General features: G+C 38.6%; 4 protein-coding genes across 4 annotated transcripts in view; 1 reads left to right on the plus strand and 3 right to left on the minus strand.

The window, feature by feature from the left end:
• kcp (kielin cysteine rich BMP regulator) overlaps positions 1 to 6,220 on the minus strand; it is a 57,095-nt gene extending 50,875 nt beyond the window's left edge. The window contains exon 1 of the mRNA XM_063005244.1: positions 6,056 to 6,220. Within this exon, the coding sequence (XP_062861314.1) occupies positions 6,056 to 6,158 (103 nt within the window). The 5' untranslated portion in view covers positions 6,159 to 6,220. The remainder of the gene's footprint in view (positions 1 to 6,055) is intronic.
• A 7,279-nt stretch (positions 6,221 to 13,499) lies between these two features.
• LOC134323536 (cadherin-related family member 5) lies at positions 13,500 to 26,501 on the plus strand. The gene is made up of 14 exons (XM_063005073.1): positions 13,500 to 13,652; positions 13,790 to 13,846; positions 15,039 to 15,131; positions 15,248 to 15,334; positions 18,174 to 18,284; positions 18,829 to 18,999; positions 19,704 to 19,794; positions 21,457 to 21,563; positions 22,192 to 22,392; positions 22,473 to 22,604; positions 22,959 to 23,037; positions 23,332 to 23,522; positions 24,166 to 24,189; positions 24,575 to 26,501. The coding sequence occupies exons 1-14, from the start codon at positions 13,500 to 13,502 to the stop codon at positions 25,205 to 25,207; spliced, it is 2,130 nt and encodes a 709-aa protein (XP_062861143.1). The 3' UTR covers positions 25,208 to 26,501.
• Positions 26,502 to 29,357: 2,856 nt separating this feature from the next.
• calub (calumenin b) lies at positions 29,358 to 41,217 on the minus strand. The gene is made up of 7 exons (XM_063005245.1): positions 41,175 to 41,217; positions 35,921 to 36,169; positions 35,059 to 35,252; positions 34,825 to 34,991; positions 33,683 to 33,743; positions 33,392 to 33,591; positions 29,358 to 32,124 (listed from the first exon to the last, which is right to left on the minus strand). Exons 2-7 carry the CDS (start codon positions 36,139 to 36,141, stop codon positions 32,020 to 32,022), a joined length of 948 nt encoding a protein of 315 aa, XP_062861315.1. The 5' UTR covers positions 36,142 to 36,169; positions 41,175 to 41,217; the 3' UTR covers positions 29,358 to 32,019.
• A 4,921-nt stretch (positions 41,218 to 46,138) lies between these two features.
• On the minus strand, positions 46,139 to 60,233 carry utp15 (UTP15 small subunit processome component). The gene is made up of 13 exons (XM_063004507.1): positions 60,146 to 60,233; positions 58,094 to 58,201; positions 57,921 to 58,013; positions 56,122 to 56,306; positions 55,273 to 55,451; positions 55,061 to 55,186; positions 52,258 to 52,393; positions 51,024 to 51,105; positions 50,625 to 50,780; positions 50,379 to 50,480; positions 48,498 to 48,631; positions 48,317 to 48,375; positions 46,139 to 46,594 (listed from the first exon to the last, which is right to left on the minus strand). Exons 2-13 carry the CDS (start codon positions 58,181 to 58,183, stop codon positions 46,377 to 46,379), a joined length of 1,560 nt encoding a protein of 519 aa, XP_062860577.1. The 5' UTR covers positions 58,184 to 58,201; positions 60,146 to 60,233; the 3' UTR covers positions 46,139 to 46,376.
• Positions 60,234 to 63,059: the final 2,826 nt, after the last annotated feature.

A 63,059-nucleotide genomic window follows, 5' to 3' on the forward strand; every position in this document is an offset into this window, starting at 1 on the left:
CCTGGAAGTATTCAGTGGTCAGGATGTTTTCTATTAAACAGAGCTTCAGCACATAAATCTGATTTTGTCGTTAGCGTGTGTCTGAACTTACACACATATACACCACACACACACACACACACACTTCCACATTCTTAGTGGAAGTGTACTTTACGTGATGAAAAGAGCAGAGGCGTGCTTTTATGATTTATTATTTTTACCCCAACTACACTGAACATGCAACCTGGGAGAGGCAGTGTAGGCACACAGTTTCCTTTCCATCGCGAAGTACTTCAGTACTACAGGCACTAAACTCAAAAAAGAAAGTCAGACTGAAACTCCTGAACACCTGCACACACTGTTCTGTTCCAGATGTTTGGCAGATCTACTCCACCTATACTGGGCTCTTCCATTTCATTCATCCCTGTAATGGTTCTGTGGCGTTTGTGGGACTTACCACTCTTCCCCGACGTCACAGGCCTTACAGAGCAGTATTGAGCTAGGCCTTTAGTAAGAGGCCAGCTCGTTAGGGTGACGACCTGCAGCTGCGGCTCCCTTATTTAAGGGTACGCCGCTTGGCTGCAGGTGTCGCACCTTTTGTCTTGTTTGTTCCTTTTGTTTTGGGCACTGCGGTGTCCGTGGGGACTGCTGACGGCTCCCCCACGCTTCTTTTGTAGTTTTAGAGGTACCCCCGGTGGCATTAGGCCATCAGGGTGTGTAAACTGCAAGGTTGAGGTAATTAGCTTTTCTTTTACCTTCTTAGAAGTAGCGTGGTGTGATGTCGTGCAGTCCTCGTACTGTGTTTATTTTACCCGTTAGCATTTAGCATTAGCGGGTGAAGCCAGCCCCGTGACACGGCGCTGGTCCTCTCCTCGCTAATGTTTACCTAGCGAACCTAGCTGTGGTATTCGGCAGCCGGTAGGTGGCGTCTCGGTAAGACACTCGGTTGGTCTGCCAGCACCCCCGGTTCGAATCCGCACTAGGAGCTTGTGTAACTGCTTTGTTAACCGGTTTTCTTTACTCTGTTTTGTGTGCTTTAACAGATTGGCTCTAGCTGCGGCTGATGAAGGAGCCGTCTGTTACCCCGAACTGCGCCTGAGGCGATTTCGGGGCTTTGTAGCTCAAAACATGTAGTCTGGGATTCTGCAACCGCTGGGTGGCGACACCGCCAAGCGCGTGGCCGTTCTGCCAGCTCCCCGGTTCGAATCCGCACCCTTTTGTGGGCTTTAACAGATTGGCTCTAGCTGCGGCTGATAACGGAGCCGTCTGTTACCTCGAACTGCGCCTGAGGCGATTTCGAGGCATTGTAGCCAAAAATAATTGTAGCGCCTTAAGCGCATGAAGTCATCTGCTCTTCCCCGCGGCAGCAGCGCGCTGGTTACGCGCCCGGCTCTCACCCGAGCGGCCGGGGTTCGCGCCCAGCGTCTATTAGTTTTCTTCTTTTCCTTTTTTGTTGCTGCCTGCATTCCCCAGCTAAAGTCCATCGGGGTTCCTTATGTTTGTTTTTGAGTTCTGTCTTGTGTGTGATGTTCTGTGTTTTTCTGTTAATAAATAAACTTTTATTTTATTTAACTCCGCGCTTGAGTCCTTTCTCTCCCACGTGACAATCCCAGCTGCTTTTGTGTGAGAGAGAATGAGTAAGTGAGGAAGTCTATATTACTTTACACTGCGGCTTTTAGACAGCTGTTTTTGGTTCTCATACTCACTGATTACAGTCTGTGCCAATAAAGCTTTACAGAAAGGTTTCGAAAATAAGGTTCATTTATTTTCCCCAGAGGGATTTGTTTTACTGATTATGTTCAAACCTGATAAGACTGACTTAATATGAGGGTCTGTGACATCTAATTGATAAAAATCTATTGATTAAAAAGTTAGCATATGATTTCACGATTGAGTAGTTAAACTAGGATACATTTCAAGACAAAATTATGTAATTTATTTATTTTAGTGTCATGTTTTACACGCTTTGGTTACATTCATGACAAGGCAGGTAATCACTGGTTACACAAGAATCATCAGTTCAAATTTTATGTCAAACCCAGTCATGGACAATTCTGTATCTCCAATTCACCTCACCTGCATGTCTTTGGACTGTGCAAAGAAAACCCACACCCCAGGAAACCCAGAGGAAACCCACACAGACACAGGGAGAACATGCAAACTCCACAAAGAAAGGACCCAGCCCGCTCCACCCACTCCAACAGTGCTACCCAGTAAACCACCATGTCGCCTGATTTTGAGTGTAACATTTAGAATTTACACTGTAAGCAGAACCATTTTAGCACTGTGTTTTACCACAGCTTTATCCTGGTCAGGGTCATGGTGGGTCCAATTTATTGGGCAAAAGGCAGGAAACACCTCAGACAGGTTGCCAGTTCATCACAGTGCAGACACACACACACACTTAGGGCAACTTTAGTAGCTCCAATTGGTCTGCATGTCTTTGGACTTGTGGGAGGAAACCGGATCACCCGGAGGAAACCCACGCTGCGGAGGGAGACCACCCAAACTCCACTGCCCACCCGGGGAATAAATCACTGACAAAGATGTCATTGATGTCATTAATTTCCAATGTATTTCCAACAGCTGAGGCGTAATTTGAACTGAGAGTGAAACTTTGGAGCTCTGTCTTTTTCAAAGAATCGACTCATGTAATTTAACCACCCTCAGTGTGCTTACTCTACTTCTGCATACAAACATTGAGAGCTCCACATCTATCCCAAACAGGAAAAATGTGTGTTTACCTTAACATTATTTAAATCATGAACAACATTAAAATACACTGCCTGGCCAAAAAAAAGGTCACTATCTGGATTTAACTAAGCAAATAGGTAAGAGCCTCCCATTGAATAATTACTGCATTGGATAATTACTGCATGTTTCAGCTGGCAACAAGTTATTTAACCCTAACTGATGCAGTGAGTAGCTTCTCATTTGTTAAACAACCATGTGGAAAGACACATCCTGTGGTCATGGAAAAGATGTTAATCTGTTTCAGAAGGGTCAAATTATTGGCATGCATCAAGCAGAGAAAACATCTAAGGAGAAGCTGAAACTACTAAAATCGGGTTAAGAACTGTCCAATGCATTATTAAAAAGTGGAAGGACAGTGGGGAAACATCATCTATGAGGAAGGAATGTGTTCGAAAAAAATCTTGAATGATCGTGATCGGCGATCACTTAAACGTTTGGTGAAATCAAATGGTAAAAAACCTACAGTAGAACTCAGGGATATGTTTAATAGTGAAAGTAAGAGCATTTCCACACGCACAATGCGAAAAGAATTCAAGGATTGGGACTAAACAGCTGTGTAGCCTTAAGAAAACCACTTGTCAGTGAGGCTAACCGGCAAAAACGGCTTTAATTTGCTAGGGAGCATAAAGATTGGACTCTGGAGCAAAGGAAGAAGGTCATGTGGTCTGATGAGTCCAGATTTACCCTGTTCCAGAATGATGGGCGCATCAGGGTAAGAGGAGAGGCGGCTGAAGTGATGCACCCATCATGCCTAGTGCCTACCGTACAAGCCTGTGGGGGCAGTGCTATGATCTGGGGTTGCAAAGATGTACCCCACTCGTACATCTTTGGACTGTGGGAGCAAACCGGAGCTCCCGGTGGAAACCCATGCAGACACAGGGAGAACATGCAAACCCAGGTCCTTCTTGCTGTGAGGCAACAACAGTGCTACCCACTGAGCCACCGTGCTGCCACAGCATGACAAATCACTCACTCACTCACACACACACACACTCACTCACTCACTCACTCACTCACTCACTCACTCACTCACTCACTCACTCACTCACTCACTCACTCACTCACTCACTCACTCACTCACTCACTCACTCACACACACACACACACACACACACACACACACACACACACACACACACACACACACACACGTGTAGTATGTGATGTTAAGTCAAGTGCAGGAAAAAATGAGGTAGAAATATCTTTAAGTTAAGATCTTTAAGATCTTCAAGGGTAAGAGAGAAAACAGGCTGTGATGGGGTGAGTGGAGCTTTTCATGATGCTGGTGCCTCTAACAGATGCTGTTTTTTGGCTTCAATAGATAGAAGTATGGTCCCAATTATTCCTTCCACTCTCCTCAGGGCTTTTCTGTCTCTGGCATTACAGCCTTCAAACCGCAGTTGACCCACACACCTAGGAACTTTGCATGCTGGACAACAGCCACAGCTGTGTCATTCACAGTGAGAGGTACAAGTGGGTTGTTTCCTCCTGAAGTCTATAACCATCTCCTTTGTGATATGAAACTCTGATGTGTTATATACAGTAATGGGATGCTATAAGCTTGTCAGCTATCGATTAACCATCCACTAATGATGGTCACTATTGCTTAAAGAAACTAATCATTACACTTTCTCCTAACCGTCAGATTTACAGCGTCAGGACCAGAAGAGCAGCTGAACACACATTCAGAAATTATATTTCACAAGTGCTTGCAATTATTTCTAAGACAGTGTGTAAGAATGTATTACCCTGATAAACAAGCTAAAATCCTGCAGTGAAGAGGTGGTGAGTCAGCAAGATGAGCCCTTTATTGGCCTCCTGTCTTTACTAGATTCTTAGCAACTACAGACACAGTATCAACACTTCATTGACTATATCTTGAAGGAATGGTCTATGTTGTGAATTTACTTTATGGCCTACTCACATGGACTCGCTTCTATGAAATAGTTAGCCTAGTGGGTAGAGCTGTGGGTTACCAATGGGAACTGCTCTGCCATGACACCAAACATTAAGAATTTAACATTTGAGCTACACAGTTATGAAAAATGAGCCTTAGTTATGTTTGTTCAAGCACAGTTTGACCTAGGGATGTCTTGACAGTCTGAGTTTTGGAAACAATACTAGCCAAAATAGCTGGATGATCAGTATCAAATTGAATTTTGTTGCATTTCAATTTACTGATATATCTGAGCTGTGATTACATGAACTTTTAACTCATGTGGTAAAGATTATTAATCTGGACATGTACTTAGTCTTCAAGCATGCCACCATTTTTGTTTATTTGTTTATTAGGATTTTAACGCCTTGTTTTACACTTTTGGTTACATTCATGACAGGAACGGTAGTTTATCTTCACACAAGTTATATCGAACACAGTCATGGACAATTTTGTATCTCCAATTCACCTCACTTGCATGTCTTTGGACTGTGGGAGGAAACCGGTGCACCCGGAGTAAACCCACGCAGGCACGGGGAGAACATGCAAACTCCCACAGAAAGGACCCGGACCGCCCCACCTGGGGATCGAACCCAGGACCTTCTTGCTGTGAGGCGACAGTGCTACCCACTTAGCCACCGTGCCGCCCGCATGCCACCATCAGTTAGCTTAGATACTGTAGGGACAACCGTACCATCAATATTGGATCCACTTCATTTTTCTTTTTAGATTCCTTTTCATTGACTTAAATAAAAAAATGAAACATTCTTTTTTTGTGGCACACCAGACTTTTAAATGTAATGTCATCACAGTGATCTTATCAGACAGTCAGTGAAAGCAATCAAGCTCCTGAGTCCTGATCACAATTAATATTTACAGAATTGCAAGCTTCCCTGCTATTTTTTTAAATACTGGGTTACCCTGATCTTTTTATACACACTTTTTAAAATGCATTTTTAAATGAGTTTAAGTCAACCAAGACATGATGGCAGTTATGGATGCTGCACAAGTCTGGGGTCCTGGGTTCAAACCTCAGCTCCATTCATTATCGTGTCAGTCTCTGGACTGTTTGCCATTAACTAATCAATTAATTGAATGTGTATTGCTCTGAGAAGGACTGGTGACCATTCAAGGGTGTAGGATCCGGACTCACTGCGAACCTGACCTCGATTGAGCTGTTTTGGAAATTAATGAAGCAAATTTGGCTAGTTTAAAGCTGTGACTAGACAGGACGTGAACAGATAAGTAGTATCAATTTGTGTGTGTGTGTGTGTGTGTGTGTGTGTGTGAGACTTGCGGACGATGACCATTTACTCTCGTCCTGAACTTTGGAACACCGAAACACGAACTCTCACATTATTATAAAATAAAACTGACTGAACTCACCGGTCTGGTCCTGGTCTCTCATCATTTCTGAAGAAAAACTCACACTCCATAGCGCAAACAATGTCAGCTCGGCAAACAGAAGACTTCTCCTCAGAACCTCCATTCTCCCCTCAGCAGCAGCGACCACTGAAAGCTTCCCTCCAGCACAAAGAAGTCTGCCTTTTGTTTTAGTTCTTTTTCTTTAAATGTAGAAACACAATTCTACAAAAACTACCGTCTTCTTTAGAACAGCACCGGTACAGGTCTCTCATTTCTCAGGAACGTCGACATGACAGAAATCTCGTTTTCATTTAGTGACAGGAATTCGCGCTCGTGAAACAAGAAACATCTGGCCACTGCGACTCAGTGATGGACGACTCCTGAGAGAGTCGATTCTTTTGGGAGTAATTGACTCGCACGTGCAAACTAAATCGAATGTTTTGCTAAGTTTCCTCTGGTAAATTCCTCTTGGCTCAAATCCTGAATGTTAAACACTGGTGTATGCCATGCTTGCGTTTGTTAAATGCAGGGCATATTTATAAAGTGTCTAGAAACTAGTGGCTAAATTATATGTAAACAATGCAATTGCAATAATGTAATAATAAAGCAATTATGATCATTCTACCTTTAAAGCTTTAGTGAGTACTTTTGGTACAGTTAAAACATAAATATGGTTTGCAAGCAACTGTTTTGCTTTAAATGCTTTTAATAGGTTTCTGCTGTCAGATACTGATTTCATTTGAGATTGCTGCATTAGTTAACAGTAAACACTGGTTTATCCAGAGTATGTGGTCCTAAAAATAACAATTATTAAGTAAAAATACTGTTACCTATTCAAGCAAGCCACAACGTAGTCTGCCAACTTTATCAGCCCATTCAGTGAAACCCTACTACTACTCCAGATATTGTTAAGATAATGGATTAATGTTCTAACCTGATAGCAGAGATCATAGAGTTTGTGGTTACTGACTAGAGTAAGAATGGTTTTAAACAAGGATGATTACGAGTCTATTTTCAGCTTCAGAAGAACCACAGTGAGAGATCCTCACTAATGTTCTGCTTGATACTCAGAGCGACATTCAACAATCATCCTGAAAAATCTGCTTAAACAACTAAAGGTGGTTGGTTACACAATAAGTTCCACTGAAACTTAGTACAATGAAAGCCAAAGACACAGTGACAGCTAGTAAGAGTGTCAATAGGTTCAACAACCTCATTCTAAAAACTGTATCCAGCTACAGCATGCATATTTTCTGCAAAGAAATAAAAGTCAAAGTAAAAGAAAAACTGGGTTTTTAAAATTTGCATTCCAATACTGTCCCAATGTTTTATGATTGTGTTGTATGAACAAATTCAAATGTTAGTCCATTTTGGCACAAAACCTTCAGGCTGAAGATGAATTTTACCTTTCAGCACGATAACGACCCAAATCACACCTCTACATCAACAAAAGAATGACTTTACCAAAGGATGATTAAAGTTTTGATGATCAGTGTTTTGGAATGGCCCAGCCAGAGTCCAGATCTAAATCCAACTGAATTGTGGGGTGACCTGAAAAGAGCTGTGTACAGGAAATGCCCTTGCAATCGGAGCTTTTGTAAAAGTGAGCAAAGACTCCTACACAAAAAGGCGGTGATAAAAATCAAAACTTGCTTCAGCAAAGTACAGTATTCATTTATGGGTGTGCATATTTTTGTAGGCCTTTTATCCCCCACCCCTAAACACTTTTTTAAATCGTTTTTTAATTGAATTGTACAGATTCACCTTGGTCTCATTATCACAGGATAATGGCATTTTTACAGGTGTGTGTAAACGTTTTGTATCCACTGTACTCACCCAGGGCTTTTTGTCACTGTTTATGGGAAACAGTCACTGTAAAAAGCTTTTATAATGCCACAGCAAACATAATATTTTTAGAAATTAAGACATTTCCAGCAAAGGATCAATAAAGTATTTATCCATCCATCCATCCATCCATCCATCCATCCATCCATCTATCTATTTAACACCACCTGCAATAAAAGGCTAATTAGAACTTAACTTATAGGTCAGTGTGTTCATATCAAGTTGAAAAACTCAAAGGGGAAAAGGGTTCATATCAAGGGAAAAACTCAAAACACTAAGAATCATTTGGCAAACAAAGATGCAGAAGCACAAAGTAGTCTAAAAATACAGGAAGCAATGCATTTTTGCGTCTATAAGAAAACGTTGTTTTCCTTTGAAAATGTGTCTTGTTGGACAATTATGACATCTGGTGGTAAGTAAAAGAGTGTAAGACTTGTCAGTGACATCAAACAAAAGTCTTCTTTTCTTCTACACATTTATGTACTGTAGAAACCCCAAACTGCCACAATAAGCTTGATTCCCAACTAAATAAGCTCAGGTACTTTGGAACAGTACAGGTCACTTGGCAATCAAATCGTGGGATCACGTTTAAAACCTAATGTAGCATTCGGTACCATGCAGTGGAAAAGGGGCATTAGATTGAGTTGGCAGCACATTAAACATCTTCTCATGGTAAAAAGAGATGTAAAGTATTTACACTGGAGATTTGACCAAGCAGACGGTCATATATTTTTTAAAAAAACATCACAATAAACCTAGCAAAAACTAAATTACATGTGCATTTCAACATGTGTATGACCACAACTGTACAGTGGGGCCAAAAAGTATTTAGTCAGCCACTGATTGTGCAAGTTCTCCTACTTAGAAAGATGAGAGAGGTCTGTAATTTTCATCATAGGTACACTTCAACTATGAGACAAAATGAGAAAAAAAATCCAGGAAACCACATTGTAGGTTTTTTAAAGAATTTATTTGTAAATTATGGTGGAAAATAAGTATTTGGTCAATAACAAACAAGCAAGATTTCTGGCTCTCACAGACCTGTAACTTCTTTAAGAAGCTCTTCTGTCCTCCACTCGTTACCTGTATTAATGGCACCTGTTTGACCTCGTTATCTGTATAAAAGACACCTGTCCACAGCCTCAAACAGTCAGACTCCAAACTCAACCATGGCCAAGACCAAAGAGCTGTCGAAGAACACCAGGAAGAAAATTGTAGACCTGCACCAGGCTGGGAAGAGTGAATCTACAATAGGCAAGCAGGTTGGTGTGAATAAATCAACTGTGGGAGCAATTGTAAGAAAATGGAAGACATACAAGACCATTGATAATCTCCCTCGATCTGGGGCCCCACGCAAGATCTCATCCCGTGGGGTCAAAATGATCATGAGAACGGTGAGCAAAAATCCCAGAACTACACGGAGGGACCTGATGAATGACCTGCAGAGAGCTGGGACCAAAGTAACAAAGGCTACCATCAGTAACACACTACGCCGAGAGGGACTCAAATCCTGCAGTGCCAGGCGTGTTCCCCTGCTTAAGCCAGTACATGTCCAGGCCCGTCTGAAGTTTGCCAGAGAGCGTATGGATGATCCAGAAGAGGATTGGGAGAATATCATGTGGTCAGATGAAACCAAAAAGGAACTTTTTGGTAAAAACTCAACTTATCGTGTTTGGAGGAAGAAGAATGCTGAGTTGCATCCCAAGAACACCATACGTACTGTGAAGCATGGGGGTGGAAACATCATGCTTTGGGGCTGTTTTTCTGCAAAGGGGACAGGACGACTGATCCGTGTTAAGGGAAGAATGAACGGGCCATGTATCGTGAGATTTTAAGCCAAAACCTCCTTCCATCAGTGAGAGCATTGAAGATGGAACGTGGCTGGGTCTTCCAGCATGACGATGATCCCAAACCGCACGGGCAACGAAGGAGTGGCTCCGTAAAAAGCATTTCAAGGTCCTGGAGTGGCCTAGCCAGTCTCCAGACCTCAACCCCATAGAAAATTTGTGGAGGGAGTTGAAAGTCCGTGTTGCCCAGCGACAGCCCCAAAACATCAATGCTCTAGAGGAGATCTGCATGGAGGAATGGGCCAAAATACCAGCTACAGTGTGTGCAAACCTGGTGAAGACTTACAGGAAACATTTGACCTCTGTCATTGCCAACAAAGGTTATGTTACAAAGTATTGAGTTGAACTTTTGTTATTGACCAAATACTTATTTTCCACCTTAATTTACAAATAAATTCTTTAAAAATCCTACAATGTTTTCTCATTTTGTCTCTCATAGTTGAAGTGTACCTGTGATGAAAATTACAGACCTCTCATCTTTCTAAGTAGGAGAACTTGCACAATCAGTGGCTGACTAAATACTTTTTGGCCCACTGTATATGTAAGAAATAGGCCAGGTGCTAATTTGTTATCTAATTTCATATAAATGTTCTTAAAAGGTTCTGAAAAGGTCATCGGGAGAAACCTGTCGCCTGACCTTATTTCTCAGAAGAGGACTGCTAATCCAATTTCTTAATCTCATGTCTGTGTTAATTACTGAGTGTGTTTTATTTAAACAGCCACTGTTTGTGTGCATGCCTTTATATTTCTCTGTTTGAAAGTATGTTTGCATGATGTAACACTTAAACTTTTAGGGTTCCATGCAATTTATGAAAAGAAGGATTTAATAGACCTGTGTAGGCCTACAGTATCAGAAAAACTGAAAATCCTACATTTACAGTGTCATACACATATATTGTTAACCTTGTGGAAAAAAAATTAAACCTACTGTAAAGAAATACTTTATTGTGTATAATAATTTAAAATATTATTTACATTTAAATGTATTTATTTTTATAAGTACAGTGAATGAATGAAAAAAAACTAAATCTAAATAATAAACCAGCGTGTCAGAACTGGCACATCTAATCTAATAAACAGAATTATAACCCCATTCATATTATGTTTTAAAGTTCACCTTACTAAACACAACATATAGTTGTTGATCTGCACAAATTAATAAATAGCAATTAAAAAACCCATGTTATGCCAAAGCCTCTTTAACAACTCATAAAATATCCTTAGCCTTTTTCAATCAGCTTGATACTTAATGACTGTTCCTAATTTTATGCAAACTGCAAATAAACAGTATTTTATATTAATAAAATTGTTTTTCAAACACCCCCTAATTTATACACTTCTATTTGGGGTCTCAGACACCCCAGTTAGAATACATGATTAACAGTGATAAGATTTTTGTCTGGTATAGTGCACACAAGATACAGTGCACTCTCACTAATTTTGAACTTTATTTTACCCAATCAACATTGGGGTCTCTGGGATGTCAAACAAAGTTAATGTCTTATTTAATGTAATATTTTAAGAATCCTGCTAATATAGAATGTAATTGAATGTGTACGTGGTGTACGTGACAATAATTGCATCAATTGCATTGTATGACCTCCAAAGCCCAGTTCTAGCTGATTTAAACCAGCTCCTGTATTAACTGTGGAATCCTATACTGTCCTACAAGGTCACTAACAGTATAAAAAGATGTCTTAATTACTATTTGTTATTGCATACACAGAACCTCTGTGTGATCCTTCTCTGCAGACAAGATTAAAACCTATTAATACTCACAATCCAGTCTTTGAGGTCTTTTATTAGGGGTTTTCTATCACACAGTATAGGTTAAGTCTATATGACATCAAGGTGTGTTTGGTTAGACAGTGATTTTGTTGTTAAAGACTGAAAGAGTTAAGCCTGCTAATTGGCTAAGCTAAATGGATATCTGATGTCACTGGTTACAACAGCTCAGACTGTTTGCTTTTTCTTGATTCAGCACGGCTGAGCTTTGGTATTTATGATGGATAGAGTTGTTTCTTCCTGGATTTGTGCAGTTACATAAATACCAGACAAACGTACACTTACACATGTTAAATCAATTGAAAGCAGTAATGGATCAAGGGATAACCTTTACCAAAACACCTGGAGGTCTGTGTGAAATGTGAATTCTTTGTAAATGTATTTGGTAAGTACGTTCTTTAACTCTGTATTTTTGTACCCTATACTTTCATTACTTCATCTTCATCTCTAACTATCTCCTTTTAAATTTTTTTACGGTCAGTTAAGTGAAACTTGAAATATTATATCCAATATATAAATTATTATTACTTAATTATTTCTGGTATTATATGTGTTTGCTGAACATATGCGCTACTGTTGATTACCTTGGTTTGGTAAACTTCAGTGACAGTAAATAATAAACCATAATCTTTACAGAATAACAAAACAGGTTGCAACAAAAATGATTGTCTCAGAGGAATGTCGGAGTGTCTGATAGTGTTCAAATGACAAACTCACTACAGACCAGGGGTTTTCAACCTGTAGAGCCCAAACTATTGTTTTGGTTTTCTATGGTTCACAGGTTGAAAAATGTGAACCATCTCTGCTTTAATTTTACTAGATTTGTCAGAATAATAGAACATGTTTATGCATCAAAATGTGCAGCTAAAGCTAAATTGTGTTTGTTGTGTGTCTGCTCTCTTTCTCTCTCACATAAATAGATAGAAAGTATGGAACAGCAGTGGAAAACCTTTTTGCTCCTTTTTCTTTTATCTATCAGTCATCTCACTGAATCAGGTACACACAGACACACATATAGATACATGTACATAAATAACCAATTCAAATGTATGAGATAATGTTTAATAAACAAGTAGCGCTAGTAGTATTATATATCTGGTATAAAGCGTGTCACATTACATACAAAATCTCTACAAGATGATACATTTCTATTAATGAGCTGTCTCAATACATTTTGATATTCATTTGTATGTTGCAGTTTTTGTGATTCTGGTAGATAAACATAATGTAAATCTGGTCAACAATGATCTAAGCATAATTGCCAAAAATAATTCAGGAGTGTGGCAAAGAAGGTTAGGTTCCCTATCTTTTCATTTTTACAAGAACTGGGTTTTACAGATGGCCAGAGCAGCCTGTTATATTGTGACAACCAGATCCAGAACCAGAACCAGAGTTCCACACTATCCCTTTTCTATTTACTTTTTCCTTTGCAGGCTACAGATGTTTGTGTCTTTCATTTGTCACTTTGTTTTTATTATTTTGACCACACGTTTATTTGTAATTATTCCATTTATGTTAATGGTTTTTACCAGTATTGCCCTGTCCTGGTGAAACATCCTGCACTTGGATTTATTTTTTAATTCTTGCAGGTGTAGGCTTTACCATTTTACCATTTACAATTTACTTGCAGCACAACACAACCCACCCCATTTGAAAACAATTACTTTATCAGTTCACAAGACATAAATTATACTTGGAACATGTTTCAAATGTTTATATCATTTTAGTGGAAAATACTTATTTGGCTGCCAGAGTTTAAAGATGTGTTTCATATCAGGGCACCATCAAAGTACAAACATTAACTGAAGAATTAAGACAGAATGCATATTGTAAACTTAAACAGAAAGAAGTTATTTGTAAATCCTTTTTAATCTGTATTTAAAATAATAGATCAAATTGGGTATATGTTTTACCTGTGTGTGTATTAAGCAGCTAGCAAGTGTCAGGGTGGACAGAATGTCTTTGCCGCAGTAACAGAAAACAGCCGCATGGGACAATTTATTGCCAATATCAACATTTCTGGAGATCCAGCCATCAATCACATTGACCTACGCCTGGATGGAACTGATGCTGACTGGTTGTTCCTTGATGGGAAAACCATTAGGCTAAATTCTTCAGATACAAGGGTTTTGGATCGAGAGGTATGGATGTTATTTTTACCATCTTCAAAATCTGTAAAACAAAGATCTGTTGAATGAATCATTCTGTCCCTGTTACCATAAACATCTTCCTCTTCAGTGTCAGCTCTCGTGCATGCACTGTCCACTGCTGTTTACAGGTGCATGGTGCGGTTCTAACAGCCAAAGTGAAATGTTACGAGGATGGAACCCTTCAAGTAAGCCATACTCAAGCCTTACATTTTTGTGAACCTAAAATAGATTTAAAAACTACTAGTATTACATTTTTATTATTAGTATACTATATGGCAAAAATTATGTGGATGCGCTTGTTAGACAGAGTTTCAAATTCCAAATCCATTTTGTCAGGAGAACAGTTTTGGGGGTCAGGCACTAATGTTGGACAGGAAGGACTGGCTTCCAATGTAATAACACATTATAATTCAATGTGTTCAATTGGGCAGGGCTCTGAGCAGTACACTGGAGTTCCTTAACACCAAACCTGTCAAGCCATGACTTTACAAACTCTGCTTTGAGCAGTCATGCTTAATAAGGGCAGGCTTTTTCCAAACTGTTGCCATAAAGTAATGTATTTTGTAAAATTGATTTTATAGATCTATTAGTAATAAATGTGGATGAAATACCTGAACTTGGCAATATGGATGGTTGACCATGTTTGGCTATATAGTAAAACTGCTGGGTATTTCACATCAGTAACAAACAAAAGTCTGTGTATAATAAAAAAAAAAGTGAGAGTAAAAAACTATCAATTTACTAATGCACTACTTCACTTACCAAAACCATTCATTTTTAAATATTTAGGAAACGTTGTCATGTTTTAAAACTATCTATAATATGACTGATAATCTAGGGTGCTGAACAATAAGGGTTTTTTTCACTGCTGTTTTCCCTAAAACAGAATAATGCAGGAAGTACAATTATTTATTAGAATTTTATTTATTTACTAGGATTTTAACTTCATGTTTTACACACTTTAGTTACATCCATGACAGGTAGTTATCTGACAGTTAAAAAGAAAGATTCATTAGTTCAAGTCTTTAATATCAAGTGTCATGCACTTTGAAAGAGTATTTATATACACCTAAGTTGACTCAGCCATTGGCTTCACAAGTGTTGAACAAGACATATGCTAGCCTGTGGCCCTCCTTTGCTAGCAGGAATGGCATGCAAACTGCTGATCTGGATTTCTAAACAAAAATTGGATTGCAAAAACTAAATAAATAGCTAAATGTCAGCTTATTAAACCAAAATTGAATTGTGGCAGACCTCTGTTCCAATCAGTTGAATAAGGTGAGTCAATTTTTACTTTAAGTAGTGACAGTCTCTGTAATCTTTACAAAAAAGGTTTACTGTATGTAATAAAATTAATAATTAACATGCTATTTACAGAGTGAACACAGAATCACAGTGGAGATCCTAAACCAAAATGACAACAGACCAGAGTTCCTCCAAAGCACCATCCAACTTGTACAGATCAGTGAGGTAAATTACCTACACAAAGCTTTTAGATGTACTGCTGCTAGTTCTTTTCGTTTTGAGCTTCTATTGTGTTTTCTGTGCTGTAATTGTGATGTTTGTGTGTGTTTTTGTGTGTTTAGCTGACCGCAGTGAACTCGGTAGCTTTTACGGTTCAGGCTACAGATGCAGATGGAGAAACTCTTGTATATGGCATTGATGAAACCTCGGTATGGATACAATACATACAAATATATTTAATGAATACACAGTATTGCCAAAAGTATGTGAACATCTCTCCTAAATGTTAAGGTCAAGTGTTTGTCACATCCAGAAGGCTGCTATAGATGCATGGATGAACACTTTTATTATGAATTTTATTTACTTTTTTTTTTTTCATTATCTTTATGTTTTAATTATCCCCATAAATGCTCATAAATTCTTTGAGGTGTGTGTTAGGTCATTATACTGCTGCATAGAGTAATACTACTACTTTGCCAGGGTGTAGTTCTGCGCAGGTGCCCCACAGTAGGCAAAACAGCCCCAATCTTGAATATTACCACTACCATGTTCTCTGTTGGTATCAATCTCTCCTCAGTGGATCCAAACGTGGGGCCCCGTTCTGGAATGGACCATCACGGCGCCTTTGAATTCGGCTGGCTGGGTTCCTAGGAAAAGATAAATTGTGGCGGCATCTGCATACGCAGAAAACCAGACCAGATGGAGCAAAGGGCACATACAATGCTAAAAAAAACAGGTTTATTACCAGCAGATGATGCGCACAACTGAAGAGACAGCAAACAGCATATGAACAGTAAACTATATATACTGATAATGAACTGGAAATTTAAATACATACACAAATGCTACTAACCTAACGGCAGCTTCCCGCGACTGAAAGAAACCCCAACACGTGTGAAACTCCGTCTTTTAAGAGAACGGGTGAGCTCACTCTCTCAGAGAAGGAGGGGGAATTTCACCCACCCTAGCGCCACAAACCTGTAAAAGAAAATCGAGACTGATTAAATCGGAGTAAAGATACATGATATATAGTATGCTAAAATACTACTGTGGATTGTTATTGAATGTTCCGTATACGCGTGTACTGAAGCGCTTTGTTATGGGTGAAATACCGCTGAGAGTAAAATGGTTTAACCCTTTAGCGCTTGGCGCGAATGTATGTTTAGAGTAGCCTAGTAGCCAGTAGCCACTACTGATGGGAATTTAGGCTCCTTTTAGAGAGCCGGTTCTTTTTGCTCGGCTCACTAAAAAGAGCCGGCTCTTTCGGCTCCCAAGTGGCTCCTTAGATTTTTTTTGTTGCTTAAATTAATTAATTACCAAATTACATGTAAAATGAATTACTAATGTAAAAAAACATTGTATCAAATGTTTATTATTTAAATTGCTTTATTTATATACTCAACATGGAACAGAGTCCTCCATCAATAAATTTAAAAATACAAAAACAAAGACCCATCTCAATTGGACAAAAAGATCTGATTGTGTATATTATTTGCAAATTTGCATCTAGAGTGGGGCAGCACGGTGGCTAAGTGGGTAGCACTGTCGCCTCACGGCAAGAAGGTCCTGGGTTCAATCCCCAGGTGAAGAGCCCGGGTCCTTTCTGTGTGGAGTTTGCATGTCTTTCCCGTGTCCGCGTGGGTTTCCTCCGGGCGCTCCGGTTTCCTCCCACAGTCCAAAGACATGCAAGTGAGGTGAATGTTCCTGTCATGAATGTAACCAAAGTGTAAAACGTGACGTTAAAATCCTAATAAACAAAAAAAAAACAAAAAACAAGCATCTAGAGTGAAACAACATTAACGAAGCATCACTCAACAAAATATAAATAAAAACAAAAAGAAAAATCAGCATCCAGGTGACAGAAGAAGATATACTTTATTTGTCATATATACATATACAGTTGTACAGTACAATGAAATTCTTTCTTCGCATATCCCAGCTTGTTTTGGGAGCTGGGGTCAGCCACCTTACAGCACCCCTGGAGCAGACAGGGTTAAGGGCCTTGCTCAAGGACCCAACAGTGGCTGCATAGCAGAGCCTGGATTTGAACCACCAATCTTCTGGTTGATAGCCCAAAGCTCTACCCACTACACTACCACTGTCCCCAGACTTGGTTCTAGTCTATGGACACATATTCTTGTACAAACATTGAGGTGAGATTGTATACTCCAGGAAAGGTTAGCTTTAGGCTGCTTAGAGTATAATTTATTTATTTTGTCTTTTATTTATCAATCTACCGTGAGATTTTGGATGTCCATGCATTTAACATCATTACACCGGACATCACAGTTTTAGAAAGAAAAACAGCACATAAAAATGTATATACACATCTTTTTAGCTTAAGCATATAGCCCTTGGTAAGGCACAAGTGAGTGCCAGTTAAGAGAAGCAGACAGGTCAATTATCTGTGCCTCCATGCCCCATGGCAGATGTGCATGATTCTGTACCTCATTTCCCCCTGCTGATCTCTATGTCAGGTGGGCCTGTTACTTTGTATTAATTATTTGATTTCTGTCACATTAATTTATTCTAATGGCCATATTTTCTCTGTCACAGTGCAACATAGTAGGAAATATTCTGGTAAAAACCAGAAGAGCGATCATGTTTATTATATGTGAACATAAACAATGTGAACATAAACAAGTAAGCAAGCTTCTGCTGAGTGGATCAAATTAACCAAATTGTTGTGTAATCTTACGAACTTACGATACGACTCAACAGAATCTGAACTTTCAAACAAAAAAATGATATGGTCAATTTTATATTTTATAAAATTCAGAATTTCATGTTATTCTTAAATCTACTTCTGTTTTATTAAATGTTTTTAAAGTAATTGAAAATTGATTAGTAATTGATTTGTATTGAAAATGTAATTTCAAATTGAAATGCAAAATAGAAGCCTTTGTACAAGAGGTCTCAGACATCCCCACTGTACATACCTTCTAATGATGATGCCTGCAACATGCTCATGTTTAATGAACATTATATTTATTTACACATGTTAATTATAATGAGAAATTAATCATTCTTTATGTGTGTTTTCTTTAGCCTGACGCCAGTTATTTCAGAGTGGACCATCCCAACACTGGCCAAATAATCCTAAACAGATCTCTGAACTATGAGACCAAAACTCAGCTGAAGTTACAACTCTATGCTGTTGTAAAGCAGTTTACTCACACACATGCTGTCATTCTTAACTTGTTATTTACTATTTATATAAGTGATTTAATGATAAAATGATTTTATTTATGTTATTTAATATACTCAGTGCTTATAGCCACTTTAGGTTTAATCACATTTGACTTTGTATTAAAAAATATGGACAAAGGCTCTGTTATAAACAAAGATATAATTAAAAAGAAATCAGGATTCTGATACTACAAATTCAAATTCCAAAAAAGGTCAAACATTTTGGAATTGCTTTGGCAATCAGACATGAATAGATTGGACAACAAAAAAATTAGAGGAACCTCTGAGAATTAAAGACAAATCCAACAGAATACTAATAGTGTAAATTTATGTTGTCAATATGTTAATTTGCATTTTACAAACTACATAACTGTTTATGCTTAATCCTTATTGTTCATATTTATAAGTACAAAGTCAAAATGCATTGTGTGTGTATAATATGCACTGGAAGCACATTTTTATTATTAGTTGAATATGTGTTTTTCTCTGACTTGTATTTTGGTATTCGCTACAGGAGATGGATACTACAGAACACTACAGCACCACGGCCACATTAACTATAAATGTGATTGATGCCGATGACCAGTACCCACAATTCCAGCCATGCATACTTCTTCCCCACAGTCAAAGCAGTCACATTTGTGTCAACCCTCTATATACAGTCAATATTACAGAAAATGATGTGGTAAATAAACCTAACAAAACAATTTCATCTTTATTAGTTATTTAGTAAATTTTGCATTTATTTTTTATTTCATTATGATCAACTGCTTTATCCTGGTCAGGGTCACAGCAGGCCCAGTTCCCCTGAAAAACACTGGGCACAAGACATGAATACACTGAACAGGAGCCACACCAGGGCTTCAGTTAGGGGCATGGAGACACAATAGCATGTTGACCTGTCAACCTTTCTCAGTTGACAATCACCTGTGGCTTTTATCCCTCTGTGCTGTCTAGTTTGGCTGGCCGATGGGGTAGGGAAACTCAATTGAGTGTGATCTGTCAATCCCACTTAATCTTTAGAAATCTAATATTTAGAAAAGTCACTTGCAGCTGCTGTACATAAATATATTTGCAAATTGGGTTCTATTTCTATTCTTGCAGGTGTATGTAGATCCATTTTGAGCTCTTTTCAGCAAGGCACACATTTTATTTCAAGTGACTGTTTTTTCCAATGGTGTAACATCTCAATACAGATTTTTAAATTTTAAATATAGATTTCTTTAATGTGTGAATTTGATACATTTAAACACTATTTGAGAGTAGAAACAAAACATATAGTTCAGAAAGAAATTAGATTTACCTAATATATTTTGAATATACTAATTTTTGGTAAAATAAATTAAAATACGTTTATTTAATATCAATTATTTAAATTCAATTTTCTAGGACATGATCTTGGATTTCTCTCCTGGCCCAATCCAAGCTGTGGATGGAGATGAGGGGCTGAGAACACCGCTTACATACACAATCCTGTCAGGTAGGAAACATTACACTGTGCAGAGCATTATAATATACAGTGTACACCCCTCACATTTCTGCAAATATTTTATTATATCTTTTCATGGGACAACACTATAGAAATAAAACTTGGATATAACTTAGAGTAGTCAGTGTACAGCTTGTATAGCAGTGTAGATACTGTCTTCTGAAAATAACTCAACACACAGCCATTAATGTCTAAATGGCTGGCAACATAAGTGAGTACACCCCACAGTGAACATGTCCAAATTGTGCCCAAAGTGTCAATATTTTGTGTGAGCACCATTATTATCCAGCACTGCCTTAACCCTCCTGGGCATGGAATTCACCAGAGCTGCACAGGTTGCTACTGGAATCCTCTTCCACTTCTCCATGATGACATCACGGAGCTGGTGGATGTTAGACACCTTGAACTCCTCCACCTTCCACTTGAGGATGCGCCACAGGTGCTCAATTGGGTTTAGTCCATCACCTTTACCTTCAGCTTCCTCAGCAAGGCAGTTGTCATCTTGGAGGTTGGGTTTGGGGTCGTTATCCTGTTGGAAAACTGCCATGAGGCCCAGTTTTCGAAGGGAGGGGATCATGCTCTGTTTCAGAATGTCACAGTACATGTTGGAATTCATGTTTCCCTCAATGAACTGCAGCTCCCCAGTGCCAGCAACACTCATGCAGCCCAAGACCATGATGCTACCACCACCATGCTTGACTGTAGGCAAGATACAGTTGTCTTGGTACTTCTCACCAGGGCGCCGCCACACATGCTGGACACCATCTGAGCCAAACAAGTTTATCTTGGTCTCGTCAGACCACAGGGCATTCCAGTAATCCATGTTCTTGGACTGCTTGTCTTCAGCAAACTGTTTGCGGGCTTTCTTGTGCGTCAGCTTCCTTCTGGGATGACGACCATGCAGACCGAGTTGATGTAGTGTGCGGCGTATGGTCTGAGCACTGACAGGCTGACCTCCCACGTCTTCAACCTCTGCAGCAATGCTGGCAGCACTCATGTGTCTATTTTTTAAAGCCAACCTCTGGGTATGAACACGTGGACTCAACTTCTTTGGTCGACCCTGGCGAAGCCTGTTCCGAGTGGAACCTGTCCTGGAAAACCGCTGTATGACCTTGGCCACCATGCTGTAGCTCAGTTTCAGGGTGTTAGCAATCTTCTTATAGCCCAGGCCATCTTTGTGGAGAGCAACAATTCTATTTCTCACATCCTCAGATAGTTCTTTGCCATGAGGTGCCATGTTGAATATCCAGTGGCCAGTATGAGAGAATTGTACCCAAAACACCAAATTTAACAGCCCTGCTCCCCATTTACACCTGGGACCTTGACACATGACACCAGGGAGGGACAACGACACATTTGGGCACAATTTGGACATGTTCACTGTGGGGTGTACTCACTTATGTTGCCAGCTATTTAGGCATTAATGGCTGTGTGTTGAGTTATTTTCAGAAGACAGTAAATCTACACTGCTATACAAGTTGTACACTGACTACTCTAAGTTATATCCAAGTTTCATGTCTATAGTGTTGTCCCATGAAAAGATATAATGAAATATTTGCAGAAATGTGAGGGGTGTACTCACTTTTGTGATACACTGTATATCACAGCACATTTAAGCAAATAAAAGGCTTTTTTCTTTGATTTGGTGTGTAGGAGCTGATAACGGACGTTTTGTGATCAACACTGAATCAGGGGAAGTGAGGCTTACCAGACGGGTAGAGAACAGACTGCTGATGCCCACACTAAGACTGCGCATTATGGTGAGTATGTGTGCATTGAAAAATGAAACATGAAACAGAATTCAAAAAAGGCACATACACTCACCGGCTACTTTAAGAACACCTGTACATCTGCTTACACATGTAAGTACAACCCCAGTTCTGAAAAAGTTAAATCGTTGGTAACCCTTTTTAACCTGTATTCATTTATAAACAGTACAATCACAAGATGCTGGGCTACCGGAATACACTGCTGCACCAGTTTTGTAAATTTGTGACACTTAAATGTTTCAGATCATCAGACTACTTTTAGTATTAGACAAAGATAATCGAAATGCTTTTTTTCAAATGATGATTTCATTTGATGGCATTTAAGGACATATGCTGTTTAGCCCTAACTGGCCGTACGTGAAAAATCAGTTGCTACTTAAATCAACCATTTAACTAATTTCAATTGACATTTGGGTTTAATCTTGCATATCACACCCAAGGTCATGCTGGATAAAAAGAGCTGGCTTGCAATTGACATTCAAATTCAATAAAGTAATCAATCAATGTATTTGACTGACTGAAAAAAGATATGTTTAAATATAAAGAACACAACACTTTCAATTCTGGTTTTTAGTGTAATAACATTAATTTGCTCATTACATTAATTTACTAATTTCAGGCTGCTCAGCGAGATGATCCTATGAAGTATTCAGTGGCTACGGCGCTTGTGCGGGTTTTGGCAGAAAATGTATTTCAACCACAGTTTAGCCGTTCTACATACCACGGCTTTGTCACCGAGAGCAGCAGCCCTGCTTCAATCGCCATCACCTACGGAATGAAACTGCTCATACTGGAAGCTACAGACCAGGACTTCATAGATGTATGCTAGCAAAGCACTTATAGCACAGATAAGAATAATGTAATACCATCTAATTCTGAAAATGTTCCTGTGTGTTACAGGGCATTAACCCAAATCTGTGGTATTCTCTGAGTCCCAACTCCAACAGCTCTGAGCTGTACTATGTTACTCAGGATGGACTACTTATTGCCAAGGCCAATCAGCTACAGCCAAATCACAACCACACGTTAGAGGTAAGATCATTGTCATCATAAAGATTGCTCAACTTCATTGCAAAGATTCTCAGACTTGGTGTTTTAGTCCTGACACATTTCATCACTTTAAATTCAAAGTCGTCTTCTTGTGTCAAAATCCAACAGCACCCCCTACCGCAATCAAAAATGACTGTAGGGAGCAAGTAAAGGTTTTACCAGCCATGGCTAAATTAATTATGTCTGGCAGTTTTAATTTCAAGTTCTCTGTATGTACATTCTAATAACTGTGGGAGATTCCTAAATGATAAATGAATAGGTTTTAAATGAGCAAGTTTTGCCACGATTAAGTAAAAATTAATAAATGAAATTAAATATTAACACTTTTTTTTACAGGTTTTGGCCACAGACCAGGAGTCTGGAGATGTTGTGAAAGCTGTGATCTACATAAATGTTCTAGAGGAAGGAGAACCAGGTAGCAGTGCACCCATTAAATTATCATTTATTTAGATATAAATACACTGAATAAACACACACACACACACACACACACACACACACACACAGTCTAAGAGCATGGAGGAGTTAGCAGGACATGGGCCGATAGCCCCCTTTATCCAAGCGATAATGGGCTACCGAAATTTACCACTGCACCACCTGAGTGCCCACTGATTAAAACTTTTTAAACAAAAAGGAATGTCCAAACCTTTGCATAAGACTGCAAACACAAAAAGCATTATGTGTGTAAAAAGTGGTTGAATATTTTTAGTTCCACAGGGTCCACTGGACGAGAGGCAGGACCATGGCAGCAGGACATGGGTAGTGGAAGGGGTGTCAGTGATGTGTCTGGTTCTATTAGCTATTACAACGATTGTCCTGGTGTGTTTTGTAAAGAAGAGAAGAGTGAGACAGGACCCTGCTGAACGTGCTGATATAGCAGAGAACAAACACCCCAATGTGGTAAGACACCAATATACACTGAACACACTGGCTAGCAATGTACAAAATAGAAAGGCTAAGTGTACTCTGTTTAATCTCTGTACAAATGGCCTATGTGGTACACATAACCAAAAGTATGTGGACACAAAACTTTGAGCTTGTTACAGCCCATTCCACTAGCATGGGTATTAATATGAAGATGACTTCCACTTTACAATCGGAACAGTCTCCACTCCTCTGGAAAGGCTTTCTAAAATATTTGGAGTGTGTCTAAGGGAATATATTGTATACCCACCAATGATTGAATGTACCAATGTACCAATAAATATTCAAATATTCTTTTTCTATTTACTGAGAGTTCCTGTTGTATATTTTTATTCTGTTTTATACACATCAATATGATATCTTTTAAGGTAAGGGGGGTTAAATATGTATCAAACCATGTCTTGAACCATGAACCATGAACATTCATACTAGGAAATTAAAGGCTCTTTACAAATTGTTGGTACAAAGTTGAAAGCATATAATTCATTATATTTTATTGATTTTATACACCTGTTATCAATGGGTATAGCTAATTAGGAGGTGTGTCCACATAGTTTTGGCCATATCACATATACATGATCTAATTGTAATCATTCTCTCTCTCTGTTTCTCTCCAAAGACTCTCAGACGGTTTCAGTATCTGGTAAGTAACTGTTATTTTCTTTTATGACAAGGCATTCAGTTGAGAGAGACTGTGAACAACCTGGAATTCTGTGTTAATTGTTCATAAAAGATGGTCTGAACTTTTTCCAAAAGGTCAAAAACATTCTGCCCAAACGCATGCATGTGCCACCTCCAAGATGGTCACAAAGTGCTGCAGCCTAGACAATTGTAAAGTTGCCAGCTAGCAGTTAATTCTCCCAATTATTAATGCCCACAGTCTTAGAATGTTCAAAGAGCTCATGGTCAGGTGTCCACATACTTTCGGCCATACATTGCTCATTAAATAACAAATGCAATAGTAGTAAAATACTTGTGTTTAGGAATTGGTTCAATAACTATAATAACTATAACTATCTGTTTGACAGGTAAATCAGAGTGAACCACTGCCCCTGGTTGAAGAAGTCTCCTATTATAATGAGGCATTTGGTGGCTATGATGCCTCCACCTTCGCTCTGCATGGCAAACAGGGTTTTTACACCCACAGAGATCAGGACGCCAGTAACAAATCCCAGTCTTCCAAGACCAGCCTACCACTGAACACCATGAGCCTGCAAGCAATAGACTGTGCATCTCAATGTTTAGAGTCAAACAGGAGGCCAATATTGGCCAGTATTCCAATCCATGAGCAAATAAGTTTGGTTAAGAACACAGAAAACACTGATGTAGAAGATGCCCAACTGGTCAAACTGGACTATACTGAGAAAATGATCCCTGAAAAAAAGATAGGCATAACAGAATTGGAAACTTCAAACACTGATCTGGACAGAGCTAACCAAAATCAAGGTACAGAAAATGCTTATTTAGAAAAGTTTCTAGGTAAAGCAAATTCAGACCAAATCAATACAGAAATAGACCAATCTCCTTTGATGAAAACATCTGGAACATCATTTACAAAGCAACACAGATGTCAAAATGAACAAGAAGCAAAGCAGGAAATTGGTAGGAGAATGTATGAGTTAAAGATGCAGATGCACAACCAACCCCACAAACAAAGATGAATCTAAACATACACTATATGGCTCGAAGTATGTGGACACCCCATTTGAAAAGCCATAGGAATTGATATCTAGTTGAGCCTTTGCTTCTACAACAGCCTGCACTTTTTTGAAAGGCTTATGAGGGGCTTTTTACAAGATTTTGAAGTGGGTATGTGGGATTTTGTGCCCATTCAGGACAAGCACTAATGTTGAATAAAAAAGTGTTGAGGTGAAATTGTTGAGGTCAGGGATCTTTGCAGTACACTAGAGTTTTTCTTCATGCCTTTATAGACCTCGCTTTGTACATAGGAACTAAGTAATACTGGAAAAGGGCCTTTCCCAAACTGTTTCCACAAAGTAGAAAGCACATAATTTATTTCATGTAAATAATTTTACACACCTGTTCGCAGTGGGTGTGGCTAAACTCAGAATTCAATTACTAGAAGTGGTGTCCATATGCCTTTTGCCATATAGTGCAAATAAGTCAATAACTGAGGTTTTTATATCACATTTAGTAGGGATGTAACGATACACTCGACCCACGGTGTGATACGATTCATGATACTGGGTTTTCGATAAAATTTTTTCCACAAAATGAAATTGAAGACAAATTATGGCAAAGTTTCCTTTTATTATTTCTATTTAAAATAAAATACTGGATTTGTGCTTATATTTAATTAATCTAAATAATAAATTGCCCTTTTATTTCCGAGGTAGGTACAAACTATGCATAATAATGCTGCACGTTTCACTTTTTGTGTAAAAAAAAATATAGAGCCAGCGCCCTCTGCTGTTTCAAGTGAATATCGATTCATCTTAAATGAACAACCAATTAAAATCGTGACACATGCGCACCGATTTTTAACTGTCTTCCAGTGCATCGTTACATCTCTAACGTTTAGTCATTTTCATCAAGCACTTTATTCTGATCAGGGTCGTGGCAGGTCCAGTTTCACTAAGTTACATTGGACGCAAGGCAGGAATACCCTGGACAGGGCACCTATCAATCATAAGACTTCAGCATAGACATAGCCACATAGCCATAGTCATAATAAATTATTAAATATGGACATTATTAATTATTAATATTATTGATATATGTCCATATTTAATCTTTTATTTTAACCCTATTACCTAAAGATGCTTCAAGCAAACAAAATAAAAATGTGTACGTTTGTACATTTCTGAAATGTACAAACTATATTTTTTGTTAAGACTGGGTTAAAGAAGTGCTCATTCTATTCTGTGGTTATTTCTCTTGCTGTACTTTTGTGGCATGTAAAAAGTGTTCAGTAAAGTGTTTTCTTTCCTGTCAGTTTGTTTGTTTACTTGTATTTTAACATCATATTTCACATATTTGGTTACATTAATGACAAGACAAGTAGTTACAGGTTACACATGATATATCAAGTTCACTCTCAAACATTGTCCTTGGAAATTGTGTATCTCACTTAAATGTCTTTGGACTGAGGAAGCAAACCCCCGTGGACATGGGGAGAACAAACAAACTCCACACAGACAGGACCTGGATTGTGCCACCTGGGAATCGAACGCAAGATTCTCTCACTATAGGGCAACAATGCTACCCTCCAAGCCATTGTGCTGTCCCCTTCCTGTCAGTAAGCTTCCACTTGAAATGACTTGTTTTGTTATTTTTTTTAATGCTGTTAAAATATTAATCAAAGATCCAGTTTTTGTACCTAATACAGGTCCTTCTCAAAAAATTAGCATATTGTGATAAAGTTCATTATTTTCCATAATGTAATGATAAAAATTAAACTTTCATATATTTTAGATTCATTGCTCACCAACTGAAATATTTCAGGTCTTTTATTGTTTTAATACTGATGATTTTGGCATACAGCTCAAAAAATTAGCATATCATGAAAAGGTTCTCTAAACGAGCTATTAACCTAATCATTTGAATCAACGAATTAACTCTAAACACCTGCAAAAGATTCCTGAGGCTTTTAAAAACTCCCAGCCTGGTTCATTACTCAAAACTGCAATCATGGGTAAGACTGCCGACCTGACTGCTGTCCAAAAGGCCATCATTGACACCCTCAAGCAAGAGGGTAAGACACAGAAAGAAATTTCTGAACGAATAGGCTGTTCCCAGAGTGCTGTATCAAGGCACCTCAGTGGGAAGTCTGTGGGAAGGAAAAAGTGTGGCAGAAAACGCTGCACAACGAGAAGAGGTGACCGGACCCTGAGGAAGATTGTGGAGAAGGGCCGATTCCAGACCTTGGGGGACCTGCGGAAGCAGTGGACTGAGTCTGGAGTAGAAACATCCAGAGCCACCGTGCACAGGCGTGTGCAGGAAATGGGCTACAGGTGCCGCATTCCCCAGGTCAAGCCACTTTTGAACCAGAAACAGCGGCAGAAGCGCCTGACCTGGGCTACAGAGAAGCAGCACTGGACTGTTGCTCAGTGGTCCAAAGTACTGTTTTCGGATGAAAGCAAATTTTGCATGTCATTCGGAAATCAAGGTGCCAGAGTCTGGAGGAAGACTGGGGAGAAGGAAATGCCAAAATGCCTGAAGTCCAGTGTCAAGTACCCACAGTCAGTGATGGTCTGGGGTGCCATGTCAGCTGCTGGTGTTGGTCCACTGTGTTTTATCAAGGGCAGGGTCAATGCAGCTAGCTATCAGGAGATTTTGGAGCACTTCATGCTTCCATCTGCTGAAAAGCTTTATGGAGATGAAGATTTCATTTTTCAGCACGACCTGGCACCTGCTCACAGTGCCAAAACCACTGGTGAATGGTTTACTGACCATGGTATTACTGTGCTCAATTGGCCTGCCAACTCTCCTGACCTGAACCCCATAGAGAATCTGTGGGATATTGTGAAGAGAAAGTTGAGAGACACAAGACCCAACACTCTGGATGAGCTTAAGGCCGCTATCGAAGCATCCTGGGCCTCCATAACACCTCAGCAGTGCCACAGGCTGATTGCCTCCATGCCACGCCGCATTGAAGCAGTCATTTCTGCAAAAGGATTTCCGACCAAGTATTGAGTGCATAACTGAACATAATTATTTGAAGGTTGACTTTTTTTGTATTAAAAACACTTTTCTTTTATTGGTCGGATGAAATATGCTAATTTTTTGAGATAGGAATTTTGGGTTTTCATGAGCTGTATGCCAAAATCATCAGTATTAAAACAATAAAAGACCTGAAATATTTCAGTTGGTGTGCAATGAATCTAAAATATATGAAAGTTTAATTTTTATCATTACATTATGGAAAATAATGAACTTTATCACAATATGCTAATTTTTTTAGAAGAACCTGTACATCTGCAATTTTGCCACCCACTGTTTGACCCTACTAGAGCTCTATTAGTTGCCACTTTTGGATTTATAATCTTACATATTAAAATGCTGATTGTCAGAGCTTTTTTATAAGCTACATACTGCTTGTTAAAAATCACCCAGATAAAACTCACCGATAGCTGTGTTTGGAATTCTCATTTATTTACTTTAAGTACATTTACTTCCAGCTCCTGTTTCATTTGCGGTTATTCATATGGTGGTACGGTGCTGAAGCTGATTCTTCAGGTCAAACCTTGCCTTCAATCACTGTCTGTGAGTGGCCGTATGTGTCTACATGAATTGCCACCTGGTTCTTCATTCATTTCAACTGCTTTATACTAGTCAGGGTTGCGGCAGGCCGTGGGTACAAGGCAGGAATACCCTTGACATGGTGCCAATCCATTGCAGGGTCAATCATGTCTGTGTCTATGCCCAGCTGGCTGATAGCAAGACAGATTAAAACCCAGATCTCAGCGGTGCTGAACTAGTGTAATAGACCACTGTGAGCACTAGCTCCAAGGTTCTTTAAACAAAAAAAAAAAACAATAGAAAGTAAATTGGATGCTCTTAATTCCTCAAGGTTTAAATGACTAAATACGTGAGTGTGATTGTCTGTGATGGATTGGTGACTCTTTCAGGGTGTATTTCTGCTTTCCCTGTAACACTGGACCATGATAAAACAGTAAAAAAGCAGGACCATAAAGATATTCCTCATTTATCCACTCCCTGATATGTCATTAAAGACTGGTGAAGAGCAGAGACTAAAGACCATTGAATTTACTAATAGCTTCAGTACATCTGATCACCTCCACAATCCTGTAGGTAACATTTTAAAGCCAGTTCATTTAACCACCAGAATTCTTTTAGACATATTTTATTGTAAAAAGCTTCTCTGAAGAACCTGTTCTGTATTTACACTGACAGACTACACACAATGTACAACGTGATGTTTAACAAACACTATGTACAGGGTATTCAAAAGTGAGAGGTCTGCTAGGGTTCAAGCATCCATACAGACAAAAAAAAAAAAAAAAAAAAAAAAAAAAAAAAAAAAGGAAGACAAGGCACTTTGGGGAAAGCAAACACATAATTTACATCAGTAAATTGTGAAGTGCAAGGACCAATATCTCCATTACTGCATTAATCTATTACTGCAGGACTGTGTGTGGTATGGTAGTGGTTATTGCTGGTACACACTTACACTAAGCACTTTATTAGGTACACCTATGTGGTATGTACATACATTGCTTGTTTTATAAGCTGCACTTACCATAGATGAATTTGTTGGAACACACTTACTGACTGCCCTTGTTACTCTGTTCATCACAACCCTGTACCATTTTGATTTATCAGTCAAAAACAGACAAACATAGGACATCCACTGACTAGATGTTGTTTGGGTAGTGGACCATTCCAGTCACTGCAATGTCACGGGCATGGTAGGGTGTGTTTATTAAGAGCACATACCATGTTAGTACTCGTTGTGGGTTAACCATTTTCTTTTTTTCATGCACACTGTTTGTTAATCATCCTCTAGTCTTTTATTAGTGGACCCTTTCTGATACAGGATGCTGTTGACTGTAATTTTTTTGGCTGGAGCACTATTCTTGCGCCAGCATTGACATTAAGATGTTTAAATGCCAACAACACTGCTGCACCTAATACAGCACACACAACAGTGTCATTACCATGTTTGTGTCATTGCAGTGCTATGAACGGTCCACCACTCAAACAACAGCTGGTCAGTAGGGGTCCTATGAGGGGGAGGAATGTCCCATTAAATACAGGTAAAGAATGAATGTAGCTGAAATGTGTACCTAATAAAGTGATCAGTAAGTATATTTTGCATACAAACAATGAGTTTTTATAAAAATATTCTCTATAGTTTACCGTAGTGTCAAGGCAATTTCAACTTTCAAAATATTACTTTCACTAACAATCCTACATCTGATTTTACAACATGCATCAAACATTACCAAACATAATAGTTTCGTACAACATCCACATTGTTCTCACCTTTTTCAGTCAATTTAAAGGGCTCAAAATTGTAAACACCCCACAAAAATCCCTCCCCCCACCCCAAGATTAAAAAAAACAATCTACAAGATGTGCTAGTTCCACAGAATGCCACTTTCCTATATAAAGCTAAAGTAAAAAAAATCCTTGACATATAAATTCAATAATACTGTTTACACATTCACAATGGCCAAAGGTATATGGACACCCGACCATGACCATGGACATCCCAATCCAAAAGCATTGTCATTGATATGGAGTTAAACCTTCCCATTTTTATTATAGCTTCCACTTTTCTGTGGGAATCTGTATTCCTATATTCCTATAATCTATATTCCATTTCATCAAGAGGTTTTTAATTGGGCTGAGGTCAAGGCTCGGCACACCAACTATTTAAATTGGACCTCGCTTTCCTTTAGTAAACACTGGAACAGAGTCAATTTCCCCAAACAGCTGCCATAAATTTGAGAGGTACTTGGCTGAAATATCTAAATAATTACAAGAGGGGTCAACATACTTGCCATCAAATTCCCACCCATGCTGGTTAACATGTTACCTATAACGGTCACATCAAATAGAAAGAACATTTATTCATGTCGTCATGGGTATGGGAGGCACTCCATATATATAAAATGGTAATTCTCAATACTTAACTCAAAGGTTGAGAAGCACTTTCATATACTTAAAAAACCCCCACAATTTTCAAACAGTGATTATGTGGTCAAACTAACCAGCTTAATGGACATCCTATTCTTAAATCATTGCCATTAATATGGAGTCCCACAGCCCTCTCTCCTATTGCGAATATTACTGGCTCCATTGTTTCTACAAGCAACTTACTGTGACCATATACAATCCAAGCAATGGAACGGTTAAGGGCCTTGCTCAAGGGTTTGAAGGGCCAACCTGGCAGTGGTAGAGCTTGAACCAGCAGCCTTTTAATTGCTAGTCTAGCACTTTAACCACTGAGTTACTGCTGCTTATTTGTCTGAGGGAACGTGTCCATACAGCCATTGAGGTTAAAGTGAAGGCTATGTGAAGGAGTTTCCTAACACCAAACTGGTCAAACAATGTCTTTATGGAGCTCGCTTTGTGCACTGAGGTACGGTCATACAGCAACAGGAAGGAAGTATTTTTTTTCAAAAATTAAAAAACATATTCACTTTATATACTTGATTAGTGGCTGAATAACCTGAGCTCAGTAATTATAGGGGGTTTCCACATACTATACATATACAGTATACAGTATATAAACACTCATATAAACGCTTAAACATGAACTCTCTTAATGAATAGTACATTTACCATACACAGTAAGTTATGCAGTTATTAACTAGGAATAAAAGTAAAACATCTAACATAAAAGTTAACTAACAGTGGATCATTTCTATTTCCAGAACTAGAAAACTTACTGTAAACATTTAGTGTTGGAAGGTTGCGATCCCATACAAGGAATCATAAAATAAATATAGTCAATTTTTCTTCATATGCAGCAGTTCAGAGCTTAAAATTCATCATGTCTTACTAGGGCCTCTCCAAAATCTGTTGCTTGACTTCCAACAAATAAGTCGTATTTATCCACAATCTCTTGCTTAGTCAGTCGTTCATCCTGCAATTAGAACATAAGAATCCATTAAGACACCAGCATCAAGTATCATCAAAAAAAATAACTCGAAAAAACCTCGATTTAATGGACTAAAAGGGTGGGTGCACTGGTCCGTAAAGTGTTAAACATGCACACATGATGAACAGTACAATGAACAACACAAATAGATATGTGAATATGTAGTGTAAAACCTGTAAATAAATATTAAAATTGGTGTACTGTACTACTGGGGAGAAATTTCATTTACCTTGTGCGGTGGAGAAGATGTTTTTTTTTTTTTTTGCTGTGATCGTATAATGGGGAGTCAGAGTATCTATTATTCTTAGTCTAAAGCACTGCTGGTGGTTAGCTGGTGCACAACTAAGCACTAGAACTTGCAAAAATTAAGCATTAAAAACACAGAGAAAAAGGTGAGAACAAAGCGAGCCTCCCTGCAAAACAAAGCCTATAACTCATGTAAAGACAAAGATGTGCGCCTATCAGACAATTACTGAACTACTGGTCTTGGTACACTTCTCACTGGAATTTTTAAACAATCGGACAAGATATTTGGTTTTCCAGATTTTGTCAGTTACATCCGAAATCTGTTAAATAAAGGTCAGTTAAATCGAGGTTCCACTGTACTTATGCCAAAGAATTTCTGATTCTAAGATCACTTTCCCATTTGCACTTCTGCTCCAGACCCTTCAGGTCTGTTATGTAAAATATCAAGGTGTCCAAAAACTTTTCCTTTTTCAGTAACTTGTCCTTTTCCTCTGATCTCTGTGTTACAACAGCGGTGCTCATTTCAATAATAGCTAACTACAGAACCCGTCTCAACATTCCTAACCATGAACTTGGTTCTGTGCCGTTTGTAAATAATTCTCTTTGTTCTCTGCTCTCATTAAAAATCCACTAAGCTTGGACATAGGTTCACAATCTCACGTACACGTTATCTCAGTCTATATAAATTTGCTCCTCCCACAATAAAGTGGAAACTTACTCTGACTGTGGTTTTGCAGGGCTGTTTCTCTCAGACTCATAGCAGCAAATGACACTGGAGTTGAAGATCAAAGCACCAATATTTCTGAATATTTTAAGAAGGGTCCTGGAGCCATGTGGCATCAATACTACGCTCTGTGAAACAACCTGCCCATTTTCCCTACACTGGTCAGCTCCATAAAGACAGGCTAAATAAGGTTACATGTGTGACAACTGACAACCAGTAGTAATCTGGTTCATGTGTAGGTACCAAAGAATTTTTCTTAATACAAAAATCAATAAAACTCACCTTATCTGAATCAGATTCATAAACCAGATGTTTGGCCTCAGCCTCTGCATGGTCGTAGTCAGACGGCAGAATCCAGTCTTTCGTTTCCTCTTTATCCATGCGCCCATCTTTGTTTTTATCCCTGAACTCTGTGAACTGCTCCCTCTCTGTCTTCACCCACTCTGGCTCATTCGAGTCTCCATTCTGACTGTACATATCACCTGCGTAAACAAGAGAGTTAAGTGAGACTTTACTACAGTGAAACTCTACTGTGAGGACTTGTGAGGAAATGTTCTCCTTCAGGGCACTTACCAATATACTCATCTAGATCGATAAATCCATCTCCGTTTTTATCAATGTCCTCCATGGTCTCCTATACATGAGAAAGTAAAACCATCAACCACCAGCAAAAGCTATAAATGTCTAGACCTAATGTAAACACTTGTGATCTTCAATCCCTCAGACGGCAATTCATTAAGAACCGTCATTCATCAATAGATGATATAACCACATGGACAAGAGATCACTTTGGCAAGTCTTTATCAAGCACTACAATACTGAGTTACATTCACAAATCCTACTTAAAACTTTGCTGTAAAAAAAGAAGCCTTATGTTAACAGAAACAACATGTCCAGAAACAATATTTAGTTCTCTAGGCTTGGAGGCATCTAGGATGGACCATCACACAGAGGAAATGTCTACTGTGGTCAGACAAATCAGTATTTCAGATCTTATTTTTAAAGTAATGGATGATGTGTGCTCCAGACCAAAAATGAAAAGGACCATATGTTTATCAGTAACAGGCCCAAAAGCCAGGGTCTGTTATGGTGTGGGGGTGTTTTCGTTCCCTTGGCAAAGCTTATTTACACTTCTGTGATGGCAGCATTCATGCAGAAAAATACATTGAGATTTTAAAACATATGCTGCCTTCAGGACAGCATCTGTTCCAGGGACGTCCATGTATTTTTCAACAAGACAATGCAAAACCACATTCTGCACACAGTACAAAGGCATGGCTGCGGAAAAAAAAAAAGAGAGTACAGGTACTGGAAAGGCCTGTCTGCAGTCCTGACTTCTCTCCAATAGAGAATGTGTGGAGAATTTTGAAACGAAAAATGTGACACTTCAGTGCTTGGTTTTAAGAAGGAATGGCAGCATTATAAAGTGGTATTTTTTTTTTTTTTTTTACCATCCCACTTTTTTTGGAATGTGTTACAAGGTTAAAATGCAGGAATGGAGGTATATTACCGAATGAAATGAAGTTGACCAGACCAAACATAAAATATCTTGGGTTCATGCAATGGAATAAAAGTAATAAATAAATATACATTTATTACAAATTAAATACATTTTAAAATTTGAATTTCACTACTGTCCCAACTTTTTCTGATCTGGGCTTGTATATAACCTCATCCAAACTGGCTGTATGGTTGAATTAGTCTGTCAGACATACCAAGACTACAGTATCCTTCATATAATCATACTCCTCTGGATGAAGGAAGGCTGTGAACTCTTCTTTAGTTGCCAGCGAATCACCATCTTCGTCTGCCATTTTAAAGCGTCTCTCATCTCTGGTCATCATCTGCCTGTAGTTAAACCCATCCTCTGGATCTGAATCATCTGCACACAAACACATCATCATCATTCTCGTCCTCATCATCATCACGATCTGTGAACATGCACATACCAAGAATGTAGCCATATGTAGCATTCTTGTACTCCTCCCAGGACACAAAAGCATCAGAATTGAGATCGTGAGCCAGCCATTGCCGATCTACATCGTCGTAGATCCAGCGCTTCTGAGCATGCTTGATCCAGTTCTTCATCTCCTCAACAGTAACAAAGCCATCATGGTCCTCATCTATCTTATCAACAATGATACTGAGAAAAGAGAGAAAAACTTATTAAATGTTATGCTTTTCAAAAAATGGTGCAGCCTCTCGGTGTGTTCTCAGCCTCTTTTGGACACTGACCACACTTTAAGGGCATTTAAAATGTTCAAAACCACACCTTCACACTTTCACATCCCTTTCTAATTTGGCAAAATGTTAGCTAATTTGTTTATTATTAAAAACAATGGTATGCTGGGGTGTTGCCACAGTCTAATACAGACATGGGCTAGCAATCGTTAGGTTTGATAGCTCTACATGCAGTAACTGTTGGGCCCTTAGACAAGGCCCTTAACCCTCTGAGCTTCAGAGGTGCCAAACAACTTCCAAACAAGCTGGAATGTGTAAGAAAATCATTTAATTTTACTGTACATGTGTATATGTATATATGACAAATAAAGCAATTCTAGATTTTTGTTATTATAATTATATCATAGTGTCTGAGTTTTAAATTATAGTCTTAGCAGTGCCTCAGACACAATTGACCATGTCAAAAGGAGGGAAGTCCAGACAGGATTTTTTCTTATTGCTGCTGCAACAGCAGTAACTGCCAGTTGAGACACCAGCATGAGTAGTGGAGGAACGCGTGGGACACAGTGTGAATCTACTTGATACTTGTGTTGATACTTGATCATGTTGTGTTGAACAATGTATTCATACCCAAGTCTCTCTTTGCTCTCCTCTGGAGTTAGCTGGTCAAATGTCTTAGCCTCCTCCTGGCCGAGAAAAGCCTCATGGTCATAATCAAAATTCTCATCATCATGATGCTCCTTGCTGCTGAGAGGAACCTCCTGATGGACACGGTCCTTCTTCTCCATTGGTTTACTAGAGGCATGAATCACACACAGTGCAATACACAGCAGTAATGTTCTCAGCTCCATCCTTTCTGAAATCCAAGCCACAGAATATCTAGAAAATAAGAAAAACAGTTGGTGATGTCAATAGGTCAGTGTAACATACAAGCACAGAATTATACTGTCCAACAATCAAGATATGGCTATACACGCTTTAGGACCACCACCAAAAAATATGAATGGCAAGGTCCATTTTGTATTAATTCAGGAATATATTAAATGGCAGGCTAATGATAGTTACTCATACTTCATGTGTTAAATGCAGCAGATATGATTAGACCACAGGGGTCCTATTGGGTCTCTTTTGATTAAGCGGAATATGGGGGAGGGTGTGACAGTGTACAGAGCGACAGGGCTACAGTCAGGAACTGTATGTTTATATGTACAGTGGGGCCAAAAAGTATTTAGTCAGCCACTGATTGTGCAAGTTCTCCTACTTAGAAAGATGAGAGAGGTCTGTAATTTTCATCATAGGTACACTTCAACTATGAGAGACAAAATGAAAAAAAAAATCCAGGAAATCACATCGTAGGATTTTTAAAGAATTTATTTGTAAATTATGGTGGAAAATAAGTATTTGGTCAATAACAAAAGTTCAACTCAATACTTTTTAACATAACCTTTGTTGGCAATGACAGAGGTCAAACGTTTCCTGTAAGTCTTCACCAGGTTTGCACACACTGTAGCTGGTATTTTGGCCCATTCCTCCATGCAGATCTCCACTAGAGCAGTGATGTTTTGGGTCTGTCGCTGGGCAACACAGACTTTCAACTCCCTCCACAAATTTTCTATGGGGTTGAGGTCTGGAGACTGGCTAGGCCACTCCAGGACCTTGAAATGCTTTTTACGGAGCCACTCCTTCATTGCCCGAGCAGTGTGTTTGGGATCATCGTCATGCTGGAAGACCCAGCCACGTTCCATCTTCAATGCTCTCACTGATGGAAGGAGGTTTTGGCTTAAAATCTCACGATACATGGCCCCGTTCATTCTTCCCTTAACACGGATCAGTCGTCCTGTCCCCTTTGCAGAAAAACAGCCCCAAAGCATGATGTTTCCACCCCCATGCTTCACAGTACGTATGGTGTTCTTGGGATGCAACTCAGCATTCTTCTTCCTCCAAACACGATGAGTTGAGTTTTTACCAAAAAGTTCCATTTTGGTTTCATCTGACCACATGATATTCTCCCAATCCTCTTCTGGATCATCCATATGCTCTCTGGCAAACTTCAGACGGGCCTGGACATGTACTGGCTTAAGCAGGGGGACACGCCTGGCACTGCAGGATTTGAGTCCCTCTCGGCGTAGTGTGTTACTGATGGTAGCCTTTGTTACTTTGGTCCCAGCTCTCTGCAGGTCATTCATCAGGTCCCTCCGTGTAGTTCTGGGATTTTTGCTCACCGTTCTCATGATCATTTTGACCCCACGGGATGAGATCTTGCGTGGGGCCCCAGATCGAGGGAGATTATCAATGGTCTTGTATGTCTTCCATTTTCTTACAATTGCTCCCACAGTTGATTTATTCACACCAACCTGCTTGCCTATTGTAGATTCACTCTTCCCAGCCTGGTGCAGGTCTACAATTTTCTTCCTGGTGTTCTTCGACAGCTCTTTGGTCTTGGCCATGGTTGAGTTTGGAGTCTGACTGTTTGAGGCTGTGGACAGGTGTCTCTTATACAGATAACGAGGTCAAACAGGTGCCATTAATACAGATAACGAGTGGAGGACAGAAGAGCTTCTTAAAGAAGAAGTTACAGGTCTGTGAGAGCCAGAAATCTTGCTTGTTTGTGGGTGAGCAAATACTTATTTTCCACCATAATTTACAAATAAATTATTTTAAAATCCTACAATGTGATTTCCTGGATTTTTTTTCTTCTCATTTTGTCTCTCATAGTTGAAGTGTACCTATGATGAAAATTACAGACCTCTCTCATCTTTCTAAGTAGGAGAACTTGCACAATCAGTGGCTGACTAAATACTTTTTGGCCCCACTGTATAGTAGGTGACATATGTAACCCTGACAAATAGTATTGAAGCAAAATAAAACATTGGTTGCAAGCCATGCCTTTAAAAAATTATTCAGAAAAAACCTAGTCCTCTATAAGCAAGATTTGTCAAAAATGTATAATCAAAGTCTTCCAAAAGTTTAAGAACAACATTCCTTAACATGCAACTACAGATTTATTTTGCCAGTTCACCATATACAATGTATAATATCTTCAAAAGATTAAAAAAATCAAATCTGTGTTTAGGTCAAAGGACAAGGTTGAAAACCCTTACTAAATGGCCATAACTATCAAACCCTCAGACAACACAGCATCAAAAGTCATTACATGTTTGTGATAGGTATTACCGCATGGGCTTCAAAGTAGGGCTGGGCGATATGGATCAAAAATTATATCTCGATATTTTTTTCTGAATGGCGATATACGATATATATCTCGATATTTTTTTATCCCATAAGGTAATAACAAAAAGACACTTCTGAGACAAAGCTACATGTTCCAATTTTTTTACAGGCACTTTTATTAATATTCATGCTGGGGAAGCTTCACACAAGAATTATTTTTCCTTAAAAAAAAAAAAGAGCTATTCTAAGAAAAAAAAAAGTTGTTTTCTAAGGCATCTCCTGTTGTGTAATGTGAATTACAAATATATTGTCTGGCCCTTTAAAAATGTTAAGTGTACGATAGGGCGCAGGGAGCGAGTGTGTAGGGAAGATGTCGGAATGACACGGTTTCCGGCTGAGCTTGTGTGACATTAAAAGTAAAACCCCGTTAAAGTAAACCCCTCGTTAACCCCCCACCCCCCCATGTTTGGACTTTAAACATTATTTTATGTATATGTCGCCACAACAAACATTTACATTAATATTTTCTTTTACTGTATAGAACTCAGTTCTGTAATACAGGCAGAACTAATCGTTCATGTTACTGTGTAACTATTACAACATTTAATGCATTTTAATCAGCGTTCTTCTTCATGCACTTTATTATTATTTAACAGCTTTATTTGTTGTTTAATTGCTGTTTGCTCCTTGTTTACTGCAGAGTTAGTTCATGCAATTTAATAATGTTTGGTTGTTTATTGGCCGACAACAAGAAATACTATAATAGAAGATAAATAAATAAATGACGTGTCGGACGTCGGGCGATCGTCCAGTATAAACAACCACGTACAACATCCAGTACAGAAATCACTCCCCATAATATTTGCATTTACAGATAGAGCAAATATATGCACATCACATATACAAACACAAGAGTCAGAACAACAGGAGACGCACCGTTACGTTATTATTACTTTCTCAACACTTAATGTGAAGTAAATACGTGCATGTCAGCGCGTGCATGCGCTTGTGTTGGTTTTTAAAACAAATAACGACTCGTTTTCTTGTTTTTTAACTTTGGGATTTGAAGTGAAAAACGAATGAAGGTACACGGAGCTGGAACCTTTTGTCTGGACTTGTTTTCGGCGTTCTCTACAGAATACATTATTCTGCTGCTCATCTGACACTTTGAATTCGAACCGTCTTCAAATAATTCCAAAATTAGTCATTATTTTTCATTTTAGTAAGCAGCTCCTCCTCGATAGCTTCTGTCACGTCTTTATCCGTCTCCATGCTATCGCTGCCTGCAGGAATTACTGGTGAAGCGGTGGGGAGGGGCGAGTTGTGTTCAGTGAGGGAGAGGGGCGGGGCAGGTGAGGGAGAGGGGCGGGGCAGTGAGGGAGAGGGGCGGGGCAGGTGAGGGAGAGGGGCGGGGCAGTGAGGGAGAGGGGCGGGGCAGGTGAACATGTGCAGAGACAAACTGGGAGAAGAGAAAGACGAACTGTCTGATCTAACTGGAACGCAACATCTATATCGATATATGCGATATTGTCTTATCTTATATCGCGTATGAAAATATATCGATATTTTATAAAATCTCTATATATCGCCCAGCCCTACTTCAAAGTATATTGACAAAAACATTCCAAGTTCCCATGGTATGTACAACTTGTCATGATAAACACACACACTCTTAGTGACCCCCCCCAAACGGACACTAGCCTATCATGTCTGTCCCACGCCGCTGATTTAAACCCCCTGGTGGGCAAGCATACTTTATCGCTGTGCCACCCGAGCACCACCCCCACATTTGTCAATACACTGTGTAGTATAAACATACACTATACCGGCAAATGTATGTGGTTATCTGAACATAAATTAATTCATAGAGCTATTATATGAAGTTTCCACTCTACTGAAATAGCTTTCCACAAATTTTTGCAGTAGAATTCATGCTCATTTTGTCAAACGTTTAGTCATATAATGTATGTACAAAACTTAATGTATGGCTGCAACAGTATGTGTATGATTTGTAAATCCACTTTGATCTGTATATTAAAAAAACCAACAATGCAAAGACTCAAAAAATGCTGGGACAGAGATAATTTAGGATGAGAAAAGTTATGAGGAAAAAACCATCTAAAACATGAGTTGCAATTATCCAACAGCTTTAAAAACAAGGATTCCCATGATTTGGCAGTGTGTCTGTAGGAATTTGAGCCCATTTGGTCAAAAGAGCATTTATAACCTTGCTTTTTTATGCTTGAGTCGTGTTGGAACATCCCTAAACTGACGCCACAGGATTACGTGCATACAGTATATTTAATAAAATGAAGTTTATACACCTGTTAGCAGTAGGTGAGGTCACTAGAGGTCAACCATTAGGACAGATGTCCAAATACTTTTGGCCATAAAGTGAATTAAAAGTAACAGTGTTTAATGTATCCAACGTAATTTCACCGTTATTTAGGACATTTTACCAATCTTACACACTTCTGTAGCTACGTGTTTTGGATTTGACAAAACAAACAAAAACAATTCAGTGACGTGATGTACGGAACACTGTTATTGTTAATAACAAGCTACAGAGCGATATTTAAGCTTTCAAATTCTCCCCCGCTGCTGTTTAGCTGCCTATACAGAATTTACTCACACAATTACATAAAATTAAACATAAAAGCAACATGCAGATGATTAAAATTAAGAAATGACCTAGAGCAGCTGATAAACTTACCAATATTCAGTTCACTTTCTGCACACCGGTGTTGCGTTGCTGAAAGATGCGGATGTAAACTGTTAACTTTAGAGACCCTTCCTGTGGAAAACAGGAGCATTGACCAATCAAATTAATATACAGTATAGTCCCGCCTCTACCTACGCGCCCTGTGCAAGGATATTATTGGTCCACTTATGGCCAAGCGGATTATCTGATTGGTTCAAAATTGCCACGTACTCAAGCCTGAAGTCATACCAACTCGTTCTGAGTTAATTCATTAATTTCTCGTGTTTGATTTGAAGCATCTAACAAGCAGCTCCAATCTGATATAATTTAAAATCTGATTTATGTTCAACATAAATAATATCTTATGCAAAATCATACTAAATTAAACCTTTCCTAATCACATTTAGGCCACATAAAGTATAAAATATGATGGATTTCTTGACATGCTAGATTTCATGTGGCTTTTAGAATGATTGAATGCCTTTATTTGTCATATATACATATACAGGTGTACTGTACAACAAAATTCATTCTTCGTGTATCCAGCTTGTTTGGAAGCTGGGGTCAGAGCACAGGGTCAGCCATTGTACGGTGCTTCTGAAGCTAAGAGGGTTAAGGGCCTTGCTCAAGGGCCCAACAGTGGCAGCATGGCAGAGCCCGGATTCAAACTCCCAACCTTTCAATTGATAGCCCAAAGCTCTAACTACTAGGATTCCACTGTTCCTACAATAAGCCACATATGGTATAAAATATGATGGATTTCTTGACGTGATGGATTTCAAAATGGCTTTTGCACTTACTATGACTTTTTTTTTTATTACTATTACTCCATTTATGTTTTCTTTGAAGGCTTTTAATGAGCAGGGTGTCTCAGTGTTTAACTTTTTTGTCTCAGCTTTTTGAACACGAGAACTAATAATGTTACAGCAACATAAAGCACATCACTGTTTGGTGAAATTCTCTACCAATTTGAAGTGTCACACACCTACCTTCCCATGTGAAAAACTGAAGCTGAATCCAAGATAGAGGCATGGAAGATGGTTGCCATGTTGGTGACGTGGCTTAACAGGTTCCCCCTTCCCCAGAGCTTGGGACTTAAACAGAATCACCGTCTACCCAACTATTTTTTATTTTATATGGGCATTTCCTTACTTTTGAGACACCCTGTACTATACTAGTTACAGAGAAGCAGCCCGTATCATGATGCTCCTTTCTTTACTGTAAGTATGAGGTTCTTGGGAACATGTGATAAAACATCTTTTTTTAAACATGAAAAGAGAACTTACCTTAACATATTGGTGCATGCAGTTCACTTTAGACTGTTTATTGTGTAATTATTGTTTCAGGTTTCTTTAGGAACCTCCTGCAACTCTTTTTGAATGAATGCTGACTCATCTCCTACCTTCCATATCATAAGTCTGAGAGCAAAATTCTTTGTAAAACAGGGCATCAATCAGTTGCAGGGCTTTGGCCATACCCCAGACACAGCTAAGTACATCAGTGTATACACCCAGTTGGCCAGTAGCTAGCGTAATAGACCACAACACCACCAGAGTTCAATGTGTCAAACTGTATCTGAGTTAAAGTGAAAGGGAACATTTGCACTACCCAGTCAATGTAAATGTAAATAATTTTAAAATCTGTTTATCATTGTTTGTGTAAATTTTATTGATGGTATATGAATTATGTTTGAAAATGAATTCATATAATTGTTAAAAACAAGGACACAATACATAATTTTACATATAAAACTTTATATCAGACTTCTTTATGTTATTTATTTATCCCACAATTTTTAATTTAAAGCTAGTTTAAAAATATTGTCATTTATTCAAAATTATTCAGGCTTCTGACAAACAATGTTTTAATATGCTACAGAGTATACACAGTTTTCAGATAACACATTATTTCCTTTTAGTTTCAGCATTAACCAGTTTTCATCACACTTGAGTAGTTTCGCAGTCTCGGTCTGGACCACAGATCCACACCATGTATATAACTAACAAACATGTAAATGGTGTTAAATTCAGACATGTAACTTGCACAGTCATTTCTCAAATATAGCACAGTTTCATTTCCCCTCTGATTTGGAAGAAGTGGCTTCTCTTTCAAGCCTTGAAAGAAATCGAAAGCAAGTCAAAAAACCCTTTATAATGTTTTTTTTTTTTTTTTACTATTTATAACATGTTAATTTATTAGATCCTACACTTTATTAAGAAGAATTAATTTTTTTAACTGACAAAGGTACAAATAAAAGATACCCCTAAAAAGTTGGGAAAGGTGAATATTAACCCCAGTGTTACATCACCTCTTCTATTAATTACTCCTTTTATTCATTTGGTAACTGAGGACACTAATTGTTGCTGTTTTGCAAGTGGAATTGACCATTCACAGCTCAACAATTCAAAGTTGCCACTGTCCGATTGTCCGCTTCATGATGCTGTACCATTTGAATAGGAGACAGATCTGAACGGCAGGCCAATCAAGCACATGCACTCTGTGTCTTTGTAGCTACGCTGTTATAGTCTGTGCAGAACGCTGCCTGGTATCATCTTGCTGAGATAATAATGGACTACCTAAAAAAAGAAGTCACCTTGATGGCAGCATGTGTCTTTCTGAATTCTCAGTGTACAGGTGCATATAAAATATTTGAATTTAATGAAAAAGTTCATTTTGATTAGAATGTAATTGAAAAAAAACAAAAAACTGTCACATATGTAATGCATATTACACTTTAGGCATTTTACTGCAGATCAGAATGACTTACAGCTCATGATCAGAATCTCAAATCATTAGAATATTTTATTTAGCTGTTTCAGTAAATTGCTATTCAAATAGTATAAATGATGTCTAGTTCAGCACATGCAGCCATAATCATGGGCAAGACTTCTTGTCAGTTGTCCAGAAGACGGTAGTGATAATAAGCCACAAAAGGTCATTGCTGAAAAGGCTGGCTGTTCACATAGTGTTGTATCAAAGGACAATAATGGAAAGTTGACTGAAACGGGGAAATGTGGTAGGAAAACATGTACAAGCAACAGGATGACCACAGCATTTAGAGCTTTGTCAAAAAAAGTCGATTTAAGAACTTGAAAAAGTGTCATAAGGACTGGACAGAGGCTGGTGTTGGTGCATCACAAGCCTCCACACAAAGATGTCTCCAAGAAAGGGACTATAACTGCCACATTTCAAATATCAAGCCACTCCTGAACCAGATACAACATCAGAAGCATCTTACCTGGGTCAAGGAGAAAAAAGAACTGCAAAATCATGGTCCTAGAGGCTAAAGGAAGAGTGAAGAGGCACAGAATCCAAGGTGTCTGAAGTCCAGTGTGGTGTTGTTGTCCAAGTTGTGATATTTGAACGTGCTATGTTAAGTGCTGGTGTTGTTCCACTGTGTTTTACCAAGTCCAAAGTCAACACAGCTGTCTACCAGGAGAGTTCAGAGCACTTCATACTTTCATCTGCTGACAAGCTTTATGAAGATGCCGGTTTCCTTTTTCAGAAGGAATTGACACTTGCCAATAGTGCCAAAACTACTACCAAATGGTGTACTGACTGCTTGATTGGCCAACTCTCCGGACCAAAATCCCATAGAAAATCAATAGGCTACTGTCAAGAGGAATATGAGAAACACCTTATGTAGCAATATAGACAAGCTGAACATGAGTTCTTCTATAAGTTTGATTAATATGGTGGTGCCGAAACTCCTATAATGGCATTTAAATTTGCAGCATAACCTTTAATTTCCTTATTGTTTGTTTATTAGGATTTTAACGTCATGTTTTACACTTTTTGGCTACATTCATGACAGGAAACGGTAGTTACTCATTACACAAGGTTCCGCAGTTCACAAGGTTATTTTGAACACAATCATGGACAATTTTTTATCTCCAATTCACCTCACTTGCATGTCTTTGGACTGTGGGAGGAAACCGGAGCACCCGAAGTAAAACCACGCAGACACAGGGAGAACATGCAAACTCGACAAAGAAAGGACCCAGACCACCCCACCTGGGGATCGAACCCAGGACTTTCTCGCTGTGAAGCAACAGTGCTACCCACTTAGCCACTGTGCCACCCTAATTTCCTTATTAGTAATTCTGATTGAGTAATATTGTGTATGCAGCTTTAATACACCAACTGAATAACGAGGGAGCATGCAGTGCTTCCTTAGCGGTGAAGGCAATCCCAGCATTGAGTGCAGCACAACTTTTCTCACAAAAATTACAAATATGAGTTCTTTTAAATGTAAATAATAAATTCTCATTTTTGAATTAAAGTGTACAAGTGTCATTTATTTGCAAATTCAGGCTTTTGACAATTTAACCCTTTTCAATACAGGGAGGGAGATGTTAGCTGGCATGCTAGCGGGTTGTGCTGCCTCAGCCCATTGGTTTGAATCAGTAAGTGAAACTGTGGTGATGTAATCGCTATAATCGCTGTCTAAGTAATGTCTAAATAACCTTATATGTTGATAACTTACTAAAATCCTCTGCCTAGGTAGGCACTAGGCAACAAGACAGCTCACTAGGTTTTCAAAAAGACTCATGGTCTTATAGACTGCTGTGTCCTTACTAACAAATTTATTTGATAAATGAGATGGCTAAAAGTATGTGGACACCTGACCATGAGCTTGTTGGAAAACCCATTCTAAAGCCATGGGCATTAACATAGAGTTGGTTCCTCCAGGCAGCTCTATCAGAATCCACTTTTCTAGGAAGGCTTGCTATAATAAACTTGGCTTCATGCACAGGGGCACAGTGATGCTAAATCAAAAAAGGACCTTCTGTAAACAGTTGCTACCAGTTCATTCATTCATTGATGTGATAAATTCCGTGGTTGCAATGGGTCTGACTGAAACACCTACAGTTGATAATATGGGGTGTCCACATCTTTTGGCCATATCACATGTGCATCTCACACATCTCTGCGATGCAAAATGAATAATATGTAAACAAGAGACAAGGCAACACTGTTGAGAAGATATTTTTATATGGACATACAAAACATCTGCAAATACTCAGTAAAGGTCAGTAAAATCCTGACCAAACACTGAAACAGTGATCATCTCTCATAATCATCTCAAATATGAAGTCCCATAGCTGGTGTCTGGCTTTGAACCTCGAGTCTCGTGTGCCAGTCAACTCTCAGTCTGTAAAAGTTCAGCACCGTCTTTCTAGTCCATTACAAGGTAAAGAGTCCCGGTCCAACTCAGACTGCCTGGAGCTGAGGCCCCTGCATGATGGGAGATGCTGCTGCAGGACCCATTACCTCCTTCTTTGGGGTCAGAGAGGCAAAAAGTGTGTCGAGGATTCCCAGCACCTGTAGCAGCTCTTGCTGAAGCTCCGCTTCACGACCCAGCAGCTCCATCAGCCGCTGCATCAGACGTTCCACCACAGGAGACTGAGGAATGACCTGGTGATACAGATCTACACACAGAACACATCATATTAAAACCGGTGCTTCCAGTTTGACACATCAGCAGCAGCTTTTAAGCCTTTGTAATCCTAGTTTTGAATATTTGATACTACATTATTTTAGTCATTTCATTGTCTCAGATTGTTTAAAAAAACAGAAAAATAATGTTAAAAAAAGTGTGAATTAGGACAAATAAAAAACAACTGATCATCATAATTTACTGCTCAGTGGGTTGTATGGTGGTGCAGCTATGATAATGTAAGTCCCACTTAGCAAAATGGCTCCTGGGAACTTAGGCACAAGGACATCTCCAATCACTGTTTGTGAGGGGTATTTCATGTTCCAAGAATTTAGAAAGCCAAGCATTTAGTTCAGTCAAAAGGTTGTTGTTTAATTCTTAACGCCATGTCAGCTGCTATTGCTATCATCATTGCTAGCTAATAGATACAGTTTTCAAACATCAAAGAAGTGGGACAATTTGCTTTCTTTACTTGTGTGTATGGTGGTTGGAGAGATTGTTTAAAAATAAGGGTTTACAGTTTTAAATGTTTTTTCCCCTCATATTTCCTTATATGGCGTTTTTAAGTGCAAGTGCTTCCAAGAATGTAAGCAGTTTTTGAGGAGGGTACTGAGGTGAAGATTTCCTTGTTGCTGTTCGTATTGTAGAATTTTGTTCTGATGCTGCTTAGATCTTTTGGTATGAATAGAGGATGTGTTTAATAGATGTTCTTGATACACAGAACGGGCAAGGGGGGGGCCTGGTCTCTATTTAGCAAGTAGATATGAGTCAATTTGGTGTGTCCTTTGCAGCATTTTGTGTATATATGTTGTTCCCATCGTTTTTTGGGGTATTGGGCTTTATCTGTTTTTATGGTTTGTTTGTTTATTAGGATTTTAATGTCATGTTTTACACTTTGGTTACATTCATGACAGGAACAGTAGTTACTCATTACAGAAGGTTCATTAGTTCACAAGGTTAAATCAAACACAGTCATGGACAGTTTAGTGTCTCCAATTCACCTCACTAGCATGACCCGGACCGCCCCACCTGGGGATCAAACAGATCGAACACAGGACCTTCTTGCTGTGAGGCGACAGTGCTACCCACTTAGCCACCGTGCCGCCGCTGTTTTTATGGTAGGGTGAATCTCGTAAAGTTTGTTGGTTGCTGTGTGGTGTATGCGTTTATAATTGGTCTGAAACTGAATGGTGGGTAGGTGCATTGTTGGGTCGGGGATGTTACGATGTGCTTTGCTGTGAAGTCTGCTTGTTTATTCCCTTGAAATCCCTTCATGGCCATGACTTTTTAGTTTAGTCAAAAGGTGCCCATTGGAATATTGTGAACTCATGCTGGCAAAACATGGGTCATCAGAATTTGCCTAACTTTTAAAGTCCATGCCAGCTCGAGTGATGCGGTCATTTCAGCAAAAATAGGAAAATAGCAATAACAATATTTTAATTAATGTAAGATTTTAAAAACTTTTCATTTGTATTGCTGGCCTCGTACTTCCAGCCCCGACAGTAGATAATACAGGCAATACGAAGACAATAGTAGCTGGTCTGCAGGAGCATTGCAACCAGGTAGAAAGTTTTAGTATGTGCAGTGTCTTAATCGTCTAATAGTAATTTGCCTGTTGGAAATAATTATTTTGAACCTTATTTATTGATTAACGTTGCAGCTGAGATTTTTGTTCTCAGGTTTTTAATGGTTCCAATAAGTAAAGTTCACTCACCAATGATTATATCTGCTACCATCAGCAGCAGGGAGGAGAACCGCGTGTCAGTGACGTTCCTGCAGAAACAGTTTCATTATTTTCCCAGAGTGAAGTGTAATAATGGTGAATAAGTGTAGACATGTCTCATTTCCACACAGTAACGTGGTACGTTTGATTAAATAAGTGTGGCGACACATACTTGAGGAGGAAGTTGAGCAGTAAGGTTAAACTCTGTTCGTCTCGACCGGCGAGGGCGTTCCTCAGCGTTCCTCTGCGGTTCAGCTCAATCATCACAGCCACCGTCACTTCTGGTTTTTGAAAGCGTCGCCACGTCTACACTCACACACATCAGAGATATTATTATCTTTACTTTAAAAGCAGCTTTCTGAATCTGAATGACATCACTTAACATTCTCACTTACATGCGTCAAACCACCTAATTGATTAAATGAAAAAGGTACAAAAAAGATTGACAGTTTAAAGGTTACAAAATCCCCTGAGCTGACCAATTCATCCCAACACCTTTTAAGAAGGCTACTTACTGGAAATACAGCTAACGGCGTAATCGTATTCAAATACTTATTTTGATCTGAAGTCCAGTTTCACCCACCCTTTGCATTGTCTATATTTGGACATACTCAATTCCATTGTGCAATTTGGTGACCTCTGCTGACTGCACACACCCTTGCAGGATGCACGGTTACATCACAAACCTGCTCCAACAAGGGTGGAGCCATCAGGCCTTATTTTTATACCAAAAAAGTCTGTCACCGCTGTATATCCCATTTATCAATCAAAAAAAGACCCTTATAGGTAGGGCCCTGCTTAATTTGAAAAGCACATTGCATATTACACAGGAATCATGTCACGGTCCGTGATGCGATTTTCACGGCCATAAATTAGGTAGGGGCCTGAATTATAGGACCACCACTGATCAAATGTTGATAGGGTGGTGGTCTATTCTTAATACTGTACTGACACTAACATGTTAAAGTTATTGTAGTGTGTGTAGTGTGCAGCAGTGTTTTTGTGATTTCTGAATTCTGTTTAAACTTACTGGTCTCTTTATTACAAAGGAATACATACATTTATTAGAAATACATACATTGATTGTACAGTTGTTATTGAAAATGTTCCACTACTGACAAATATTGTTTTCAAAAAACATAACATACACAGGTGGCCAGATTCAAGGTGGCCAGTGATTTGGTGGAAAAGGATCTCTGCCAATAAATACACAGACATTCAGGCTGTGTGCACGTAACCCCATGCATCTAATGCCTAGTTCACACTACATGATTTATGCCCTGATTACCGCTCGCCGACTGGTCGCCGCTAGATGTGACAGCTAGGAGTCTAATCGGTGTTCACTCGGGGCTCGGAAATCAGCTCTCAATTGCTATGTGTGAACTGTTTATCGCCAAGCGTTTGCAGACTTAAGAAAAATATCTAGCATGCTAAATATCTGGATCTGTCACCGACTCAAAATCGTGTAGTGTGAAAGATGTTGTGATCAGGTTGTGATTGTGGGGACGTAAATGTGTGGGGCACAAGCTTTACAGTATTTGTGACTTAACGTCCACGCCAAACCATAATACCAATGATTCACTGCATAAAATATTTATTTGATGTCCAACTCTCACTACAGAACAGACAATCCCTGCTGGTTGCGTAGCCAAAATCCACTCCACTCATATTCATTTATTCTCCTACTTGCTTTTACGCTACACTACATCACTTCTCACATGTGTTTTCGTGACAAAAAGTAGTTTGGGGAGACCAGACAGACTCATCTGAAATTCCTCATGGTGATAGATCGTGTAGTATGTGACCCCCTATTGCCGATCAATCGTGCAGTGTGAAAACCACAACAACTTAAAAGACCTTCCGATTACAAGAGATCAAGTTGTGTAGTGTGAACTTGGAATAATAAGTCTTAAGACATACCCTAACTTCCACAATGTTGTGGCCAAGTAACACTCCAAGGATCAATAATTAGGAACCCTTACTCGACAAATGAAAATAATTACAATTTATAAATTATTTAATTTTATAGCATAGTGTTTAAGTGGGGGTTTACCTGCAGTGCTGTGTCTAGTGCTTTAGATACTTGGAAGCGTTTCAGGAGTCGATCATGTTTCTGCAGATGCTGTTTGACTGCCTTACTGACCAAGAAATCATCCTGAGAATTAAACCATGAAAAGTAATTTAACATTTTTTACATTTAAGTACACCTGCAACACAGGTACCTGGGTATTTAGAAATGCATTAACAAGCAGCAGTAATAAGTTGGACACTAAGCATGTTTTATTTTTTTTAAACAAACCTGTTTGGGCATGTAGTTTTTGCCTTTGACGAAAACCCGATATGATGGACCACGTCTTTTTCTGGCAGATACGTCCTGTTTGTCCTCTGAGTGCTTTCTGTGTCGGACACTTAGTACACTGTTAGTCATTCCGACAGCAAGCATCTCATCATCAGGCTAAAAAAATGAAACAAACCAAAACCCCCAACAAATTTACAAGTCAAAATCATAATTAATGCTATGGCACCTAATGATTATGAAAGAGTATTAGTGACTGTAGGTGACTTCTTTGTACTCATAAACAGGACTAGTATGACTAGTCTATAAAGCTTTACACATATCTTAGAAAGTGGGTTATATATTTTTATAAAACGTGTTTTGAGCAAGGTTACTTCTAGGTATTTGCACTGCATTACTTACTGAGACAGCCAGACTGAGGATAGATGTTGCATAGTCAAAGCTGTGAACAACTTTATAGGAGGAATTATAGACCTTCACATGCCTGTAAAACAGAAAATGCATGTATGAAACTCATGAATTCCTGTAACATGTTTTGAAAAGGTGGGACAGAAGCAGCCAAGACTAGAAACAAGGTGAAATAAATCCAGATAAAGATATACAATTAAAAAATCCATCCTAGACAGGTGATGCAATCATGCCTGGGTATAAAAGAGTTACATTTTCAGCATTTAGCAAAGCGACTTACAGTTGTGACAATATACAATCTAAGCAATTGAGGGTTAAGGGCTTTGCTCAAGGGCCCAACACTGACAACCTGGCAGTGGTGGGGCTTGAACTGGCAAAGTGGTTGTTGCTGCATTTACAAATACAGATTAAGATTGTACCATACACGACTGAATTCATTTAAATTACTGTCCAGAAATTCCACAAGCAATTTTAGGCAAAAACTCAAATGTGCATTATGGTATGAAGAATCAAGCTTTTGTTTACAGAAACCATACTCTTTAAACTGTTAATTCTGCTCAAAAATATTTACACATTTTGGAATGACACATGCTGCTTTTAAATGGTGACTGTTATAGCATTGTCCATTGCTTTCAACATGACAACAATAAGTCACATTCTGCATGTGTTACAGCTATGTAGCTGTATAATCAAAGTGCTGGTGCTAGATTGTCTCCTATTAAACCTATGGTCCCTTTAGTACAGAATGATTATTAAATGTTCACTGGAAAACAAAGAGTAAATGTGATGCTGTTCTATCTTTTTTGGAACTTGCAGCAAGTCTAAATAGACTAAATGGCCAAAAGTATGTGGACACTACTTCTAAGGATGGAGGTCAGGTGTCTTTACCACACCCATCACTAGGTGTATGATATCTGTTATACAAGATCCTTTTCCAACTTTGTGGCACAAACTGTAGATGTATATACACTTTAGGATGAATAGGAGTGCTGACTGGGAGTAAGGTTTACTTGTGTAACATCAGTGCTTGATCTCCCAAATGCTTTTGACTGAATGAGCACAAAATTCCCAAAGACAACTCCAAAATTTGAGTCCACATAGTTTTGGCCATTAAAGTGGAACATAAAATATTGTATCTGTGTCTTACAGGTATAACTGAGTTTATAATTCAGCATTATTCAGACTGCTTTATGTTTCAAATAACTCGGTAGAGGTCTTGTATACATACCTGTCCAATGAGCCTGTGAGCAGTCGGTTGTCAGTGCTGCTCAGACACGCACATGTTACTGTTTTGTGGTGATTCTTTAGAGATACGAGTTGCTGGCCTCCTTTCAGCATGTCCCAAATCTTCACATACCGGCCTCCTGTTACAAGCACAAATCAAAGAGTTGAGTAGATTATAGAGTTGATAAGGACAAAGCGACAAAATCTCTTAATAGACTAATAGGAAACAGTTCGAGATCAAATTAGCTATTAAAAGCAATTACAGCATGGATATGTGAAATTTTAAAGCCAAATAGTGGCTGCAAAATCCACTGAAGCATCATTAAAAATAGATTTAAGGTTACAAGAGGAACGTTTTTAAGTCATGATAAATTACATCAAACTAGGTCAAACAGCATCAGTAAAAAGGAACAAGCATCATGCATTTGAGCTGACTAACAGGAAAACGGCACTTTCAGAGTGGCTACTAACGCCCCAAAAGTTCAGTGATAAAAAAAAAAAAAAAAAAAAAAAATAAAAGAGAACCTTTAAGATGGGATGGGGAAGTTTAAGACTTAAAACAAGGTGAACTAAATCCAGGTAAACATATACAAATCAAATGCAATCTAGCCTGGGTATAAAATGAATATCCAGGACCAACCTAGTGTTTTATAAAGCAAGTGTGGGTTGAGGCTCACCAAAAAAATCATTCATTAATTTATTTAATAAATTATTTTAATCAGAAAACAACCAAGCAATGTTTTTCAACATGCAATATTAGGGATCTTACATATTTCCCCATCTACAGTGCATGATATTATTAAAAGACTGTAGACAATGTGAAGGAATCTGTGCAATAATAGCAGGAATGTGTCACAGCATGGTCCAAGGAGTCCTTTAACAAACTGTGTTTGTAGTAGCGGTTGTTGCTGCATTCACAAATACAAGTTAGGACTGCACTATGCCTAGTATTTTATGAAGCAAGCGTGGGTCAGGCTTAAATCCATATAACCCACTGTCCACAAATTCCACAGGCTATTTTGAGCTCAAATTCAAAAGTGCATATTGGTATGATGAATTGAACTTTTGTTTACAGAAACCAAATTGTTCAGCAATAGAAATAACAACAAAATTAAACTGGTGTAATGGGCGTGAAATTTGGACTCCTAGACAAATAAAAAAAGTATATAAATTGACAGATTTCTGATTCGGAAAGCCAAAGGATGCCGTCAAACTACAATGTCTGCTTTGAACTATTATGTACAGTGAAATACCGAATGAGATCTAATAGGTCTAATCATTGTTTTACATGGAGGTATGAAAGCCAACAAATATGACAGTTACTATAATCTAATCTTTTCATAAGATTCAGACTGTGGGGTAGATTTCCATACTCTTTTAAATCTTGAAGTGGACTGGAGTATGCTGCTACAGTTAACCACAAACCAATCAGGTCCCCAAGAGCATTTCAAAAAAGCTGTACTAAAGGTATGAGGTGGCCTTATTTCTTAAAACAGTGCCACTGAAAAAGGTCCAGTTATAATAGGTGTGAATCTAACAGCATTTGCTTCAAAAATAAGACATGACAGACAGTCAAACAGGGTGGTGGTGTGATGATGTGGGGATGCTTTACTGAGAGAACCATATATTCTGTTCTCCTAACAAGAAAATTCTTAGGAGGAAGGACCAGTCATCAGTCTGTGATGCAAAGCACAAGAGCAGGAGCACTTCTAAAGGGCTCAACAATCAAAATTAAGGTTTATTCACAATTAAGATCAATTAAAATGGTGGGGCTTCGGGCAGTTCATGCCTGAAAAACCTTAAATGCAACTGAATTTCAGCCAACATTTAGACCACGAAGCTGATCTCCAGTTATCTGAGGTATTGGTTGCAGTTGATATAGGTGACACATAACCTTTTTTATCCTGTTCTGTATGAGAAGGCAAATACTTTTTCACCACACTGTTCAGTTACTCTGCAAACTCTTACCAAACTCTGAAGTTTCCCCAAAAATCTTTTATCTAACACAGAAATGAAACATCAGCAATCTGACGAGACTGGAAAGTCGCTGAGCTGACGGATTTGCACCAAAACCATTAAGAGCGAGAAAGCCAAAAAGACAACATTTTTCCCTATTAGGCTTGTGGTTTTGAGATACCATGGCAGCCCTGTACACAAACCTGACATGTACAGCTTGTTGCGTAATTTCCATGCAAAGTTATTATGACAATCTGATATCAAGTAAGAACTGTGTGCATGTCTGCAGTAAGAAAACACACTGTATGGCTTAAATCATTGTTTTTTTTAACTTGTATAACTGTTCCAGCATGACTGAGGAATTAATAAGTTTGGCGTTAAATGAAGGAACTGGCCATAACCATAAATATGTCCCAACCAACAACCATGCTTGTTCCCAATTTAGTCATATCAAATTACACGATTGCATTCCTTTCATATGTGGATCAGCTTTGTGTATGGAGAGAACAGCACCCTGATCAAGGCATTGACCCTCGGCGCCATCAATCAGCCAGCAGAGGTCGTAATATCATCAGTTATGAGGAATTCCCTCTGGCACCCTCTCTAAACAACAGCCAATCATTGTTCATGTAGGTGAACGCTGTGCCACCTTAACGCCCGTGCCAAATGATTGAATGATTTGCTGATTGACTCAGCCAAGTGGAGGCTGTAACAGACACAGCTACAAATAATAACTTCATATTACTGCCCAGTGATTTGGAATGGGATGCCCAACAAGCTTCTACTTATGTAGCTTAAACTTCTACACTGGTTTCAACCTGGTTACTGGTCAATAACATTGTAATTATTACCTGTGGACACCAGCAGGGCTTCTGAGGGATAAAACAGCACACATTCTACAGGATGGCCATGCTGCAGGGTCATCACGCTGCCACCTAACCGCACATCAAACACGTTCACTGTATGGTCGTATGAGCCTGTCAGAGAGGACAACGTTAGCTTCACAGAGCACACAAAATGCTAAAACAAGCTAAATGAAATATGTGCGCATAATAAACAGTACCAGTGACGAACAGGTCTGGGTTGAGTCGGCTGGCCGTCAGAGCTCTGATGTAGTCGGTGTGTTCAGTGTAAGAGCTATTCTGTGTGCCACTGGCAACGTCCCATACACGACACGACAGGTCATCAGAGCCTGATACAACACGATAGCCATCTGACAGGAATGACGTCACATGCACAGCCCTGAGAAACAAACAAAACAACAACTCAAGAGTCTGTACTTGAACCCTCCTCACTAATGAACTTTTGAAAAATACCTTTATTTGTCATATACACATATACAGATGTTTTCGCATTTCTCAGCTTGTTTGAAAGCTGGGGTCAGAGCGCAGGATCAGCCATTGCACGGCACCCCTGGAGCTGAGAGGGTTAAGGGCCTTGCTCAAGGACCAAACAGTGGCTGCATGTCAGAGCTCGGATTCGAACTCTCAACCTCTCCATTGACAGCCCAATGCTCTACCCACTAGGCTACCACATAAGTGGTTTTGCGATTTGATTACTGTGAGGCTGGGTGCATATTGCGCTTTGAAAAGGTCAACTAACTTTGAGCACCACAGCAATTGCACTAACAACACTAACATTAAGAAAATCTAGCATTTACATTAACTTGACTGAAGTGCTTCCACAGTAAACATTTCCTACTCTAGTTTAAGTAGACAGCAGTCCAAGAACACAAATCTGCTGAAACCCTGTTAGAACAGTTTTTTTTTTAAGGAAATAAGAGCGTTAGTAAGTACGTTAGTTCTCAGCCCAATTGTTTATTAAAGAGGTGGGTTTTTAATCGTCTTTTGCATTGAGAGCATTAATGCCCGTTTATCTGTGATTGTCCTTGCTAATATTCTACAATTCTTACTTCGAGTGTCCGGTGAACTGCCGGAGAGCTACACGGCCACCGATGTCAAACAGACGAATGAGCCCTTCTTCACTTCCTGCCACCAGCAGCTTTCCATCTCCCCGGAAGCTCCCGCCATACGCCGTGTCCCGGAAGCGAGTGTAACTCCGCAGAGGTTCTTGTGAATGTGGTCCGTATACCTGAATCTGATATGAAGTACATGGGGAAATGTGTTATTCATAGCAACCTTCTCTGATGTGATAGAAGAAAAAACACTGCTATTTTTGATAAAGCTCATGCGATCAAAAGCCAGTCATTAGCAAATAAAATTTTTTAAGAAAACCCTGTTGAAACATGTTAAAAGAATCTGAAACTACCGGAAAATCTGAGTGATTCGGTAAATACACAGCTGCTACATATTTCCAGCTGGTAGGTAATTCTTCACCAATGAAATGCCAAAACTGGTATGGGATGCAGTTTTTTTTTTAATGGCTGAATGACAAGGTCCCCACATTTTTATTAAATGCACTCCATAACACCTTTATGACATTTCCATAATTTTATGACCACAACGCCATCTCTCCCTTAATATGTTATGATAAAGCAGGCAACTGAAAAGTAATAGAATTAAGAACACAATATAGAGAGAAGCTTTGAGCATTGGCCATGAGCTTGATGGACATCTAATTTTACACAAAGATTAATGTATTTTTTAAATGAACAGGGGAAAAAGACTGTCTTCACACAGTAATAAATCTAATACTCTTGGCAAACATGTTAATTTCCCCTGTTACAAGGACTTTCTCTTTAAATGATGAGTAGGATTCAGATCAGGATTCATGCAAGCACCTTTACCAGCATCTTTTCTTGAAAACAGTCTAAAGTTAATTTGGCTACATGTTTAGGGCCATGGTCTTATTAAAACATCCAGATTTAGTTCACTGGCCAATAACCAAATTCTCCTCTAAACATATCCTGGTACTTCAGTCCAATCATGTTCTCACCCAATACCCTAATGCTCCCATGTTTTACATACTTCACTGAGGTTGTGGTGTTCATGAGATCATCCACACAGCAGAGTACACTGTTTTAAAATCGTTTTTGAACAATGTAGGACACTACTTATAAAATGCAATGTAATTATGGAGCCAAATCTGGGATTTAGACAAATGAAGTCCCCTTAGTTGACCTGACTGTAAAGGGAATACAAAGGCTCTACGTAGGGACCCTGTGGAATGGAATCCAGCATGAGTGGTACTCCACACATGCACATAATTTTGGATCAGATTACTTGTAGTACATAAGTAAATATCAGATTTGAGAAAATCTTTAAGTGTAAACATAGCCAATGAAACACCTTCATTCACTGATTAAGAGGTGTGTCCCAGTACTTTTGCCCATGAAGAACTAATTAGTGCTAGCCTTATGCTTCCTTTTACAAAACTAAATCTGCAACTGAAAAAAATAAGACCTCAATTATTAAAATATACATGAAATAAAAAAATGAAAATTAATTATTCATTCACAGAAATTCCAGAATTAAAACTAAATTATATTTACGAACTGAAAACTTAGAGTTTTGCTCATTTGAAAAAAAAAAGTCACAGATTTGGCTTCATTAGCATGAATAAGTATTATTAATAAATAATACTTATTCATGCTAATGAAGCCAAATCTGTGACTAGAGTTTTGCTAATTTGAAAAAAAAAAAAAAATCAAATTAGCAAAAAAGAGTGCACAAAAAAGAGAAAGCCATTTAGGATTTAGTAATAAGAAAAAATACTTTATCAACTATTACTAAAGAAAAAAGATCAACATACCCTAGTGGAAGCTGTTACAACATAATTGTAAGGCGACTGAGGAGAAAACTCAATTTTTGTGACAGCACCAAACTCTTTTATCTGCACTGGAGCCTAAAAAAGACAAAAAATAAATATTTAATTCTGAATGTTTATTACAGCTTAACATTTAAAAGATTGTTGGTGTTTAATACCTTGTAGTTTTTCCAGTAAAGTGTATCCTCAGTCACTCTCTCTCCTAGTTTTGGATACGTCTGGATTTTTGTGGGTTTAAAAGAAGCCATCTCTCCAATATGGGATATCTGTGAATATATAAATGTTTGATTTAATGCATAACAGTGACATAAATTAAAGAGGGAAAAATTAAGAAAAAAAAAATTACAGCAAAATGTAGCCAAACTATCTTCTTAACTACTCATTTCCCATTCCCGATCGTGAATCCGCTGCCGCTTGCACAGCCCTCGATCTGATCAAAGAGAGGAAGCTTTGCCCTTTAAATATTTATTAATAATAATAAATTATTATTACTACTACTCAGTGTCCTAGGATGTGTTTCTTTTTTAAATGTGTTCTTAATTTGTGACAAATCCTGTAGGATACACCCTGCTGTTAAAATGCTCTTTTGATCTTCCTTTAATAATAACTACTGGTTATTAAAGATAAATTACTACCAACTGTTTGGAGAATCAATAAACACTTTCACTTTGTTTTTTTCAGTAGGTCGCTCTTGTATCAGCCCTATAAAAAAATTTTTAACTGGCAAACTTATATTTGGTTTGATTAGAAGTGTCTAGCTAATCTGACCCCTCAGGACTTATTCAGCCCCCTAGACTGTGATTTTTATTTATTTATTTCATTCATTAATTTCACAGTTAGGGATTTTCCATTTTCATGAATCAGCTAATTTGCCCAGATGATATGTGATCTCCAGGACTGGTCCGGGTGCCTGTGTGTGTGGGAGTCTGGAGTCACAAAGCTTAGCATGGCTCTCTGGACATGATACTGCTCCATGTGTGAACCTAACACAAACTGGACTCATTATACAGAGAGCATGTGTTGATCTGCTGGCTCTCCTTCTTCAGATTGGGGGCTGTTCAAACGGTAGCAGGTTTACAATCGGGATATGAAATTGACTACATTGGGAGATAAAGGGCCAAAATAAAAAATAAAATATAACCCCACCCCTGACCCACAGGTTTTATTGTATTGATGAGCAGTGTTCACAATACAAGCAAAGTATTTCTTAATATAATAGAAAGTAATAATCCTAATAACCTAATGCTTTTTGTTTTAAACAAATTGCATTTTAAGTGACCAGGTGGCTCAACCAAACCAAATCAAACTGCAAAATACAAGCCTGTCTGCAGCAAATAAATATGGCAGTCAAAGTGAGCCACAGAGAAGCCACCAGCAATGATAAATTATAATCACAACGACACAAAGTTCATTTAGTGGTGGACCATTCTCAGCACTACCAAAGACACTAACATAGTGTTGAGATGTTGGTGTGTGTTGTTCTGGTATGAGTGTATCAGATGTAGCAGTGTTACTCACCTCTACATTAGGAACATATACCCTTTTAGGACTTCTTGTAGGTGGACAGTTAAAGTCCAGAGTCATTTTCTTTCTTGCACACAGTTTGTTAAGCGTCCTCTAGTCTTTTATCAGTGGACACTTTCTGATCACAGTACATTCTTGGCTTTGTATTTTTGGCTGAAGCACTATTCTTATCCCAGCATTGAAACGAAGGTGTTAAAAACCTAACAACACTGCTGTACTAAATACACTCATACCATTACAACAGACACGACCATGTCATTATCGTGTAGGTTGCACTGCAGAGCTGAAAATAGTCCACCACCCTAATAACATCTGGTCAGTTGGGGTTCTGATAAATGGGGGTGTGATATAGTGTACAGATGTACAGTCAATAATCGTATAACCAAAAGGTTCAACTGTATGGTAATCGTAGATTAAAGTGATCAGTGAGTATAAAGTTTCAATTCAAATGACCAGTAACAGAAATATTACTTTAAAACCAGCACTTCAAAATCTTAAAACAATAATGATTAACAATTCTTGGTTTTAGTAGCTTTTTAATCAGTCCAAAGGAACTTAGTAGAACATGTTTATGAACAGCATGCTAACACTGCACGACTCCTGATCATCCGACTAAGTGCTCGTGTTAATTCAGGCTATATCCATAAGTTTATACAATAAAAAGATATAAGCGCAGAGATCCTCACCGTTCTGCTGTCTCTCACTGCACTCTCAGTTACAAAATATAAGATTATTTTCCACCACCATGTACAAACACGTTGTTTTACGGCCACATGAACGTCGCCATTTTGGATAAAGTACTTCCGCTTTGAAGCAACTTTATTGAACGTTAGGAATAAAAAAACATCCGTCTGCGCAGTCGCAGTGAGCACAACCCCTGATCTACAAATCATACGCCTCACGTTGTTTATGGTGTCATTATTAGAAGATCTGTTATTATCGGAAATAATGACTGCTCATTACTACTAAAAACGCACAAAAGCGGAATTATGTTCGACTAATTTTAGAAAATAATAATAATATTAATAATAACTATTATTATACTATTATTATTATTATTGTAATTATTATTAAAAGTTGTAGTAGCAGCAATAGTAGTAGTTGTAGAAATGTTAGTAGTTGCAGCAGTAGTGCTGTGGTGGAGCTGTGATGTTGTGAGGCTGATTTTGCTAAATACTAAATAAAAGTTTAGCCATAACTGTGTCACACATACTTTTAAGAAGTAAATATTTCTATTTTTTATTTCAGACATTGCATTTCCATTAAAGGAGAGCTTGTTGTTGATATTTTGAAAAAACTCAAAAGAATAAGCAATAAAGAATGTATGTCACAGTCCATTTTCTTCCAAATTAATATTATTAAAGTAATAATATTTATAAAGAGTACTTTAGTAATCATTGTAGTAAATGTGAACTAGTAATAGTTGCTGTCGTAGCAGTAGAAGTATTTGTTTGTTTATTAGGATTTTAACGTCATGTTTTACACTTTGGTTACATTCATGACAAAAACAGCAATTACTTATTAACCAACATTCATCAGTTCACAAGGGTATATCGAACACAGTCTTGGACAATTTTTGTATCTCCAATTTACCACACTTGCATGTCTTTGGACTGTGGGTGAAAACCGGAGCACCCGGAAAAAACCCCACATGGACACAGGGAGAACATGCAAACTCCACCCAGAAATGAACCCAGACCACCCCACCTGGGGATTGAACACAGGACCTTCTTGCTGTGAGGCGACAGTGCTACCCACTTAGCCACTGTGCCGGCCCAGTAGAAGTAGCAGCAATAGTAATATTAGTTCTAGTTATTGTCTTAGTTGTAGTAGTAGTAGTACTTGTAGTAGTATTAGTAGTAGAACAGAAAAATTGATTAGAAGGACCTGGGTTTGATCCTCATCTTTTCCTGTGTTTGCAAGAGTTTCCTCCAGGCTCTTTTTCTTTTTTTTTAACATCATTAACTGTATCACTTATGTGAAAAAGTGGATGGACTGATTAGATATTTTCTTTAAAATTTTCTGATAGAGAGGATAATTCGTTCACCCAGGCCTTAATGCAGTAAAGAATCCCCACACCATCACAACCTCCACCAAGTTTTACTTTTGGTATGTTGTTCTTGTTTTAAAATGATCTGTTAGCTTTATGTAACAGAACCCATGTCTACAGAAAAAGTACCATGAGGTAAAGACCTAAAAGACTTGACTTGAAAAGTGGTTGATTATTGGGTACATAAATGTTAGTCACAAAAACAATATCAAAATTATAAAATATTGTGGTCAAGATTATAGTGCCCCCAACCACAGGATATAAGGGGGCAGTGAATAGTTTAAAAGCATGAAACTTCAATCACATTTACCAAATTTCAACTAATTAAAAAACATATGGAAGATTTTGCAGTGGTGCGTTATCCCTCTTCACCGTCATCAGGAAAATGCTTTATGGCTGAACTGGTGCTCTCAGAAAATTCCACAGTAATAGCATATACAGTCGGGCAGCTCAGCAGGGCTGGAATATGCAAATTAGCATATATTTACAAAGATAGTGACTCGGTGTAAGTCACTGTGCTCTTTAAAATGACAACATTTACTGCTAGTGTATTTATGATTGTGTATTAATTCATGCCTTAAAGCAATTGTTACGGCAAAACTATCTATATCCACACTTCTACTGTTCAAATCTCAGCAGTGCTACCAGCGTGGCTGGACATCCAACAGACGCAAATCAACAAAAACATTTTTGCTGCAGAAATGTTTCACTTAGTGCGTAGCATGACTCTCCGTTTGTGTTGTGGCTCTGTGTAAGGCTTTGTTAATAGTGACAGCCTATAGAAAGAAGCTAAAATGTTGTACTTAAAGGATATCCTATTAATAAGGATTTTTTCTTTAGGAGTTCAGGTAAAATATTGCTGACATCATTTAAGATATCTGGAATATGTCGTATTGAATCGAATCCAGCTCTGCCTTACCGGCCGAGGTTGAGCGGCTATATGAACAACAATTGGTCTGTTGTTCAGATGGGTGGGACTAAGGTCGGAAGTGGGTCTCTCTCTGTCAGAATGGTGCAGTTACGACCTCCACTGGATGATAAGAGGTGCCTACACGGAGATGAGGAAGGAGTGCTCTTAGGGTGTGTCTCTCCGCACGCAACGCTAGGTGGCACAACACTCATCAATGTGTGGGTGGCAAGATGCATACGGCTTGCTGCTCACGTGTCGGAGGGGATGTGGGTTAGCTTCGATCTCCTCGGTCAGGGCAGGGATCGGCAGAAGCAGAGAGGATGCGTGATGCAAATTGGGCAATTGGATGCGCTAAAGAAAACAATTCCTAACGAAAAACCATACTAGCTAATGAATCCATAAAACAATAGACAGCTGAAATTTGTTGAGTGTACTCAGAAAAAACACAACTTATTATTGTATCAATGTCTTTATCCTCTTTACCAGTGTTCCATTCATTCTTGTTAAGTGAATATTGTCAATTGCATTTTATTACCTGAAAATGAACTTAACATAGACACTTATGTATTGTGGATGTTTTAGTTTTTGAATTTTATTGATTTTGTAAATAGTTTTTCTTTGTACTTATTAGCAGTTTCTT

Source organism: Trichomycterus rosablanca, chromosome 11, assembly GCF_030014385.1.
Source record: "Trichomycterus rosablanca isolate fTriRos1 chromosome 11, fTriRos1.hap1, whole genome shotgun sequence".
Lineage (NCBI taxonomy): Eukaryota > Metazoa > Chordata > Actinopteri > Siluriformes > Trichomycteridae > Trichomycterus > Trichomycterus rosablanca.

Excerpts from the sequence above, each read along its gene's own strand:
- LOC134323536 (XM_063005073.1), top strand. The coding sequence starts at position 13,500 with ATGGGACAATTTATTGCCAATATCAACATTTCTGGAGATCCAGCCATC. Across the intron at positions 13,653-13,789 it reads CAAGGGTTTTGGATCGAGAG|GTGCATGGTGCGGTTCTAAC; the intron begins GTATGGATGTTA and ends TGCTGTTTACAG. Across the intron at positions 15,132-15,247 it reads AACTTGTACAGATCAGTGAG|CTGACCGCAGTGAACTCGGT; the intron begins GTAAATTACCTA and ends TTGTGTGTTTAG.
- calub (XM_063005245.1), bottom strand. The coding sequence starts at position 36,141 with ATGGAGCTGAGAACATTACTGCTGTGTATTGCACTGTGTGTGATTCAT. Across the intron at positions 35,253-35,920 it reads GAGAGCAAAGAGAGACTTGG|TATCATTGTTGATAAGATAG; the intron begins GTATGAATACAT and ends CTCTTTTCTCAG. Across the intron at positions 34,992-35,058 it reads TACATATGGCTACATTCTTG|ATGATTCAGATCCAGAGGAT; the intron begins GTATGTGCATGT and ends GTTTGTGTGCAG.
- utp15 (XM_063004507.1), bottom strand. The coding sequence starts at position 58,183 with ATGGCTTCTTTTAAACCCACAAAAATCCAGACGTATCCAAAACTAGGA. Across the intron at positions 56,307-57,920 it reads TTGTAACAGCTTCCACTAGG|ATTCAGGTATACGGACCACA; the intron begins GTATGTTGATCT and ends ACTTCATATCAG. Across the intron at positions 48,376-48,497 it reads CTGCTCAACTTCCTCCTCAA|GAACGTCACTGACACGCGGT; the intron begins GTATGTGTCGCC and ends CTGTTTCTGCAG.